At 34.7% G+C, this 72089-nt stretch overlaps 3 pseudogenes; 2 read left to right on the top strand and 1 right to left on the bottom strand.

Moving 5' to 3' along the window:
- Positions 1 to 31771: 31771 nt before the first annotated feature.
- On the top strand, positions 31772 to 39533 carry LOC120216837 (annotated as a pseudogene).
- Positions 39534 to 46534: 7001 nt separating this feature from the next.
- LOC120216999 lies at positions 46535 to 61440 on the top strand (annotated as a pseudogene).
- LOC120216896 lies at positions 56360 to 65160 on the bottom strand (annotated as a pseudogene).
- Between the last annotated feature and the right edge of the window lie 6929 nt (positions 65161 to 72089).

Here is a 72089-nt window from a genome sequence, read left to right as displayed (position 1 = left end):
CTGAACAAGTTGATCAAGTTGACAGCTCGACTACAGTAATGTGTAATGATTTTAATGCCATAATGAGGAGACATTCATCCGCAACTCCTTACGATATGTACCGAGGTGGGTCTACGAACAATCCGTATGGAAACACCGCGTCCAATTCAAGGGGAAGACATTCATCTGCAAATTTCTTTGACCATATGGAGATGCCATCGACGCAACCATCTATGCAGTTTCCATTTGACACAATGTCTTCAAGCTCCAGGGGGAGGCATTCGACTGCGAGCTTTTTCGATCTCAATGTCGATATGCCTTCTAGTTCAAGGGGAAGACATGCAAGTAGTAGGTTCTTTGACCTAAATGTGGAGCGGATGGAGGAACCATCATCTCCACCAGAAGAACCTCTTCGTGAGCCTGGCGCGGATGGTGCTGAGACTGGACTATTCATTCACCTAGATTCACTGCAATTCAACTCCGATGATGATGATGTAGATGAAGTACCAGGAAATGTGACACAAACTGACCCTCCTGCACACATGTATGAAGCTGATTATGGTGCAATGTACAGGTCAGAATTTGCGGATATGCCTCATCTCGGTGACTATGGATATTACTCATTAATAAATAATGGTGAGTTATCTTTAGGCATGGAGTTTTCAAGCAAAGAAGAAGCGATGATGGCTATCAAAAATTACAATATCCGAGCGAAGTAGACTGCCTTCCATTATATATCTGCAAAAGAATTATATTACTAAAATATTAAATAAAGTAAAATACTTAAATAAATTAAATACATAATATTAAAAATATTATAAAATATACCTTAAAAAGAGAGAGTATTTGAGAGAAATTGAGAGAATTTGGTGTGATAAAAGTGATTGATGATAGGGGTATTTATAGGGAGGATTGGGATGTGGACAGGCGGGTATTTAGGGGTATAGCGCGCCCCCTGCACCGCGCTATACCCCACGTGTTAGATAATCAGGTATAGTGCGGATCAGGGGGCGCGCTATACCTACGTGGCGCCAAATCACCGTATATCGCGTGGTAGGGCGCGCGCTATACTCCACGTGGCGCCAAATCAGCGTATAGCGCGGTGCAGGGGGCGCGCTTTACTGCTATGGGTGTTAGATCGAAAAATATAATCTGACCGGTGTTAGATCGGTAAATATACCTTAAAGTTGACCCTTGGCCCAATTTCTCTATATCACGTCCACACCATAACCAATGTCTTTTTTTTTCTCTTTATATAATACATAAATTAATACCAATTATTTAATTTGTTTAAATTTATTATAACCTTCAAATATTTATTTAGAAGACTATTGCACATTGGAAAAGAGAGAGGGTTACTGAATGGAAGAGTTAAAAGATCCTATGGACATTGTTTTGATGAATGTAGCTAAACTGGTGGAGCTGGGGTATGCAAGTAGTGCGGCTGCAACAAATATTCAACGAGCAGAAAATCCTTTTTTAGCTGCTGTTAAAGCGGTTGGAATCGCACGTGTGACCCTCGAATGAGACTCTTTATGTGTCATCGACAGCCTTAAACATGATCTGTCTGAGATTGGCCATTTGCTGGATACTGCAAAATCTACGTTGTTAGAATGCGATCTCGATGAATTGGGTTCCAGCCTTGTGTACACTAACCTATCATGACTGAGGTTGACATAGTTAATTGAATGAAATATCTGTATGTATTTTTCACAACAAAATGAATTAATCTATTAAGGGTATAGGCATCTATGGACATTTGTAAACAACTTCTTTTATAATTAATGTATTATTTAAAACTCCAAGCTCACCAACGTTTTGGTGATGACAGGATTTTTAAAGAAGTAGATTAAACCGTTTTTTATAATATTTAAAACTCCTCGCTCACATATTAACTAATGAATATGTGACACATGATATTATATACAGACAACCTATAATATACAATCAAAAAAAATTCTAATAAGGGTAAAGTATATAAATAGTCTCTAAACTTTTAAGATATTTATATTTTAGTCATTCAACTTTTAAAACTTTCAATACAATCATCATACTTTTAATTTTTTTTCAGTAAGATCCTCTCGTTACCTCGTTAGTTTTTTATGATGTGACAGTTAACTCTTCCGTTCTCGCCAACGTGGCAGTTAAAACCCCCTCCCCGGCTTCTTCTTCTTCTCTCACTAATCTTGAGAGAGAAACCTTACAAAGCTTGAAACTTTGACACCATTGATGAGACCTTCAAAGCTTCAAACTTCAACGCCTTTATACACTTCTTCTTCTTCTTGACCGGTCAAAGTCTATGGCTATGGGAAACTAATTTACAAAACAAAGAACTTTATTGAAAACAGAAAACTTAGTTGAAAGGCTTGAAGAAGGTGAAGTCGATGTAGAAGATAATGGATCGATTTTAGAAGAAACAGAAAGCATTTTAACCGGTTTCGAAGAAGGTGCGAGCTTGACAATTGCCGACAATCATAGGTCACCGGAAAGCTGTGTGCTTAGACTTTTGGATTCCGAGCCGTCGCCATCTTTTTGCACCGGAGATGGAAGTGAAAAAAGGGAGTGTTTTACCTGAAGGGCTGTTTGATAAGGTTAGGGTAGAAAGTGGGAGAAATTTGGTTAGTAATAAAAAGGGTGGTTTGAGAAGACATTGGTGGTGGAAGCAGGATCCTAAAAAGAAAGAGATTCAGAAGAAAGAGGGTAATATGAAGTTGAGAGAATGGTGGAAAGAAGAATTTTGTGAAGAACTAGCAAAGAAGAAAAAGAAAAGAGGGCTTTCGAGTAACAATGGAGAACTATGGTGGCAAAGAGTTGAAGAAATAGTAGAAAGGAAAAGGAAAAAGAATAGCAAAGGCAACATTGATTGGTGGTTAAATGGATTAAGTGGTGAATTCAAAATGAAAATTTCCTTAGATATACTAGTTGAATTTCTATAATAAAATGGGTTAAAGTTTGAAGCTTTGAAGGTCTCATCAATGGTGTCAAAGTTTTAAGGTTTGTGAGGGTTTCTCTCTCAAGATTTGTAAGAGAAGAGGAGGAAGAAGCTGGGGAGGGGGTTTTAACTGCTACGTCGGCAAAAACGGCGAGTTAACTGCCACGTCATAAAAAACTAAGGTAGGTAACAACATGAACTTTACTGAAAAACGAATTAAAAATTCGATAATTGTATTGAAAATTTTAAAAGTTAAGTAATCAAAACGCAAACTCTTTAAAAGTTTGAAACTATTTATATAGTTTACGCTTAAAATAAACAATTAAGAACTAAAAAATATCCTGCCCACGTAGTCTTCTTCTCTTACTATCTAACACGTTTTTTGTCATCGATGGGTGGACCACAATCATTTCAATTTACCGCTATCTTGCTGTAACTCTTTTCACTTCTCTGCTTGTGCACGAAGAAATACTCGTAACACATATCCATCACCAAATTTCTCACGGATAACAAGACTTTGTCTCAAAATTTCAATAGAGCTTCGTCGTTATATTTTTTTTTTGTATTCAAATTGTCATATTTCATAAGTTTTTTCTTTCAAGGTTTCATCTTTTATTCTGGTGGTTGTCTTATATGTTTCGTATCTAAAGTTACAATCAACAATTGTGGTAGCGGCAATCGAGAGACTATTTATGGGTAAACTACACAAATGATCACATAAGATTTAATTTTTTTTCATTTAAATTTTAAAAGTAATAAACTAATCATTAAAATTAAGGATATGTAATAAATTCATTTCTTAACATTAATTATCAGTAATACGAGTGACAGAAAATTGAGTTGAACAGTGGATGCGTAGTTGACACGTTGACCGCTTATCTAGTCCGTTGAACACACTAAGATTAAAGAGCCCGAAGCATCTATTACTTGAATATGGTAACAATTTATCTATAACCCCTTGGATCTGATCCAGAAGTTATGACCGAAGCTAGGTTGTCACATGTCGTATTCAGGAATCATTTTCATATTTTAAAACGTAGTTAAAATATGTTTTAGAATAAAATACATATAACAATAGAAAATATGAAAATATTTAATATATATATCAACATCGAAAATCCATATAAAACATGATCATAACAAAATACCGATCATACATATATATAAAGACGGTAATAAATACACGTGTCATCAAAATATAACAAAAAGAGTGTCATAATCATTTTTTAATTAAGAAATCGATTTTAAAATAATTATGACTTTGTTTTGAAAATTTTGAATTTCAGTTTAATTTGAAATTTGTAGTCGCCATCGACATTTGTGTTAGGTAGGTCGAATACCTAAATTGGTCTGTTGTCACTAGAAATTCATTTTTTTAGGATTCGGGAGTCGATTACGCGTGTGGAAGGATTAACACCCCCACAACATCCAAAATTAATACCTCTTGATTATATGTTATCTAAGTAGTGAAATTTTATAAATTTGAATTCAAAATTTAAATTACGACCCTTTTATTGCAATAAATTAGAGAAAATGAGTGAATCTCTTTTAAATTATTCGACTCGTTGAAAATGGCTTAATTCACTTAGTTTTATTTAAGGATGATGTCTCCTTACTACGTGAATTAACATAAATTGAAATCCAGTCATGTTGGACGTAATTTTATTAACTCACGACACAAGACAACATTACCTTTGATTAATTTTAAAAATGAGAAAAAATGCATGATTTATGAATGCAACATTAATAAATGACATTTATGGAATGGATGAAATATCAAAACAATAAATAGATAAAAATTAAGCAAAGATAAATAAATAAGATAAACGATGATAAATAAATAAATACATGAAATAAATAAAAAATATGTATTTATCAAATAATTTCGTAAAAAATCAAAAATAAAATAAATAATATTTATATAAATGAATAAGATATATCTAATTGACTTAATAAGCAACAAATAATATTACAATTATTTTATTCGAATAATCCTCGGAAGGGCATTCCAGGTTTTTGGAGGTCTCCCATATGTTAGTCAAATAATTAACAAATTTTAAAGATATTAAAAGTAGGACTGTAAACGAACCAAACGAGCACAAACAAAGGTATGCTCATGTTCGTTTATTTAACTTTAACAGAAAAAATGAACAAACAAGAACATAAACGAACACAAAATTTATTATTCGTGTTCTTTTGTTAAGGAATGTAGCTTGTTCATATTCGTTCATTTAAATGATAAACGAACACAAACGATGGATGTAAGCGAACATAAATGAACACAATAAACGAATGTAAACGAACATAGACGAACGAACGTAAACAAACATAAACGAACACAATAAATGAACATAAACGAACCTACACAAACATAACAAATTATCGTGGCCGTCTTTCTGTTGGACCCGAAATTGTGCTCCGACTTGAATAATTGGGTTAGAGTCGCCACCGATCACTTTAAAAATGATTTTTAGGTAGATCGGACACCATCTTACCTGATATGTGTTTTACCAGAGTTATGTCAGTTTCGGGAGTCGGTTACGGTCAAGGAAGGATTATCACCCTTGAACCGTCTTTTCGGTACCAATTAATTTGCCGGTTGTCTTTATTTGCGAAAATTAAAATTTAAATCGAAATTTAAAAACCCGATTCAAATTGCTTACATTTGATTGATTGAAAATATCCCTAAAAAGTCAAATAATGTTAGAGAAAGAAAGTAGCGAAAATAAATGAAGTAAGGAAAATAAAATAAAGAAATAAAGAAGATTAAGATAAAGAAACTAAAAAAACAAAAAAGATAAAGTAATGAAAGAAAGAAAAAAGAATAAAAAATAAAATAAAGATAAGGAACAAAAATAAAAATAAAGATAAAAGAAAATAAATAAATAAATAAATAAAGGAAACAATGGTAAAAATAATATATATATATATATATATATATATATATAATAAAATAGATAATTAAAAACAAAAAGAAAATAAATAAGTAAACAAAATAAAATATAAAAAAATGAAATAATAATAATAATAATAAGATAAAGGAAAACAAACAAAAAAAAAATTAAAGAGAGTAAACATATATATAGTGAGTAAGACACTAAAAGTATTAAAAAATAAATAAAAATAAAAAAAGGAAAAAACATAAATACATAAATAAATAATTAAACATATAACAATAAGTGATCAAATTACAATAAGAACAAAACCGAGGGTCAAATTTAAGAGGAATTTGGGACAGAAATCGAATATGGGGATCAAAATGGAAGTTATAAAAAAATGGGGGGACCGAACTATAATTCCCCTAATTTACACCTAAAACACGCGGATGTCCTAGCTCTCAGGGTCGGGTAGTGGGTCGGTAATGGGCTGATCCATGGGTTAGTATAAAACCCATTTTTTTTTTAAAAAAAACTTCATTTCTCATATCTTCTTTCAAAATAAAACCCCAAATCTTCTCAACCTCTCAATCCCGATCGAACATCGACCACCACCGAATGGTCTCCCTACCGTGCCAACCGCCGTCCCGCCCACCGGCGATGGTGGCTGGAAAAAACCTAAAACAACCAAAATAGCCCCCTCGTTCCCGTAAACCCAACACCAACACCTAAATCCCTATAGACCCCCCGAATCAGCGTAGATCTAAGTTAAAAAGGCCTCGATGTATACTCTTTTTCGATGAAAACTCTCTGCCTTTCTGATGTTTTGACGATAAGGGTCTCATGGCCTTGGATGTTATTCTCGGTCTCTGGTTTCTTTTTGGTGGTTTAGTGGTATTTCGTATGGTTACTGTTGTGGCTTTTTCACTATGTTGTTTGGCTTGTATTTTGTGATGGTTTTTGTCTGTTGTTGATGGTTTACTGTTTGTTTGTTTCGATGGTGGCTTGTTTCGTGGTTTTGCTCGATGATTGTCACCGTGGTTCCGTGTGGGTACTGTTGTTGATATTTTCTATTGGTCGTGTTTTCTCTCTCGATGATGATCTGTGATGTATTTATACAGCCCCGGTGGGGACTGTTTATGATGATATGGGGTTGTGAACGTTACTGCTAAAATCCCGTGATGGTTCAGCCTCGGGATCCTTGGCTTACGTCCGGTCGTTTCGCGTGACTGACCCTTTGACTCCTGATTTCTTTCTTTGCGACGCTGATACTTGTTACGTTAGGGTTTCACAAACCCTGAGCTGGTTCAGGCTCACTTAGCCAATGTTGGACCCTAACTGATTTGGACATATTAGACCCAGTTGGGTTCCTCCTTGGACCATTTGGACCCCAACTTTGGACCCTGAAACAAAAAACAAAAACAAAAATAAGTAATAATAAATCATAATAATAATAAAAATAAATATAAAAAATTATTTTTAAAAAAAACTATATAATATAAATTTAAAAATGCTTTTTTAAAAAACTATATATTATATATAAATTTTAAAAAATGTTTTAAAAACTATATAATATATAAATGTTTTCAAAACTATATAATATATAAGTTTTCAAAAACTATATATATTATATATATTTTAAAAATATTTTCAAAACTATATAATATATGATTTCAAAAATGTTTTAAAAAAACTATATATTATATAATTTTCCAAAATGCTTTAAAAACTATATAATATATATATTTTCTTAAATGTTTTAAAAAAACTATATATTATATATGTATTTTCAAAAACCATTTACAAACTATATAATATATAGATATATATGTATATAAAAAATATATATGGACGAAAATGAGTGTCTATAGCTTCCCCTCTTTGTCCTTTTTCATGGAACGAAAAATATGACAAAGATAAAATGACACAAATTTTCGTTCGATGGAGTTGAAGAATAACTCCCTATCGAATTGAGTTGCGGATGACTCCTCCGCCGTGAAGTTGAGCCCAACTTGAAATGGAATTGAAGCCGTAATTTGGAATTTGAAATCGGAATGTGGCTTCTCGTTGCCAAATTGCAATCAACTTCAGTATTCTTCTCGGTTTAAAGACCTTGGTTTAAACATTCGACTAGAAAATAGTTCTTCAACTCCACCATGTGGTTGATGTGTCGTCGAGCAGAATGGAATCGAACTCGATAATTTCTGTTAACATATAGCTTTTTTCGACTTAAGCTATGCTGTAAATTTGATATGCCTTTGAGTTGAATGTAATCGAACTCGAATGTCTTGTGGTGACAGATAAACCTTCTCGCCTTGAGCTATGCTGTAAATGATGTGCCTTTGAGCTGAGTGTAATCGAACTCGAAGGTATTTGGCAGATAACCCTTCTAGCCTTGAGTTATACTGCAAATGATGTGCCAATGAGCTGAGTGTAATCAAACTCGAAGGTCTTCTTTGGAAGATAACCCTTCTAGCCTTGAGTTATTCTGCAAATGATGTGCCTCCGAGCTGAGTGTAATCAAACTCGAAGGTCTTTGGCAGATAACCCTTCTTGTCTTGAGCTATGTTGCAAATGATGTGCCTTTGAGCTGAGTGTAATCGAACTCTAAGGTCTTTGGCAGATAACCCTTCTTGCCTAGAGCTATGCTGCAAATGATGTGCCTTTGAACTGAGTGGAATCAAACTCGAAGGTCTTTGGCAGATAACCCTTCTAGCCTTGAGTTATGCTGCAAATGATGTGCCTTGGAGCTGAGCGCAGTCGAACTCGAAGGTCTTTGGTAGATAACCCTTTTTGCCTTGAGCTATGCTACAAATGATATGCCTTTGAGTTGACCGTAGTCGAACTCAAAGGTCTTTTGTTGGAAAATAACCCTTCTTTCCTTGAGCTATGTTACAAATGATGTGCCTTGGAGCTGAGCGTAGTCGAAATCGAAGGTATTTTGTTGGCAAATAACCATTCTAGCCTTGAGCTATGTTGTAAATGATGTTCCTTGGAGCTGAGCGTAGTCAAACTCTAAGTTCTTTTGTTGGAAGATAACCATTCTAGCCTTGAGTTATGCTACTAATGATGTTCCTTGGAGCTGAGCGTAGTCAAACTCGAAGGTTTTTTGTTGGCAAATAACACTTCTCGCCTTGAGCTATGTTGCAAATGATGTGCCTTAGAGCTGAGCGTAGTCGAACTCGAAGGTATTTTGGTGGCAGATAACCCTTCTAGCCTTTAGCTATGCTGCAAATGATGTGCCTTTGAGCTGAGTGTAGTCGAAATTCAAGGTATTTTGCTGGAAGATAACCTTTCTAGCCTTGAGTTATGCTGCTAAAAAATAGCTTCCCTTCACGGGTCTAAGCTGGTCATAAACCTTTAAATGATTCCCCTTCACGGGAAAGCCAATACATAAATTCTGGCTTGAAGACGTTAACTAAAAGCTAGCCACTCATTGTTGAGTTGAGTTGAATTGGATTCGTTTTGAATTAGTTTTTGAACCCATCTGAAATTGATTTTGAGATCTGTCAATCTTTCGATGTGTCAAGTCAGTAGCTTCTCACTGTTGAGTTGAGCAACCACCATCGTTCTTTAAAGGTGCTTTTTAATCGAGTATCCTTCATCCTAAAGTCGAAACTTGACTCTAAAAGTTGCAAAAATTATATATGCTAAAATGATGAATATGATGCTCTTAAGTATGTCTAAGATGCATACAACATGAATGAGTTCTATTTTATTTCTTTGATGGAGTCTCGTGCTTTGTCTACCAATCTGGTAATTGGAATCGATCGTGCCCCATTTTCTTCTCGGGCTTCGACTTTAAAGACCTTTCATATTTGAGATTATCCTGTTTGAAAATGTTTTTATCCTTTCTCTTATTTTAGGAGAAAGAAAAAAAATGAAAATAGAAGAATTCTGTAAAACATAAACATGAGTTCAAAGAATATCAAATGAATCAATTACTCTTTTAATGCTTTCAGAGTTATAGCTCTTTGAAAATATCTGAATTGATGAGTTGGATCTGGGTTGGCTTCCTAATTTCTAAGGTTTCAGCCGTAAAAAATGTAATTTTTTTGTCATTGCAACATGTCTTTTTCTTGGCTTGGCATTTTAATAGGGTGCGGATAAAATGACGCAACTAGCATGATCAATTACTAGACTTTCTATTTCGGTCCTCTGAAATCTTCCATTTGTTCAAGCTTCGTAGTCTCTTTTAATAAAGGTAGTGCAAAAGTATCGGTCTAAAAATGAAATTCTTGAGTGCTCGTGTGTGATTGACTATAACAGGTGTTCCTGAACTCCCTTAGTCCATCTTTATCGAAACTCCTTATTTAAATTTTCCATTGTCTGGTTAACTGAATCCATATAGCCGGGGAGTTTAACTAATTGCACTAGAGGGACAACTTAATATAGATATTATAATCACCTTTATCAGGCTAGCTGAATATTATCCATAAAGCCGGGGTGTTTAACCAATTGCTATAGAGGGATAACTCAAGCTTTATTGTATATTATAATCGCCTTTATCAAGCTAGCTTAGTCTTATCCATAAAGCCGGGGCGTTTAACTAATTACTTTAGAGGGACAACTCAAGCTTTATTGTATATATATAATTATAATTTGGGTATATAGATTCAACTTCTTAAGTTTGTCAAGAAGAACTTGTTATAGTCTAGGTGTTGTTGACAGTCAATGAATCTCATCTTTAGAGTTCAATTTCCAAGCAACTGACCTAAACTAGATTCATCTACTCGAATTTCTTAAACAAAAAGTATAATATTGTCATATGCAAAAGATGCCCTATGTTGTCCGCACCTATGCACATCTAAATACCAAGCCTTCTGAAGAGGGAAGGTTATTTGCAAGAGTAGGGTACGGTGTTTGAGCGTATCTTCTGGTAAGGTCAAAGTCCTTTGTTTTATTAGCTTGTCAAAGATCTGTAACTCTGAATCATTTACAAAGTTTTTTTTAAATCAGTTTATATTCAAAGAATTGCAAGTTTGCAAATTTGATTCACTGCTCACAATCTTTAAAGTAGAATAAATTTATTCAAATGTTCTTACAAAAATTTGAGAAAAAAATGAAAAAAAAAATTAAAACAAAAACCTCGAATGATGAAATGATCTTCGTCACTTGGATGCCCCTAAGTTGTTAAAGTAGATCAAGTTTTGGTTACGTATCTTATGCATGATTCTCTTGAATGCCTAACAGTTCTCAATGGTGTGCCCTGAGACACCGCCGTGATATTCACTATGAGCATTTTCATCATACCACTTGGGGTATGGGGGCTTCATGGGCTCCACCGGGTATGGTGACACTACATGGGTGTCAAGAAGTTGCTGGTAAAGCTCCTTGTAGGTCATGAGAATAGGGTCGAAATGTTCCATTTCCTTTCTGGGTTCTCTGGAATCTTGTTTAGAAGTTCCTAACGGTACAACTGTAGTTGATTTTGGTTTAGAGATTATAACACCTTTACTCATATGGTTGATGTTGTTAATCTCTCCATCCCTCTATCGCATAGGAGGTTTCCTACTGGCCTTCCCATCCTTAATTTTGCCTTGCTTTATGGTCGACTCGATCATTTCTCCGGCCATAACCAAGTCTGAAAATCTTCCTGATGTGATTGGAACCAGGTGTCTAAGTATGGAGCTTTTAGGGTCTGTACGAAAAGCTTCTGGGTTTTCTTTTCATCCAAATGTGGATGAACTTGCACAACCAAATCCCTCAATATTTGTGCGTATTGCCTGAAACTCTCGTTATATTTCTTTTCCATGCTTTGTATCATAACTCGATCTGGACTCATGTCATTGACATGCTTGTATTATTCCAAAAATGACTTGGCCAGGTCCTTCCTGGTCTTGATATTTGATCGGCTTAGCTGGTTATATCATCAGATGACTGAGCCTGACAGACTCTCCTGGAAGTAGTGGATCAAGAGTTGGTCGTTTTCTCCATATCCTGTCATCTTTCGGCAGAACATGGTGATGTGAGTGGATGGGCAGCTGTTCCCATCAAACTTCTCGAATTCCAAGGACTTAAATTTCGTAGCAAGAACCAACTCTGGGACTAGACTGAGTTCCGCGGCATCGATTCCATGGTAGTCATGGTCTCCTTTAACTATCTTCATTTGATCCTCCAATTGCTTGATTTTCTCATCCATCTTCTTTACTTTGTCCTCTTCGTCCAAATCCAGATTGTTCTCAGGGTTGAATACAATAGTCTGTATCTTTGCAGCAGATGGTGTCTTCGCTTTTGTAGCGGATAGGTCCCCTTGAAATTCGGGTAAGATTCCAGGTGTGATAACCACTTATGGGGTAGGTGATATATTTACCCCTTCTGATGAACCTGCCCAAGTGCACTCGCTTGATGTAGGCCATATAACTTGGCCACAATTTGATCGACCAAGGATTCTTGGTTTTTCATGATTGTATCCAGAGTACTCAAACTACTCTGGTTTATCTTATCTTCCAACTCTTTTTTCAACTTTGCCATATTCTCCTAGATTTGTGTGATTCTTGCTTCTATCTTCTTCTTTTTGAAGTAGGTGTTATGCAGATGGGGTGTGTCCAAGGCTTGAGGTGTTGTATCCAGTATTTGTTTCTTCTGATGAGATATGCTTTGGTTAGTTAACGTGAATGCAAATAAATGAAAATAACAAAATGCAAAATATGTTTAAACGCATAATGCAAGAAATGTTCGAGGCATTGATCCAAAAATGTGTATGTTATTATAAATAATCCTTATTGGGGACAAAAGTGTTACGTCTTAAGAGACAAAAACATCTTAAAGGTATAGACACCGAACAACTTCAGATAGGTTGAGTTGAATACCCTGTCGAACCGTTCCAGCTCCTTTGGCTAAACTGTGCAAGTGACGAGCTGCTTGCCCCAAAAAAGTCTCGAAGGTCTGCATCTCTGGCTTTCACTCTCTGTTGAGCATGTTCCTAACCAAAGTGTCATTGGATTCATTCCATCGATAGGAACTATCCGAAGCTTGCTTCTTGAATTTGTTCGTAACGGCATCCAGCTCAGCTAGGGTTTCACCATTTTTTTCGTAATCTTCGAAAGGACCCTCTGAGTCTGTAACCTTTTTCTTGTCTTACCCCTGCAACTGGAAAAGTTGACTTTTGACGTGCTTGGTGGAAATCCCGGTCCATCCTGAGTATTATTTGACCATAGCTGGACTTCTGAGCTTTTCACCTCTTGTATTATAACCCCTTTATCCATTAATGCAAATTATTTACGTTTAACGAACACATTTTTGGTGGATCAACACCTCTTTCGAATGATGTAAATGATGAAAAATGAAAAAAAAAAACAAAAATGAAGGGAAAAAGTTAGTGAGACAAGGATAATAAAAAAATGATAAAAATGAAAAGTCTTACCCCACATGATATCTACCCCACATGCTTATTATTCCTACCCGGACATGATCTCTATCCCACAAGTTGATTTCGAACAAGTCCTAACTGCATACATTTCTTGTTCACATACTTTGAGTAGAAAATAAAGCAGGAAATAATCTCAAAGCAACCTAGGGTTTGAAATGAGGTTTTGGGGTGGGCTCTAATTTTCCAAAGTCTCCCGGTTTAGGTTCTAAAACGGTACCTGAGTTCTCCTTGCTGGTGCCCCCTTGGGCTTGCCAGACCCTTAGTCTTAAGCCCATTACAAGCTTGTGTGGACTAAGTTAAACTCGAGAGGAAACATTCCCTTATGCCCGCACGGTGAATAAATTCACACGAAGACGTCACTTTTACCCCCACTTAAATAGGGTTCAGAGCTCAAGTATAGAGCCTTAGATGAAAAACAAGCTTGGAAGGCTGAAATCATTGAAAAAACCGTCAGTACAACTATTTATTTGAAAAATAATCAAAGATAAATAATTAGAATCGAATAAATAAATTAAAACTTAAATTTGTAATTTTCGCTCAAAAAAACAACCGAAAATTAATTTCGGCCTGACTCACTTACCTTCGGTTGGACCCGGAATTGGGTTTTGACTTGAATAATTGGGTTAGAGTCGCCACCGATCACTTTAAAAGTGATTTTTAGATAGATCGGACACCATCTTACATGATATGTGTGTTTTACCAAAGTTATGTCGGGTTTGGGAGTCGGTTACGGTCAAGAAAGGATTAGTACCCTTGAACTGCCCTTTCGGTACCAATTAATTTGCCGGTTGTCTTTATTTTTGAAAATTAAAATTTAAAAATCCGATTCGAATTGCTTACCTTTGATCAATTGAAAATATCCCAAAAAAGTCAAATAATATTAGACAAAGAAAGTAGAGAAAATAAATGAAGCAAGGAAAATAAAATAAAGAAATAACGAAGATTAAGATAAAGAAACTAAAAAAACAAAAAAAAAAAAGATAAAGAAATGAAAGAAAAAAAAAAGAAACAATAAAAATAAAATAAAAAAAATAAATAATAAAAAACAATAGAAAAAAATAAATAATAAAAAAAAAAATAAAATAAAAAAATGAAAAAAATAAAAAATAATAAGATAAAGGAAAACAAACAAATAAAAAAATAAAATAAAGAGAGTAAATATATATATAGTGAGTAAGACACAAAAAATATTAAAAATAAATAAAAATCAAAAAGGAAAAAATAATAATTAAACATATAAAATAAGTGATCAAATTACAATAAGAACAAAACCGAGGGTTAAATTTAAGAGGAATTTGGGAGAGAAATCGAATATGGGGATCAAAATAGAAGTTATAAAAAACTGGGGGGACCGTACTACAATTCCCCCTTTTTACGCCTAAAACACGCGGATCCCCTACCTCTCCAGTTTGGGTAGTGGGTCGGTAATGGGCCAATCCATAGGTTAGTATAAAACCCATTTTTTCTCAAAAAAACTTTAGGGACCGTACTGTAATTCCCTATTTTCTCATATCTTCTCTCAAAATAAAACCCCAAATCCTTTCTACCTCTAAACCCCGGTCGAACGTCAACCACCGCCGAGTGGTCTCCCTACCGTGCCAACTGCCATCCCGGCCACCGACGATGGTGGCCTGAAAAAACCTAAAACACCCAAAATAGCCCCTTCGTTCCCGTAAACCCAAAACCAACACCTAAATCCCCAAAAACCCCCCAAATCGGTGTAGATCTAAGTTAAAAAGGCCTTAATGTATACCCTTTTCTGGTTAAAACTCTTCGCCTTTACGATTTTTAGACGATACGGGTCTCCTGGCCTTGGATGTTATTCTCGATCTCTGGTTTATTTTGGTGGTTTAGTGGTTTTTCGTATGGTTATTATTGTGGCTTTTTCACTATATTGTTTGGCTTGTATTTTGTGATGGTTTTTGTCTGTGTTGTATGGTTTACTGTTTGTTTGTTTCGATGGTGGCTTGTCTCGTGGTTTTCCTCGACGATTGTTACTGTGGTTCCGTGTGGGTATTGTTGTTTGTATTTTCTGTTGGCTGTGTTTTCTCTCTCGATGATGATATATGATGTATTTATACAGCCCTAGTGGGGACTATTTCTGATGATATGGGGTTGTGAACATTACTGCTGAAATCTCGGGATGGTTCAGTCCCGGGATCCTCGGCCTGCGTCCAGCTGTTTCGCGTGACCGACCCTTTGACTCCTGATTTCTTGCTTTGCGACGCTGATGCTTGTTTCATTAGGGTTTTACAGCCCCTGGGCTGGTTCAGGCCCGCTTAGCCAGTGTTGGACTCGAACTGCTTTGGACATATTGGACCCGGTTGGGCTCCTCCTTGGACCATTTGGACCTTGAAACAAAAAACAAAAAATAAAATAAGTAATAATAAAAATAATAATAATAAATAAATAAATATAAAAAGTATTTTTTTAAAAACTATATAATATAAATTTATTTTTTTAAAAAAACTATATATTATATATAAATTTTCAAAAATGTTTTAAAATCTATATAATAGATAAATGTTTTCAAAACTATATAATATATAAGTTTTAAAAAATGTTTTCAAAAACTATATATATTATATATATTTTAAAAATATTTTCAAAACTATATAATATATGTTTTCAAAAATGTTTTAAAAAAAACTATATAGCATATATTTTCAAAATGATTTTAAAAACTATATATAATATATATATTTCTAAAATGTTTTAAAAACTATATATTATATACTTTTCAAAAATGCTTTAAAAACTATATAATATATATATTTTCAAAAATATTTTAAAAAAATTATATATTATATACGTATTTTCAAAAACCATTTGCAAACTATATAATATATAGATATATATGTATTATAAAAAATATATATGGACGAAAATGAGTGTCTACACAAATGAATATAATCGAACACAATAATTGAATAAAAATGAATGTAAACAACAACAACAATAACCACATAAAATTCATTATTCATTAATATAACCTACAACTTTAGAGTTAAAGTTATTTTTGTTTTAAATGGATATGGTTTATATTTTCTTTAATTGATTTGAGTTTAAAAATATTTGGGTTTTAAAATATTAATGATTGGATTTAATATTTGAATGTGTATGGAGATGGGCTTAATATAAACGAACGAACATAAACGAACATTCACAAACATAAATGAACGAACATATATGAATATAAATGAACGAACATAAACGAACATAAACAAATGAATTAACAAACATTCAAGAATGTAAATGAATGAACGAAATCTTTTTAGTGTTCGGTCATTTAATTAAACAAACATAACATTTTGTTCATGTTCGTTCATTTAATAAATAAACGAACATAAATGAACTTCTCGCCAAACGGTTCACGAACTTTTCACTGAACGTTCGGTTCGTTTATAGGCCTAATTAAAACATTAAACAGACATTTATATTTAAAATACATAAGTATAACATAAAATAAATGTTCCCTTTAATAATAATATATACAATTGCGACAAACATAATAAAAACTAAATTAATAAAATATATTTACATCTAATACTATAATACATATTTAACATTTATAAGCTATTAAGCGCATATATATAATGTAAGGGCTAAACTAAAACACATAAAAAATTAAGTACTAAATATAGACAACAGTGAATTAAACTAAGGGCTAAATTAAAAGAAAAATAGATATAACATACCAAACATGTAAATAATCCACAAAAACTAAAATGATGAACCCAAATAATGACCAAAATAAATATTGGGAAAAATTATAGGGCCAAAGACATAAATTGAGCATATTTCAACATGAATTAATTTAGGAGGGCAAACATGCAATAAATCATAAATTAACGACCAAGATTAGAAATTTAACCAAAACATAACAATGAATGAATGGTGACTAAAATGAAAGCATAAAAAATGTAAGGTTTCAAATAAAAGGGAAATAAATTTCATTTGATGGTCAAAGTGAGAGATTACAAGCGACGAGGGACCTGGAGCGCGATTAGCCCCTCCTCTATATGCACGTGCTCCTCACCCCTAAAACGGTGCCATTTGCGTGAGATATTAAAGCCTCAATTCTTCATTTTATTTCATTTTTGTTTCATTTGTTTTCTTTAATTTTATCCATCTCCTCACTCTCTCTACCTTTCTAGAGCTTGCCGAGGTACTTCATCACTGACCGTCATGACTATCGCCGCCGGCCACCATCTCCGGTGGTCATTGGACCTTAAATTACACTAAAGGGCTTGTTTCAGCTCATATATCACAAACATGGCCTTGATTTTGCCTGAAATTGCCCCTTCACCAACGAAACAAGGCTGAGACTATTCGATTTTCTTACTTCTGATATCGCCGTTGGACCGTTAGATCGACTTGGTTCCAAGGTATGCTATTCTGCTCGACCTCCTCCTTCAGTTGACCATTCATATCTGTGATCTGATCACTGAAGTTACCATTGACAAAGACTCAAAGGTAAACTATTCCCCTTTTCTTTTTTAGTTTGGTTCTCCCCGATTTTTCTTCTCTCTTTTTTTTCCTTCTTTTTTTTAGGTTTTATAGAATACAAAACTTGTTAGACAATTTGGCTGCCTACTTGCAAGGTATCATCATTTCTCTATGTTTTCTGACTTTACTCAGGTCCAGGGCAACTTTAACAGTGACGGCGACGAGAGAATAGAGGCTAGGGTTAGGGTAGGTTATGTTAGGGTTTAGACCAATTTAGGTTTGGGCCAGTTTGGATTTTAACATACTTGGGGTTGTTTTGGTTAAGGGATGATTGTTTGGGCCTGATGAAAATTGATCTTGTGTTTTCGCATGCAAAAATGTACATAATATTTTTATAATAAAATAATAATAATAATAATAATATTAAAAATCAGATGAAAAATGGTGTCAACAAAGGGCATATAGAAATATACAACATTGAGAAAGGAGAAAAAATGTGATATTTACGATGTATACAGAAAAATACAGATAAAATCATCCGAACACCAAAATGTATAGTTCCCTTGAACCATACACCCATATGTACACCCGATAATGACCTTATATTTATAGTATAAGGACTTACAATATGGACTTACCATATGCACAAAGTAGGGGCATGCAGTAAGGTCTTACAAGTATAGACTAAGTTGAAATACTTCCTCCAACAATACCCCCAATGACAATAGACATGTACTTCAGTCAAAACAATAGTTTACTATTAAAACATGGAAATAATCCATGGTTTAAAATCATATTCAGAAAAATGCAGTAATAAGAAATCATGCCATATATATACGGTAAATCAGAATCAAATCATTGATATATAATAAATCAAATATCACTAAAATGTTCAGTATTATCAAAAGTTAAGAACGATTCAGATAAATAAATCAAAACAAAAATTTAACAACATCAGGAAAACACTTGTATCGCTAAAAAGAGTTTGATAAGGTAGCTTACTTTCGAGTTGCCTATCACGACCAGTTTTAGCGCTAGATCCTACAAACAAGATAAACTATATCACTAACGAATATAATTATAAACTTTATTTAAATAATTTGCAGAAACCTACAAGTAACTTTCGAAGTACGTAAATCATACGGATCTATTGGAAGGGAAATACCAGATCTAGTCGACCATAAATCGAGGGAAACACAAATACCTTTACCTTCATAAAATATATTCTCAAATCAATTCTATATTCAATACCCAACTAATCATGTAGAAATATTAAAAATACTATGCATTTTCGGGTTAATGAACTTATTTTGGGTTTTAGGTCAAAATTTAATGAAACAAACTGCAAAATTGGACTTAGGACGTTGAAAAAGTCAATAGAGAGGTTTTTTGACAAACGTCAACATCGATCAACAGTCAAAGTCAACACAATCAACAATCAACGAAGGCAATCAATGGCTCGACACAACACGACTCGATTAAACCAATTCATTTCAGTTTGTAGGATCAGTTCGGTCTTATTCGGTCCAGTTCGACTGACCGGTTTGGAATTTGCACTGGATAATTTGGTTAGTTAGGTATGTTGATCGCGGGTTGGATACGTCAGGTTGACCTATTTCTAGAATCTCACCAGGCGATAGAGAAGCCTCATGTGCAGCGACAACGAGGAGCATAAAAAATACGAAGAATTCCTAAAATTCTTAAAACAAGGTTTTTGATTCACTTACCAAGATCGGTTCACAATGATAAATGACGGAGAGCTTAATTTTGCAATGTCGAAACTTATTTTTCTTCACCCCTCACACGCTGGTGACGATGTCTATAAAGAGAACACCAGTTAATTAGGGACAACGTCAGGATCACAATGGTACAAGGTATCTAAACAGAGTTATGACCGTTAGCGAAATGCGTTAGAAATTTTCTTAAAGAATAAGACCAAAAAATGAAAGAAAGAGATAAATAAGGTTTCTAAAAATAGAAACTTTCAGGTAAAGGAAGCTTTTAAACTCAATTTAATTGGGAATTGGTGGAATTATGCCTTGGGTATAACGCTCCGAATCCAGGTTAGTAGTTTTTAGCTAACCGAGTGGACTTAAATAGACCCATTATACTTACAAAGTAGCTTAGACCAAGTTAGCTTTGGGTTTTGGCTTGGTGTGGGTCCAATATGTGTTGCAAATGAGTGTTCTTAAGATGGGGAAAAACCAGAGTGACCAAAAGGGTAATTATACCTAAGACTGAAATCCTTAATTTATAGTGATATCACTTATGAAGCATTGCCTCTCTTTTTCTTCACAAACTTTGTCTCTTCTCATCTTCCTCATATCTTCATTCTCGTCTTCAAGAACAAAACAAAGTGATAACTTAGTGACCTTACAACCCTAGTTTGGTAAATTGAAGGTAAGAATCTTAATCCTCAACTCTAGAACTTCAGTTCAAGCCCTCAATCTATTCATTTCTCCATGATAGCAAAAAATAGGTTTAGTGGGTTTTTTTTAGAAAACCATAGAAAACCAGTTTGTTTTTGAACGATTCAAGCCTCTAGAAACATTTTAAATACTCCATAACATCCAAACAATATTAGTAATATCTATTTTAATTCTTGTTTAGTGAGAGAAGTTCAAGAAACCTTTCAAGCTAAGAGAAAGGAGAAGTTAGTGCTTGGTTGAGCTTTTGGGGTGTTCTCAGCAGCTTAGGACATCAGGTAACTCATTTCTAACTCAACTCTACCACATGTAGGTAATTAAAATATGTTATTGAATTGCATGAGCTATGAAGCATATTCATGGTAGAATATAGAAATTAGTGTTTTCCAGCATGTTTATAGACTCTTTATGACCCCTATTAATAAATAAGACTATAATAACAATTGGGACCCTTATTAGGATTTGGGGGTAAAGTTATCTTTTTTCGTGCTCAAAATAGGGTATTTCTGGGCAGAAGTATAGATACTGGAAGAATAATACCAAAACTGTTCTTCAGCTAGATTAAAACAAAGAAATTTTGTGAAGGTAGTATCGGTACTCCTTCATAGGGTATCAGTACCATAGATAGGGTATCGATATTCCCCATATAAGTATCAATACCTAGGTATTTTTTCAGAACATCGAAGCTAAATTGGTACCGATACCCAAGCAGTATCGTTACCAATACCGATACCTTTAATTGGGTATCAATACTTAAATATTTTTCAAAACATCGAACCAAAATCGATATCGATACCCAAGCAAGTATCAATACCCCAGACTAGGAGTATCTATAACACCCAACCGTACTCGACCCGAATACGAATATGAGGTTCACATTGACTCTTAACACTTGAAAACTTTGAAAATCAGAATAAAATTTGACTTTTTACTTTTCTTTAACAAAGAAAAATGAAAACTTAAAAAATATAAGAGCATCTATAATTTAAACATTTTAGTACATGCCAACAACATTTCAAATAACAAAACACATACAATTCAAAATCTCTCTGATGATGATCTTTTCAGTTATGTTGTCCTGCATTCACTTACTCGGCTTACTCCTCGAATATCATTGCTCCTACGTGTGAAAGCAATCACACGCGAAGTCTATGACTTAGTGAGGTATTATGAGCAATATAAAACAATAAAACATTTATATAAATTTTTCAAAAGAATATTAAATGCAAAAACACCACAAGTTTTATAACTTATAACATATATTATTAAACATTGATTAATTTATATCCATGATACTCTTGCTTATAAATTTCATATCATTAACATATAGACTTTTAGACAATGTACATTTATAATCAGTTTACATTTTATATAAACCATTTATAATCAGTTTTCAATCCATTTGAATTTATTTAATTTATATCCATTTATTTAATTAGCCCGTCGTGTATCGCTGAGAACTCAAGCTATGCGAGTACATTGAGGTTGTGCACTAATGTAGTCACCACTGGTCATATAATTTACACCAAAGTACCGTGTAGAATTTGCACCGAAGTGCCACATAGATTTTTCTCGAAAACCGTGTAGAATTTATCCCGAAGGACCGCATAGAACCCTTGACTCTTGGCATGTCAACTATACCCTAATTCTCATAAAATATACTTTGGGCTTTAGCTTTATAATTATTTTTCATCTCACTATTCAGAGTGCGTTTTATTCACGTAGAGTACATTCACATAGGGTATTTTCATGTAGTACATTTCCATTTATGACATATTCCCCTATAACTCATACTCATAGTATTCCACGTAGCATTTCCTGAATTTATTATTTATTCACATAGAACAATTATTTATAATATTCCATATCACCTTACTCAACTTATCATTTCTTCACATAGAACTTATATTGTTTTATATAACATTATTCAAATTATCAGTTGTTCTCATAGAACATATTCACATAAATCATATACTTATAATATTTCGCATAAAATATACATATTATAACAATGAAATCGAAAAAGTACTTTTAAAATACCATTTAGATAAAACCATCCCATAAATAATTAATTTAGTTATAAACATTTAAGGTTGTCTCATCGTAAGTCTTCCTCCAATTTTATACAGAGTAAGTAAGAACGCACTCACCTTTGCCTCACTTAGTCTTAAGCAAACATCATTTTCACTGTAGCTTACTAACTTTCATGTCCATTCGTTAACACTTGCTTTCGATCAAATCTATACATTTAATATGACCATGAATATCGAAACTCAATTACATCTAACCAATTAACCTTTACTTAAACGAAATAAAACACTTAATTTAACATTTCAGACTGAATAGTATTAGTACTCTACCCACAATACCGATACTTCTCTTCTATGGTACTGATACCCACTTCGGTATCGATACCATTTTGGCATTATGGAATTTCATTTTCAATTACAGTATGATACCTTCCTCTTGGTATTGATACCTCCACATCAGTATCGATACTACTTCAATTAGTATCGATAATGTTCATCATATTCATACTCTTTCCTTAAATTTTAACCTTATATATCGTCACTGTTCTTCCATACAGATACCCTTACCCAGAATTCATCTATTTCATTTCGAAAATTACCCAAGTTCAATTAAATCTCCTACTTTTAACTCCATTTATGCCTTTAAACTCATTTACACTTATTACCACTAACTTATATCATTAAACCCCTTTAACACCTTAATTTCTCCATAGAACTCTTGAAACTAAAAATCATACCACTTTTTCAAACATTTTTTAAATCATTTCTAACATTTCAAATATCTTAATTAGACCATTGACAAGTCAAATATATCATTAGAAATCCAAATACTAATAAATCTCATCAAATTATTTAAAAACCCATTTTACTAAATCATCAATAAATTCTTACTCCCTTAGTTTTTAATCATCTTAAGGTTCCTTAAGCTTTCTCTACCAACCAAATGACCAAAAACCAATAAAAAATGAAAGGAATAACCAACTTCAAATCACTTACCTTAGCAAAAGAGAAGTCTCGGTGGAGAAAGAAAGGAGAGAAGATGAAGAGTTCCAGATTTTTCTTTTTCTTTCACTATTCCTCACCTCTTAAATATCTATTTAAAAATGAATTTTAAATTTATTAATGCTGAAAGACCTATTTGCTCTTTCATTCTTCCATCTTTAATAATAAGTCCTAGACACAAATTTTAAAATCAATCCTTGAATTTTCAATTTATTCAAATTAAACCACCAAATTTTAAATCCTTCCATTTCAGTCACTAACCGATGTTCGGGGTATTACAATTCTCCCCTTTAAGAAAATTCGTCCTCGAATTTTCACTGTATAGATATGAGTAAGTGTCTTCTCATATTCTTTTCACATTCCCCAAATCGCCTTTTCCACTTGTGATTTCTCCAAAGACTTTAACTAATAGAATCATCTGATTTCTTAGTTGTTTCACTTATAGGCTAAAATCTGCATTGGTTCTTCCTCATAGGTCAAGTCAGATTAAGCTTCCATTACTTCTAGTGCTATGATGCGAGAAGGATCTAATCAATATCTCTTAAGTATTGAAACATGAAAGAAATTATGAATCTTTTCCATTCTGATGGCAACGCTCACTGATAGGCTACTGGTCCAACTCTTTTTTAAGATCATAAGGTCGCATGAATCTAGGACTGAGATTTCCTTTGATTCCAAAACAGAGAATCTTCTTCCAAGACAAGACTTTGAGAAAAACTTTATCACCTATTTGTAATTCTATTTCCTTTCTCTTCAAATCTGTGTAGGCCTTTTGTCGATCATCAACTATCTTAAGTTATCTTAAATAATCTTCACTTTTTTTAACTTCTTTGATCAAATTTGGCCGCACTATGTCTTGATCTTTCAATTCGAACCAACTTAATGGTGTCCGACATCTTCTTCTATGAAAAATTATATGAAGCTATCTTAATACTTTTTTAAACTTGCTGACATGCCACTAATTTAAAAACAAACTCGATGATAACTCTTACCATGGCACTATAAACATTCATTAAATTTCAAATCTTTAGTTTCTCTTTTTTCCTACTTATCCTCTATTGACTAGTACTAAAATTTCATCATTTTTCTTAAGATATTTTATTTAATCCCGGGTAAAGGCTTTAAATACAATTATATAATCAAAACACTATCTATCTTTAAAGATAAGTACATATTCAGAACTCTCAAAATATAAATATCAGTCAACTTTGTCATAACAACCACTAAAACGATCTTTCGTACTTGCAGTTGATAAGCACATTTTCAATCTCTAAGGAAAACAATCCATTTCATGTCTTTTCACTCCTTAAATTCTACATCTACTTTTGACTTTTAGAATTTCGTATAGATATAACGTCATTAACTATGTAGTTAATAGTGTTCTATCATTGCCAACTGAAGATCGTGAATTTGATTTCTTCTATCATTCTTTAATTGCTTTACAACATAAACTAAAACTTTTACTCTTGAACAAATCCACATCCTAATTATGATAAACATAATCTTTTCCAAATTCTACTTATACTGACCTTGAAGCTTATATCAATATTATTTTTTATCATCTCAACATTTTCTTAGTACTAAACAGTCCAAAAGTAACATGTCTATCCTTAACAGTTTAATCAGAGGGAATATAATCATTCGACTATATCTCATACTCCCTTAATATATATAAATCCTTATCTCTTTGACTACGTCTACATGGCCAAGAAACACCACCTTAGACAAATCCACATCACACTTGGTTAACTTAGCATGAAATTTTTCTTCCGATCTTTTAAACTCAAACACACACGCTTTAACATGACTTTTAAAATCTGAATAACCTGATCAGACCAACCATTTAATTACGGATATAAAATAATGTCAAAATTAGATCAAGTTCAAATAACCTTGCTCAAATAATTCCAAGACCTTAAAGTAAACCTTAGATCCCATAATATTCAATTAAACTGTCACTCCATATAGTCTAACTATCTCCTTGTTGTATAGTTTTGCATATTTATCCATTGAAAAATTAGTTCGAACAAGAATGAAATGTGTTTCTTTGTTAAATGATCCATAATTATCCAATATAAGTCATTTTTACTGATCTCAAAAGCAAACTTGATACAAAGTTCCTAATAACTCTTTACTATTTCCACCTAGAACTAAGAACTATTTACTCTCATTCTACGGATTTATATTACTTATTTTCAATTTACCAATATGCCAAACTTATAGGTTGTATCGCTTTATAACCCTTGTCATATTTACTCCTCTAAACCATTCACTTTAATTCCTTTCAGAGTGAAAATACTTTCTTATTTATTTACTACCTTAATACATCCTATACTCCTCCATTTTCCTTGATTTCCTGTTATATCCTTAACATGTACTTATATATTCATCCTTTATTCTAACAAAATAAACTTGAACTCTACTTTTGCATTCATGGTGATATCTTCTTCTTCTTACACCAATCGACATAACATATTAATTTCCATAACTTTCTCATACTCTTCAGAAAGTCCTATCATTTTTCTTTGTTTTACTTTTACTCATACTCAGAAAATTTTCCTTCTTAATTCGAAACTTCCTTGTAACATAGGTTATCTCTTTTTCTTCATACTCTAATGTATTTCTCATAATGGTATGAAAAACATCATCATACTACTTATAATCATTATTAATTTCCAATTTATTGCACATTCCTAACTTTGATAATCTACACTCCTTTGTAAAGAATCTTATTCTTTATTATTCCTTATACTCAGAATTTTTCCACTTCATACATCAGAACTAAATTCAAATACGTATCTAACCCTTTAAAATACTTCTTCTACTTCAATTTTTTTACAATTTCTGACGAATTTTCTAACCCAATTACAAAATTTACACTTAGACAAAACTTGCTATTCTAATTCTTAGCTTCACATTAACTAACAATTCCTAACTCCTTATTCATATTTCAAAATAAATTTCTCTTACTTCAAACGAAACCCACTTGCTTTATTTTTTGTACTACTTGAGAATCATTTTCAAATATCCTTTGCTACACTGCACTTATTTGTCCGACTTACTTTTCCCAACTATCAATTTCCAATTGATAAGATGCACCTTGCATTTCCTTGTTTTTTACTAATTCAAATAACTATTGCCTTATTACTAATAACATGTTTAGTGAGGAGGATTCTTAGAGAGTTTCTCCATGAATCTTTTGAATAATCAAAGAATTTCAAAAGATTTCAAATTCAAAGTAATTTTTCAAACTTCCACTCAATCATAACTCGAACATATATTATACTTTCTACCATATCACCAATATATTCTTTCTGAATTAAACCATTCATCAAAACTATACTTATATCATTATTTGATCTTAATCAATCAATTAGAACTTAACAACCTTATAATAATAACTTCATAATAATTGCTTCCAAAATCCCAATAGGAACATATTCACTCTCCTTATCATTTAGCCAAAGATTTCCAACAAAATAATAGAGACCATCCAACAAATTTTTCTTATCATTTAGCCAAAGATTTCCAAAAACAGAACTTTCCTCAGCTTGTCCCTTAAACTCAGGGGCTTCTAAACTTTTTAACTCTTTACTAACATTCCTTCCAATAACGGGGAAGTAGATAATTAGAAAAGGTTCAGAATCACGTCCAACGTCCGGAAAATAATCCATGTGGCGTCTGCTATTCACTTTGTTGAGTTACTACTTCTCTTACAAACTCTACTTCCCATTTCTCTTTGGAATACCTCTTAGTATTACATCTATTAAACTATAATCATTTACTATACTAGAAGAACAACTCATTAAACTATCAGATCATATATTTTATTATTTCGTTGGCATGTACCAACCAAACATTTTTACATAATCGACATGCCGATCTATTTCAAAAACTTGACTTAACCTAGCTCTGATACCAATAAATATAACACCCTCGACTCATACCTGACCCGGATACGAATCTGAGGTGTCCTATTGACTCTTAACACTTGAAAACTTTGAAAATTTGAATAAAATTTGACTTTTTACTTTTATTTAACAAAGAAAAATGAAAACTTAATAAAACGTAATAGCATCTACAATTTAAACATTTTTAGTACATGAAAACAACATTTCAAATAACAAAACACATATAATTCAAAATCTCTGATATGATAATATTCTCAGTTATGCTATCATGCCTTTGCTTACTCCTCGAATCTCTTTGACCCTACTTGTGAAAACAATCACATGCTAAGTCTATGACTTAGTGAGGCATTATGAACAATATAAAACAATAAAACATTTATATAAAATTTTCAAAACAAATATTAAATACAAAAACACTTCAAGTTTTATAACTTATAACATATATTATTAAACATTGATTAATTTATATCCATGATACTCTTGCTTATACATTTCATATGATTAACATATAGACTTTTAGAAATGTATAGTTTATCATCAGTTTACATTTTATATAAACTACATATAAACTTATACAGTTTTCAATCCATATGAATTTGTTTAATTTATATCCATTTATTTAATTAGCTCATCGTATATCGTTGAGAACTCAAGATATGCGAGTACATTGAGATTTTGCACTAATGCAGTCACCACTACTAATATAATTTGCACTGAAGTGCCGCGTAGAATTTACACCAAAGTGCCATGTAAATTTGTCCTGAAGGATCGCGTAAAATTTGTCCCAAAAGACCACATAGATTTGTCCCGAAGGACCGTGTAGTACCCTCGACTCTTGGCATGCCAACTATACCCCTAATTCTCATAAAATATACTTTGGGCTTTAGCTTTATAATTATTTTTCATCTCACTATACAGTGTGTGTTTTATTCACGTAGAGTACATTCATATAGGGTATTTTTAACGTAGTACATTTTGACTTACGACATATTCCCCTATAACTCATACTCATAGTATTCCACGTAGCATTTTCTGAATTTATTATTTATTCACATAGAATAATTATTTATAATATTTCATATCACCTACTCAACTTATCATTTCTTCACATAGAACTTATATTGATTTATATAACATTATTCAAATTATTAGTTGTTCTCATAGAACATATTCACATAAATCATATACTTATAATATTTCTTATAAAATATACATATTCATAACAATGAAATCGAAAAAGTACTTTTAAAATACCATTTCGATAAAACCATCTCATAATACAATTCATTTAGTTCATAAACATTTGAGGTTGGCTCATCGTAAGTCTTCATCCAATTTTATATAGAGTAAGTAAGAATACACTCGCCTTTGCCTCACTAAGTCCTAAGCAGACATCCTTACATTGTAGCTTACTAACTTTACACGTCCATTCGTTCAACACTTGTTTTCGATCAAATATACACATTTAATATGACCTATGAATTTCGGAACTCAATTAATCTAACCAATTAACCTTTACTTAAACGAAATAAAACACTTAATTTAAAATTTCAGATTGAATAGTATCGATACTCTACGCACAGTACCGATACTTCTCTTCTATGGTACCGATACCCACTTCGGTATCAATACCATTTTGGTATTCTGGAATTCTATTTTCAATTACAGTATCGATAACTTCCTCTTGGTATCGATACCTCCACATCAGTATCGATTCTACTTCAACAGTATCGATAATGTTCATTGTATTCATACCCTTTCCTTAAATTTTAACCTTATAGTATCGGTAATGTTCTTCCAGTATTGACACCCTTACCTAGAATTCATCTATTTCACTTCGAAAATTACCCAACTTAAATTAAATCTCCTACTTTTAATTCCATTTATGCCTTTAAACTCATTTACACTATTACCACTAACTTATATCCATTAAAACCCCTTTAACACATTAATTTCTACATAGAACTCATGAAACTAAAAATCATACCACTTTTTCAAACATGTTTTAAATCATTTCAAACATTTCAAACATCTTAATTAGACCTTGACAGTCAAATATATCATTAGAAATCCAAATACTAATCATTCTCATCAAATTCCATAAAAACCCGTTTTACTAGATCATCAATAAATCCTTACTCCCTTAGTTTCTAATCATCTTTAAGTTTCCTTAAGCTTCTTTACAACCAAATAACCAAAACCCAATAAAAATGAAAGGAATAACCAACTTCAAATCACTTACCTTAGCAAAAGGGAAGTCTCGTGGAGAAAGAAATGAGAGAAGATGGATAGTTCCAAATTTTCTTTTCCTTTCACTATTGCTCACCTCTTAAATATCTATTTAAAAATGAATTTTAAATTCATTAATGCTAAAACACCTCTTTGCCATTCCATTCTTCCATCTTTAATAATAAGTCATAGACACAAATTCCAAAAATCAATCCTTGAACTTTTTAATTTTTTCAAATTAAATCGCCATATTTTAAATCCTTACATTTCAGTCACTAACTCGATGTTCGGGGTATTACAATATGATACCCTGACCAGGGTATTGATACTATATCTTATTTCTCAGCTAAAATTTGGTAGTTGTATTGATACCTAGAAATCAACTTCGATACCCATAGGTAGTATCAATACTGAGGGGCTTAGTATCGGTACCCACAAATATATTTTTGGAAATAATCCCAAAAATTTAAAGGATAAAATTGAGGGAATCCCAAAATACCATAATACCATGAAATACAACTACAAGTGACAACAATGATTAAACTCATAACAGTTAGAAACAATAACAACTATGATGACATAAAACTAGCATTGTTTGTTACTTGGGACACAATCAGGACACTCGAGTGTTTTTAGCATAATACGATAATCAGTGGATATCCTAGTCAATGCAAAGGCACTTAACGCTAGTTGGGCTCAGATGCCCCAAGACTCGAAGAAATAAGTTGTCCGATTGTATGTTTTCGACGCAGTTCTGGATCTCACACCAGAACACCCAAGGGTATTTAGGCATGCTAGAGGGGTGGGTGAGCTTCAAGATGTAAACCCTCAGGTGCACTATGATGCCTGCCACAACTTAGTAGACCAACATTTCTCATGTTTTATACTTGTTCCACTAGCTAGTGCATTTAGTGAATGATATAGTATCATACAATTATTAGTGAGACACTAAGCTCGTAAGCTCAACGTTTGAAATGTGTTTTCGTGCACAGGTTCTTAGGAGGTCGTTCGTGACTAGTAATCGTCATCAGATATTCCAGTGCAATAATTCTATATCAACCAAAGTATTCAGAGTACGTCTTGAGTCATTCTTAAAGGGCATGTACTATTTATGGACCCTTTTGTATTATGTCATATCTCATTTGATTCAAACTTAGTGTATTAATTGAATAATTTTGGAAGCTCATATTATAAACTCAGTCATTTATGTTTTTCATTTATTTATGAATGCATTTTTTACGTATCACAACTTAAGTCATTTTAAAGAAATTTGTTTGGCTAGTCACTTAGGTGGTTCTGTGTGACTTCGTGATCAGTGATCTTCGGGTCAGACTGAATTAAGGTGTTACAATTAATGGTATCAGAGCGTCAGGTTTAGTCATTCCTAGGATCCGCAAGTTAGAGTTAGTTAGTGTTTATGCTTGTACATGCCTCTAAAGTGTCAATATTACTTTTAAGACTGAAATGACGATACTAACCTCATTTTTCCTTCTAATTTCATATGTTAGATGACCCACCTATAGTCAGGATGGTAGAGACGAGAGTCACGCCGCGTTAGCAGTAGACACCAGTGATGAGTTAGTCTTGGATACAAAACAATAGAACCCTCTAGTAGATGCGGGGGTCAAGGAAGCGACCTTTTTCAAGGACCTCACCTTCGTACTTAGGAAGATTTTAGATCCTTGCCTAGTGCGTTAGCATCAACACCTCCCTCACCATACCCCCAGCCATAGCAGTGCACCAGGAGTCCCTAGTAGAGAGGCTCCGTAGATACAAGACCTCAGACTTTCACGGTTTAGGGGATGATAGTCCATAGCAACAGACCATGGCTCAAAGAGACCTTCGCACCCTTCGACACTACATCTTATCCCTAAGGTAAGCTTGAGTCTGCCACTACCCTTCTACTTGGAGGCTCTAGAGAAACTCTTGAGAAAGGAACCATTCAGGGACATGGTGTCTTTGCAGGTACTGCTCAACATCAACATGTCCTCATTTGAAAAGTTTAGAAAACTAAGAGAGCATCTCATAACATAAGAAGCAAATTATAATCTTCCTATTCCTACACTTTTCACGTTATCAGCCCTTTGATAGTTTTAATGCCCCCCGCCCCCACCAAATAGAAAAAGAACAAAAAACTATTGTATTATATTCTCATATTCATCTATTCTTTTTTATAGTGTATCACTAACAGTAAATCAGAACAGCTTGAGCACAAAACATAATGCATGCACACAGAGTTGTCTAAGTTTATTAACTGTTTCTGATTTGTAGCTGTTGACTTCTCTACTGGTGATAACCCTTGGCCCATATTCAAGTTACAAAAGGAGTTCAATTTGCCTGGGAAATCACCACCGCTTTCTTCGTGAGTGTCTATTTGTGTTAATTTTTTACTTTTCTGATAAGGGGATAGGGGTTGTCCGGGGATTGAACTTGAGATTGGTGTCAACTGAAGACTTAATATATTTCATACTTTTTACTCATCAAGATTATTCTCAAAGATTAAATATTATAAACATCAAACTTATTCTCTTGCAAGTGATTGTCTATTAGCATACTCCATTCACCAAATCTACTGTGATTTCAGCCATTAGGAGAGTAGTGGGGAAGTATAGTTCAGTATCTCTTCCTTCAAATGATAAAAAGACTGGATATGGATCCATCCAGTTGAAAAGAACATTTTTATTTGATTTACTTGATGAGATTGATTCTGCACACATTGTTGAATCAGAAAATCCAACTGCAACGGAGAATTTAAACCATGTGTGCAAAATTTAAGCTTTACTGCTCATTTGCTTCTATATTTAGCAATTTAATACAAATCCAAGTTGCTGAATATTTTCACTTGTCTTCCCTAACATCCAGATGTTTGGATTTGTATTACATGTATCTGAATATGCACCTAAAACTGGCGGAAGTAAGCTAGTTATACCAAATGTATGCCTCCTCATTTTGTAGTTAAGGTTACCGAGTTATCTTTCCTTGGTGCTTTAATATTGACAAATGATTCATAGAAATTTAGTTTTCTATAAAATATGATGCTTGCGGGTGCAAGACAGAGCTCAAGTTTTCAGGCTCCCCTGAAGTTAATGGTGGACAAGTATCATATGCTGGTACAATTGAAAGATGGTCAAATCAAGCAATTGATCTTCCCAATGTTAAATGTGTTTCCAACACCAGCTTATTTATTTTGGTAACCAACTGTCCTCATGCTTTGAGCATATCGCCGTTTGTGGTTTATGCAAATTGACAATTATATGTGAATGTTAAATGATAGCTATGGAAAGCTTTCGTAATTTAAAAGCTATTAGAAAAAGAGTTTGTTTATCTTAAAATATAATTCTAGTTATAATTTACTTGTACGTTATGATTACGACTTATCTTCGTAGAAGATAAGATAAGCTTTTCGATGAGATAAAGGTTGGGAAAAAATCTATAGTTAAACTTTACTTTTGTAATTCTCAGCAATCAATTCGAATAGAACTTATGTTCTCTCTTTATTTGAATTCTCACTTTCTTTCTTCTTAGAATATTTACAATAGCTTAGTGAAAATATTCTCACTTGCGGTATCATCAAGTTCATTAATCCATATTTTTATTAAGTTACAAGCTTAACAGTGAATCAAGCTTCTGCAAGACCTACAAGAACGTCTTCTCAGTTTCATGCGTTAATTTTTTTCTCCTTTTGTCTTTATCATACACCTGTTTCATATCTTTGTTTCTACTACTTGACATTTGCAGGTTGAAAACAATGGTCGTGTAAATTATGGACCATACATTTTTTATAGGAAGGTAAAGTGTCTGTAAAGCTCAAAATTATTCTTTTATTTCTGAAATGTCACGTCAATGGTCATTTTTATTTATTGTCATCACTAAAATCCTCATCATTTCTATTCGTTGGAATTTTGCTCCTTTGCTACTAGATTCAAAAAGTATACCAATTTAATTCCCAGCTTTGATGACATCATTCCATTGCTTACTGTTGAGTGTAGTTGATGTGTAGAGCTGCTGAGGTGTATGAGCAGCTGTTATGTGGTGTGTAAACGGTTGTAGTAAGTTAGTAAAGTTGTTATAACTGATGGTTGTTAGTTGTTATAGGTGAGTGGTTAGGCAGTTATAGTTGAGTGTTATATAATGTTGTATGAGCTGTGAACAAATTAAGCAAGCAATGATATTTCGTGGTATTCATGTTACTGATTACTTAATATGGTATCAATCGCCACAAGTCCTGGAGGATTTGCTTCTACTGCTAGTGATACTCTTTCCCTTTCAAGTCATATCAAGACGTTCATAAACAAGAAGATCAACGTTGTGCTTGATGAAGCAAATTTCTTGCTTTGGAAACAGTAAGTGCTTCTCACAATGAGGAGCCACCGGCTTGAAAGACTACTTACTGCTGCGATGAAACCTCCACCGGAGTGCCTAACTATTGAGGATGGGACAGTAGTTCCGAATGAAGGCTATGAAGATTTCATAGCTCAGGATAGTGCATTAGCGTCATGGTTGTTGTCGACTATAAGCCCGCATTTACTCTCTCAATTTGTTGGAGCAGAGACTGCGTCTGCAGTCTGGAATACAGTACTACAAATCTTTGCCACAAGATCATCCACAGCAGTGATGAATCTACAATGTCAATTACAGTTTCTCAAGAAAGGTGAAGACAGTATGCGTGTGTATCTGGCTCGGGTTAAAGAAACTTGTGATGCCTTGGCATCCTGTGGTAGTGTTGTTCCCACAATTGGTCACATTGCGAGCGTATTAAAAGGATTGCCTCGAGAGTACCAACCTTTCATGGAAATTATAACCACTAGTGGTGACTCTATTTCTCTAGAAAAGGTGAGCACAATCTTGATTGATGCTGAAACTCAGTTGGCTGGGTTTGCAGCTTAAGAAGAATTAGTGCTGGCAAGTGCTCATATAGCTAGGGGATCGGATGTTGTTAAAACTAGCTCTAACTCGTATGATCATCGATCACAGCAGTCCTCATATTCTGGAGGAAGGATTGGTGGGTGAGGTGGTCGAGGTCGTGGTCAAACGCGTGTGCAATGCCAACTATGTGGGAATCCTGGGCACCTTGTTGACAGGTACTGACACCGTTTCGATGAAGATTTTCATATTGTGTCCACCAATATTGGTCGTTATCAGTATACAGGAGACACAACCAATGCTAACAATATTTCCTATGATAAAGCTGGCTGCGATTGTTGTTTGAATGGGACTCGAAGCCAGCTAACCTAAGAGAATTCTCCTCAAGCTTATTCAACCGCTGGTTCCACACAAGATCAGTGGGTGGTGGATTCTGGAGCCACTCATCACGTGACACCCAACTCTAGTAATATTACTCATAGACCAGAGCATGGTGGCCCAGGTAAGCTAACTGTTACTAATGGTGTGTCCCAATGTGTTAATATGGTTGGTGATGGAACCTTAATGACATCATATAGATCTTTATTGCTAAATGATTTACTGCATGTGCCTAGTATAACACATAATCTTCTTTCGGTGTCCAAGTTTGCTAGGGACAATGGTGTATTTTTTGAGTTTTATGATCAAGGGTGTTGTGTTCGTGATGTTACCACAAAAGAAGTGTTGTTGCGTGGTCGTGTTGAAGGAGGGTTGTAAGTCTTCTCAGGAGAACGATGGTTAGGTGCTTGTAGTAATGCTTCAACTAACTCAGCTGTTGCAGTTGATGAATTCACGTTGTGACATCGAAAGCTGGGTCATGTTGCCTATAGTACCATTGCAAGTGTCTGTAAAACAATTGATGTAAAGGATTCTAAAGAAATGAATAAAATTTATGAAGCTTGTTGTGTTGGCAAAAGCCATAAACTGCCATTTTCTAATTCTTCTACATTGTACAGTTCACCCTTCAAGCTTGTGTTTATTGATATTTGGGGACCGTCAAATGTGGTGTCTAATGGGTTTCAGTATTACCTATCGTTTGTTTATGCATACTCTAGACATTCTTGGGTGTATTTTCTGAAGGATCGATCATAAGCTGTAAGTGTCTTCGAGTTGTCTCTCATATATCTTAGTTAAGGATGGGATATCTCACCGAGTAGCTTGTCTACATACGTCCGAGCATAATGGAGTGGTTGAGAGGAAGCATAAGCACATTGTGGAGCTTGCACTGGTTCTTCTAGCACAATCTGCCATGCCTTTGCAGTACTGGTACTATGCTACTGTTAGTGCAGTCTACCTCATTAATCGTCTTCCAACAAATGTACTAGATAGGGTATCTCTGTTAGAGAAGCTGTGGGGAAGGAAACTGGATTATAGGTTCATGAGGGTTTTTGGCTGCAAATGTTTCCCACAGCTATGAGTCTTTCAAAAGCATAAGCTGGAGTTTAGGTCTCAACCATGCACGTTATTAGGATACAACTCACAACACAAGGGCTACATGTGCTTAGCCACGAATGAGAGAATTTCCATATCTCAACATGTTGTGTTTGACGAGTCAGTGTTTCTATTTGCAGGTTGTACAGTGTCTCGCACAACATCAAATGTTGTTGCTTCGAAGTCGGGTGCTATTGAGATTGTTACTGATATTGGTAAATTGCATGCTACTAATAATGTGGAGCCACATGGCAATATATCTGAAGTAGTAGGAGGTGAGACTATCAATACAGAAGAATGCTCAAGCTCGTCGTTGAATATGGTACGTAATGCTGCTACTACTAGTGATGCTGCTATGAAAAATTGTGAGGCAGCAAACATAAATGAGCTTAGTGGACAAGGTGGTGGAGAGTTCGATGAACAAAGTCATGAACAACTCAGTGGACAAGGTGGTGGAGATTCTAGTGATCGAAGTCATGAGCAACTCAGTGGACAAGGTGATGGAGAGCCAAGTGAACAAAGCCTTGTGAAGCCTAGTGAACAAGGTGATGTGGTGCCAGTTATGAATTTTCATTCCATGCTGACCAGAAGCAAGTGTGGGATCTTCAAACCCAAAGTATACTCAGCTGCCTATGCTACTATGGATCCTGTTAATGTGCATGAAGCTCTTCAATCACCTCATTGGAGAAATGATGTGTTTGTTGAACTTGAAGCCTTGTAAAAGAATGATACCTGATCTCTCGTGCCTCTGCTTGAAGGACGATCAACAGTAAGATGTAAGTTGTTGTTTAAGCTAAAGAAGAACCCTAATTGGTCTATCAATCGATACAAGGTGCATCTTGTAGCCAAAGGGTATTATCAGATTCCAGGCCACGATTTTACTGAGACATTCAATCCAGTAGTTAAATTTACCACGGTGAATGTGGTTTTGGCTCTAGCAGTGACAAAAGGTTGGCAGCTGAGGCAGGTTGATGCAAACAATGCCGTTTTACATGGAGAGTTGAATGAAGATGTATATATGCAGCAACCACCTGGATTTGAACAAAGGGCTCCTAATGGTGTCTCGTTAGTGTGTAAACTTCAAAAAGCGTTGTATGGCTTAAGACGTGCACCTCGGAGCTGGCATAACAAATTAAAGTAATGCTTACTCAGCATTGGCTTTAAGGAATCTAAAGCAGAAACCTCCTTGTTTGTTAGATATATTTAGAAGAGTTATGTATACATGCTTGTTTATGTAGACGATATAATAATTACAGGTGAATCAGACACGCAGGTTGAAGAAATTGTAAAGTTGTTGGGAGCAGACTTTGCGTTAAAAGACCTTGGAGAGCTAAATTTCTTTCTTGGGATCGAGATTCATCGAGCTGGTGAAACATTGATCCTCAGTCAGCGAAAGTTTATCATAGAGCTGTTGATAAAGACTAAGATGCACAATACAGGAACTGCCTCTACGCCTATGCTGGTTACATCGAAGCTTACACAAGATGATGATGGGGATTTGCTGGCTGATGCATATGAATATCGCAGCATAGTGGGAGCACTTCTGTATGTCTGCCACACACGTCCTGATATTGCATTTAGTTTTAACAAGGTGGCACATTATATGCATGCACCTAGACGTTGTCATTTGGTAGCAGTCAAGCGTATCTTGAGATATTTGGTTGGCACACTCAATCATGGGTTGGTTATTACACCGTCTGTGGTAGGACTGCATGTTGTGGCCTTTGCAGATGCTAATTGGGCTGGCAATACAAACGATCGAAAGTCTGTTTCGGGAAACTGTGTGTTCATTGGAGAAAACTTGGTCATGTGGAGCTCAGAAACAAAAGGTTGTCTCTAGGTCTACCATGGAGGCTGAGTATAAAGTGTAGCAGATGTCACTGCTGAAACAACTTGGATAAGTGCATTGCTTTTAGATATGGGGATTGTTCAGTCTATGACACCGGTTATATGGTGTGATTAGGGATGACAACTCAACCCGAACCTGACGGGTTCCGACCCTATCCGACCCAATCGGGTCGGATTTTCTTAAAAAAAATTCAGCTTCGGGTCGGGTCGAGTCAGGTTTTTTTTAATGTACTATTCGGGTCGGGTCGGGTCGGGTTCAGGGTGAAAAAATCCGACCTGATCCGACCCGAAAAATATATATAATTTTAACTATATATTTAGGGATAATTACAATATTACCCCTCTATATATGATTTTTTTCAATTAAATCACTGCTTTTATTGAATAAAAATATATTTTTTTAATTATTTCGGGTCGGGTCGGGTTTCTAAGTCATATATTCGGGTCGGGTCGGGTGAAACCTTAATTTCTTCGGGTCAAGTCGAGTCACGGGTAGAGGACCCTTTCTTCTCGGGTCAGATCGGGTAACCCAAAAACCCGACCCTACCCGACCCGACCCATTGCCATCCCTAGGTGTGATAATAATAATGCAGTGGTTGTTACTGCAAATCCAGTTTATCATGCTAAGACAAAGCATGTTGAATTAGATGTTCATTTTATTAGGGAGAAGGTTACTGCTCAGCAGGTCGTGGTCAATTATGTTCCAGCCAGTCACCAAGTTGCAGATGGCCTGACCAAGCCATTGTCTACAGCGCAGTTTGAAATATTTAGAGCAAAGGTTTGTGTTCAGTCATTTCTTGGGGGAGAAGGTAAAAGAAGGGAGAATGTTGAGTGTAGTTGATGTGTAGAGCTGTTGAGGTGTATGAGCAACTATAATGTGGTGTGGCAATTATAACTGTTATAGTAAAACTGAGTGGTTAGGCAATTATAGTTTAGTGTTATATAATGTTGTATGAGCTGTGAACAAATTAAGCAAGCAATGATATTTCGTGGTATTCATGTTACTGATTACTTAACACTTACTAGCAGGGAAATATATTTAAAATGATTATTTGGTAGTTTAATTCTCCCTTGTCAGGGAAACTTCATAAGCTAATTGGTCAATGATAACTGTTCTTCCAGATCCAGTTTACCATGCATCATCGGTAAATAAGGAACCAAAGCCATGTAACTTGGTAGTCTAACAGATAACTTCATTGTTCTTGGTTCTAATTTTATAGGGTATTTTGTCTTCCATTTATGTTGGTGGGAGAGTTTTGAAATGGTGCAAAAGGATCCCAATTCCTTTCCGTAACCTAAATGAGGTGCCAAAATTCCATTTCATCATTCATACTGCTTTCAAATTCCACGAAGTATATGCCCGTAAAAGGCTAGAACACAAGTCAAGTGAGTTTCATGCACACAAAAAACATCCGGTATCAATTGTTTGTACTTCGTACTATTCTACTATCGACTTCTGCGTAGTTTCTTGCTCATCTGACGCTTTCCTTTTATATAAGTACTTACAATGTACGAACTAATAAAGAACCAATATTTGTGACTATAAAATGATTATAAACAGAGGGTGTTTTAGAAGGACCCATCATTCTACACCGGCCATTTCTCTATTTATACAACGACTGAAGTTACAGATACATACATTTCACTTAGAGGGTGGGGGAAACAGGTTGCTTTCGTTAATTAATTCAACCTTGGAAGATATTGGCCGGTAAGCTGGTTTATTTTCTTTCTAGGCCTAATATGCTGTTAATTTTATTCGTCATTTGTGCATATTTTTCTCTGGGCATGAAGAGATTTACTCTAAAAATAAAAGTGATTTTCTTTGCAGACTTCAGGATCACAGTGCAACCTTTATATCCCTGCTCAAATCCTTCTGCACGGGGAGAATGTTTTGGTATGAAATTCCCATGTAATTTATGGAATTGTTGTATATTTTCAATGTCAATGGAATTGTCTTCCATGACGGTTTGGTTCAACACTTTACAGGTGATATTTGAGTTGGAATCACCAGACCCTGAGCTTGTGGTGGATTCAGTTGATCAGCCAGATTTCACTTGTGGTCCAAGACAAGCGAGTGTGCATCAACTTTAATGGCACCACCTAAAACACTAGTTTGGCAAAATTGGGGGGTGGAAGAACTGAGCATCAATGTGTTGGAATGGTTGTTTAACGTAGAAAGATACTGAAAAACTTGCATGTTTTTTACTGAAGTATACACAACTTTATATACACTATATGAGCAGTTAGCTCTAACAACTCTACTAACTGATTAACAACTAATCCACACAACTAATGTCCTGTGTATGGAACAGTTACAAACCCGTTATAATCAACTACACACTCACACTTAACACTTCTGTTAAACTGCTAACATTTCCCCTACTTCTTCTCGTTTCCTTTGCTAAAGTAATGAACACATACTTTGGATCAAAACTCCTCAAACGCAGCTCGAGAAAGAGGTTTGGTAAATCCATCGACAATTTGGTGCACTGCAGGAACAAAACTCACGCATAATTGACCAGCTGCCACCTTCTCACGAACAAAATGAACATCAATATCCACATGCTTGGACTGAGCATGATATACAGGATTGCCACTCATGGCCACTACACTAGTGTTATCACACCATACAACCGGTTCACGACACTGCTGGATGCCAAGGTCAGCCAGAAGAGCATTTATCCAAGCTATATCAGCAGCTGCATCTGCCACACTTTTGTATTCAGCCTCCATTGTAGACTGAGAAACTGTCTGTTGCTTCTTCGAGCACCATGTAACCAAGCATTTACCCAAAAACACACCATACCCAGTTATAGAATACCGATCATCAATGCTAGCTCCCCAATCCGTATCAACAAAAGAAACGATATTCAATCCACTCTCAATAGGTGAAAACAGAAGAACAAAGTTTAAAGTGGCACATAAGTATCAAAATATCCTTTTTACAGCAACAAAGTGATCTTCTCGTGGAGCATGCATATATTGTGCAACTTGGGCCACAATAAACGATATGTCTGGTCTTGTATGACAAACATACAACAGTGAACCCGCAACACTTCTGTAATCACTTGTATTAGATAGAAGATCACCTGCTTTATGAGAAAGCTTAGATGATACCACCATAGGTGTAGCACATCATGCAGTTGTCAACATCCCTGTCTTCTCAAGCAATTCAAGTACATACTTTTTCTGGCTTAAAAAGATTGAGCCATTAACACGTTTGACCTCAATACCCAAGAAGAAACTTAAATCTCCAAGATCCTTGAGTGAAAAACGACCTTGCAACATTGACACAACCTCTTGAATTAAATTAGATGACCGCTCTGTAATAACAATATCATCCATATACACAAGTATATAAATGTATACATTGTTAGAATGCTTAACAAACAATGAAGGATATGATCGAGATACTGAGAATCCCTTTTGTAGTAGGTTGTCTTTGAGTTACACGTGCCAATTACGAGGCGCCTGTCGAAGACCATATAAAGCCTTTTGAAGTTTACACACAAGAGGCTTGCCATTCTCATCAACCTGCTCAAACCCAGGAGGTTGTTACATGTAGACATCTTCATTTAGATCTCCTTTAAGAAATGCATTATTGACATCAACATGTCGAAGCTCCAAACCCTTAGAGACAACAATAGACAGAATCGTATTGAACATAGAAAATCGAACTACCGGGCTGAACGTATCTCTAAATTCACACCCTAGAGTTTGAGAGAACCCTTTAGCAACCAAACGAGCTTTATATTGAAGAACAATCCCCTATGGATTTTGTTTGATTCGAAAGATCCATTTGCACCCAACTGCATTTTTGCCTTCTGGGAGTTTCATTAAAGACCAGGTACCATTCTTTTGCAAAGCATTGTATTCTTCATATGCAACAGCAGTCCAATGTGGAGAATGTAGTACTGCACTTATTGTAGCAGGAACATCATCATCCTCAGCAGTCAAAAACACTTTAGGTTTAAAAATACCATGCCTACTACGTGTCATCATAGGATGAATGCGAGATGAAGACCCAATAGCATTAGATTCAATAGTAACAGTAGGATTAATACCAACAACATCATGCTCACCAGGACTATTACCAGTATCTATTGTAGGTACAATACTTTCAGACTCAGTAGTAACATCTGTAGCTAAACGAATACTCTCAACTTCATTATGACTAGCACCAACATTAATATCATTAGATTCTGCAAGTACAATACTTCCTGATGCAACATTATTTGGAGCATAATCAAACCCACTATTCACAGTGGTTTGTACAACAGTATTTGGAACATCACACGAATACTGAAGACATGTATTCCTTAAATCATCAATAGCTCATAATGGTTGAGATGACTGAGAAGTTGAAATTACAGGTTCATCAATAACTCATTAAATACAACATGTCTAGAAATGTAAACTCTTCCATCAGACGCCAAGCACTGAAATCCTTTGTGTCGAGGACTAATTCCAAGGTAAGTGCAGGCTTGAGACCTAAACGATAATTTATATTTTTGAAACAGCCTCAGATGGGGAAAACATTGACAACCAAAAACCCTCATCATGGAGTAATCTGGTTTCTTTTTATATAACTTCTCAAAGGGAGATAAGCCTTGTAGGACTTTAGTAGGAAGACAATTGATCAAGTAAACTGCTGAAACAACAACATAGGACCAATATTTGACTGACAGAGATGACTGAGCTAATAAAACAAGTGCTACTTCAATAACATGACGGTGTTTTCGTTCTACGACCCCATTATGTTCAGAGGTGTGAGGACATGTTAGTCGATGTGAGATTCCTTCACTATCCAACACATGCGATAGACAACGAAACTCACCTCCCCTGTCAGTTTGTAAAGCTTTAATAGAACTTCCAAACTGATTAGCTACAAGCTTTTGAAACATTCGAAATGAAAATACAACTTCATCCTTTCTTTTTAACAGATAAATCCATGTATGTCACGTAAATGCATCCACAAATGAAACATAAAACCAAAATCCATTGGATGCCACATGAGGTGGTCCCCATAAATCTGAATACACAAGATTAAAAGAAGCAGCAACTGATGTATTTGATTCAATAAAGGGTAGTTTGTGACTTTTTCCCATATGACATGCTATACAACTCTTATTTACACTGGAATGAACTTTGATGCCTAGTTCATTAGCTAACTTCACTAAGGTTTCAACAGCTGAGTGACCTAGACGCATGTGCCAAAGATCTTCCAAAGAGGAAGAAGCTAAGCTGGTATTGACTTCTGCAAGATTGACTGCTAAGGAGTTGTTATCCATAGCAAATGCGTATAAACTTCATGCTCCTCTCCCTGAAGTAGAATATTCTCAGTTGCCTCATCACGAACATAACATCTATTTGCATGGAATTCCAAAAAAACGTTGTTGTCCCTGGCAAGCTTAGAGACGGAAAACAAGTTCTTGGTTATTTGAGGAACATGCAACAAATCATTCAGCAAAAAACATACGTGAAGGAGCATGAACATGAGAATGACCAACCAAGGTTACATCAAGTGGCATACCATTGCCAACTAAGAGTTTACCTAGACCAAGAATCTCTGATGGATTTAAGATATTTTTGGAGTCTGAAGTCACATGATGTGTGGCACCTGTGTCAACTACCCAACGCTTAGAGGACATCTAAGAAGCATGAGCTTGTGTTTGACCAGCCAAAGACGAACCAGATTTGCGTTTGGCACAACACTCACAACCAGTATAAGAGGATGAAACTGTCGAGTTATATATAGAAGAGGATGCCTTATGATCCGATTGATTTGATCCACGACTAGCAGAAGTAACACACTAGAAATCTTCATCAAATCTATGCCAACATCGATCGACAAGGTGTCCAATCTTACCACAAAGCTAACATTGCACCCTTGACCGACCATGACCTCTACCACCAGTTCGAGTTCCAGATTGTTGATCATAACCTGAACTCGATATCACCGAGTTTCAAATCTCCCCCTGAGCAACGTTCGCACTCATCGGTAAGGTTTCCAACTGATCTTCAAAACTAGCAAGCTGTGTTTCTGCATCAAGAAGCATAGTGTAGATGTTATCCAAAGACAACGTTTCCCTCATGGAAGTTATAACTGCCATAAAGGGTTGATATTCTCGTGGAAGACCCTTCAGAATACTTGCAATGTGCTCAACTTGAGGCACAACACCTCCATAAGAAGCTAAAGCATCGCAAACCTCCTTCACACGAGTAAGGTAAGTACGCATACTATCACCTCCTTTCTTTAACGACTGAAGTTTATAGTGGAGACTCATTACCATAGTCGTTGAGCGATTAGCAAAGAATTGAAGGACAATATTCCAGACAGTCGTCGCCGTTTCAACACCAACAAATTGGGGAAGAATATGAGCACTGATAGTGGATAACAACCATGAAGCAAGAGCACTATCTTGGGCCACAAAGTCTTCATAAGCTTCATTAACACGAGCGATACCATCATCATCGACAATAGTCTCGACGCAGTCACCACAGCACCGGTAAGAAATCGTTCCAAACGATGGCTCCGAATGGTAAGCAAAATCTGCTGCTTCCAAATGAGAAAATTCATCTCATCAAGAACAACATTTACCTTCTTGTGAGTGAATGACTTAGCATTGATAGAGAACTCCATCAAGAAAGAAATTTAAGCAACGAAAGCGAAAAGGAAAACCCTAAGATCTGTGGCAAAAGATACCATGTTGGAATGGTTGTTTAACGTAGAAAGATACTGAAAAACTTGCATGCTTTATTACTGAAGTATACACAACTTTATATACATTATATGAGCAGTTAGCTCTAACAACTCTACTAACTGATTAACAACTAATCCACACAGCTAATGTCACGTGTATGGCACAGTTACAAACCCGTTATAATCAGCTACACACTCACACTTATCACTTCTGTTAAACTGCTAACACACTGCAATCCGTTAAGGCTGGATTTTACTTGAGAATGTTTCCATTTTCCAGAGGGAATGTGCGTTTGGGCTGTATGCAAGTGAGCCAGAAAGGCTACAAATAAAACAACCGTACTTTATGCTTTAGAATGTAAGAGAAACATTCACGTTTGTACTTGAATAGCAACATACCATCTTCTTAATTCAAATAAAAAACGTTGGTTTTTCTTATTTCAAGTGATTTCAAAAAAAAACTCAGTAATGACCAAAAACGGATCGCCAAGCATAGCCATCTGCTCTCGACAAGCTTCCCTGTGAGAAGCCAAGTATGCTACCTAAAATGCAAACATCTACAAGCTGTCGAAAGAAAGAAAGAGAAGGCATATCATTTTGGAGGTCGCTTAGATCCATCTCTTGGGTCCTGTTTGGATCCTGTCATAGCAGCTGATGCAGCCACAGTCATGGCAGTTGCAGCAGCACCCAGCTTAGCACCACCGGCAGCCTTCATTGCCCCTGCTACTTCTCCAGAGGAAATGTGCGTTTGGGCTGTATGCAAGTGAGCCAGAAAGGCTACTTCAAATAAAACAATTGTACTTTATGCTTTAGAATGTAAGAGAAACATTCACGTTTGTACTTGAATAGCAACATACCATCTTCTTAATTCAAATAAAAAACGTTGGTTTTTCTTATTTCAAGTGATTTCAAAAGAAAACTCAGTAATGACCAAAAACGGATCGCCAAGCATATCCATCTGCTCTCGACAAACTTCCCTGTGAGCAGCCAAGTATGCTACCTAAAATGGAAACATCTACAAGCTGCCGAAAGAAAGAAAGAGAAGGCATATCATTTTGGAGGTCGCTTAGATCCATCTCTTGGGTCCTGTTTGGATCCTGTCATAGCAGCTGATGCAGCCACAGTCATGGCAGTTGCAGCAGCACCCAGCTTAGCACCACCGGCAGCCTTCATTGCCCCTGCTACTTTTCCAGAGGGAATGTGCGTTTGGGCTGTATGCAAGTGAGTCAGAAAGGCTACTTCAAATAAAACAACTGTACTTTATGCTTTAGAATGTAAGAGAAACATTCACGTTTGTACTTGAATAGCAACATACCATCTTCTTAATTCAAATAAAAAATGTTGGTTTTTCGTATTTCAAGTGATTTCAAAAGAAAACTCAGTAATGACCAAAAACGGATCGCCAAGCATAGCCATCTGCTCTCGACAAGCTTCCCTGTGAGCAGCCAAGTATGCTACCTAAAATGCAAACATCTACAAGCTGCCAAAAGAAAGAAAGAGAAGGCATATCATTTTGGAGGTCGCTTAGATCCATCTCTTGGGTCCTGTTTGGATCCTGTCATAGCAGCTGATGCAGCCACAGTCATGGCAGTTGCAGCAGCACCCAGCTTAGCACCACCGGCAGCCTTCATTGCCCCTGCTACTTTTGCAAAAACAGTTATCCCTCCAACAAGGAAAGTCCTCAATGCTATTGTCCGTTTCACGGCCATCTTTTATCGAATAATCTGCAATTTATCCAGTAATACAAAAATTCAAATGTCTATTCTCTCACTGGAACAAGTTTACACATGAAATGATTAAAACTGCAAACAAATAGATCCATGTCACGAAAAATGCTATGCCAACATCCTGTAGCTCATCACACAATTTCTGCTTGGTTGCCAAAATACCCAACTCTTTTAGGATTTCCAAGTTCCAATTTCCAATTCTCATAGGCAAATTTTCAACAATCTGACAAAAGAAGCAAATCAATCTAAAACACAAAACTAAAATTCACCTTTTGTCCTCGTAAACTTTTTACAAGAACAACAAACTGTTAATCTTTCATAATGACCTCCAATCCTGAAAAAAAAAGAATCAATAATTTGATCCCGACGGACTAAAGCAGTTCCTGTTAAGGATCCATTCTCCCAAAATCAAATCAACTGCAATGCCCTCCTAACCCCAACCCAGCCAAAGAGGTTTGCATCCCCCCCCAAACTTCTGTTCCCTCTTCGTTATCAAACTTTAGGTCAAATAGCAATAATAAAAAAAAACAGAAACAACCCCAGATCATACAATAGGCTAGACAAGAGAAAGGAGAAACCGAACCTTAAAATTTACAGGTAAAACTCTTTTCGACCGAGTCCTTCTGCCAATAGTTTGGAATGTAACAAGAGAAATGAAGAAAATTGTAATAAATATACTAATGAGGTCTGTTTTTCTTATACAAGGAGGAAAAAAAATGGTTTTGTTTAATATACGTTTCTCATTTCTTACCACAAGTGGCAGAATGTTATTGGATGAAAGGTTCAAGGGCGTACATTAGCAATGACCCTTATATAATCGTCTAACTGTGAGCCGCCTGCAAAGGGAAAGAAAGGAAGCGAGGGAGAAAAAGACGACGATGGATCCCTATTCAGGAGGGGGAAGCTGGAATATGATCCCCAGCATCCCAACCCACAGTAACGTATCTACACCCTCAAATAAAGACCATCATACATCTCCTCTCCTCCACCATCACAACAACAACAGTAGCAGCAACAACAGGGTATGTTACAACAACAGCAGCAACAACAGCAGCAGCAGAATCAGCAACAGCAGAATCAGCAACATCAGTCGCTTCCCACTTTCATCTCTTACATGTAATATTTCAACAACACAACCTTAACAAACTGCCTTTTGCTTCTTTTATTTACTTATTCATTGTGTGTGTGTTTGGATGTGGGGTTTACAGTTGGTGGAGAATTTGGCTGATGCGATTGATAATGGAACCCTGGATCAACATTCTGATGCTTTGGTTTGTGATAATCGTTGTTTTGCTATCAAAATAATTCATAGCTTCTTAATAAATAAAAAGGAAAAGGTAGTATAGAGAAGCATGGTCGATCCACAGAGACTGTGGTGTTTCTGATTTAATAAAACTCTTTCTTGATTTTAGAAAAATATAGAATTCCAGATGAAGTTGAAAAGATATATTCAAATAAAATAAAATAAAAAGAAAAATAATATAATTATAAATATTAATAGTAATAAATATAAAAGGGATTTTTAAAAGTTATTTTTAAAAAATAAAATAAAATAAAAATAATTAAATAAACAAATTAAAGATATTGAGATAAAGGGAAATTTATTGTGAAAGCAGCCTCAGACTTCAGCTTTGTCTTAAATTTCTCAGATCATCGAAACTGATTTTTACTTCAAGATTTACGTCGGTTACTGCAAGAACAATTATTCGCTACTAACTTGGAATGTCATTTCAATAACAACTGATTCCGATCTTAGTTTCCTCTTAGCAAACAATTTTGCTAAGTCTGTTCTCGGGAAGTTGAATATGCTTCAATAAGCAAAACCTTCTTCAAACATTAACCATAACAATATCCGAACCAATGTTGAAATCGTTTTGATTTGAAAAGTAAGCTCAGAAAACAGAGAGAAAATCTGAAACGATTTAAGTACCTTACAATTCTCACATTTGGAATTGAGCCTTCGCTTTAGTCTTCGGGTTGAAAGAAAATTAGCTAAGCATAACCAAATTCATACTTAACATAATAGAAAAGTATGCGAAAAATAAAGAGAAAGCTAGAGAGAAAAAGAAGATTTTATTTCTCAGATGAGAGAGATTTGTTTCTAGGCTTACCCTTAGAGGGTATTTATAGCCTTCAAATTCCTAAAAACAAGCTAAAACATCTTAAATCCTAATTAAAAAACTTAAAACTATTTAAACTAAAATACCTAAAAAAATAATATAATATTCTAAATCCTAATTAAGATACTAAAACATATTTAAACTAAAATACAAAGATAAACTATAATGTTTAACATATTATCCTAAATTTGAGTTTAATCCAAATCAGAATTCCAGCCAGCTTTGATTACGAAAATAAAAAAAATCTGTAGAATTGTGTCCTTTTTGTGTAATTTCTAGAATCTTGCGTCCTGTACAGAAAATAAATTAAAATGAACAAATAAGCCACAAAAATAAATGATTAAGGAGTAATTTAAAAGTAAAATATTAACTAAATTAAGCACTTATCAAATTCCCCCTCACTTATTCAATGCTTATCCTCTAGCATTCCTCAATTAACATATCAAAATCATAAGTTGTCATATTCAATTTCAATTTATTCCTCAAACTTCCAATCGAATTAAGTCAATGACATTTGCCGAATTCAAGTTACAATCAAGCAAAGGCATAACCAAGAAAATTTAAAGTAAGCAAGACATCTCAATTAATTGCCAATTTTGAATGAAACATGACTCAATACCTCACAAAGATTCACACATATTCGCTCAAAGTGTTTAGGGTAAATGAAATCGCTCAAACCGAAACTAACCAAAATATTATCATAGGCTTGGAATCAAATCAAGTCTCCACTACGAAAAATGAACATAATGCAATAATCAAGGGGTCTTTAAACAAGGTGTAATGAGGCTTAGGTTAGGGTAGGGAAAAGGCCGAGAAAAAAGATTTAAAATACCGAAACAAAAGATCAAAATAATTAAGAACAATCTACGAATTAACATGAAGCGCAATGAAGAACAAAACAAGGAAAAAGAATAGATGAAAGACAATTGAAGTGATTGATTTTTCTTTCCTTTTTTTCGAACAAAGTCTTTTTTTCTTTTTCTTTTTTTCTTTTTGCTGTTCGAAACAATGAACAACTCTTTTTTTCGATGACTTTTTTGAAACATTGATTTTTTTTTGTGGAACAACAATGATACAAGATCTCAAGTCTCGATAAGGGTGTGAAAAGAGATGAAAAATAAAAAGAAATGCTACAAGTTTAATTATGAGGTGTAAAACAAAGAAAGGAAAATAGACTCAAACATGGTTCACTAGTGGATATATAAACGGGTAGGCTTTTTGGGAAAAATGGGTTTATCCTAGGTGCCCCTATCACATTAAAACATTACGTTCAACATGTAATCTCGATATGCATTGTGATTACAAGTTCTAGAATATCTTAATTAGTTTGGCACACACAAGTCAAACAATGAGCAAGAAAGAAAATGTATGCTTATTAGGCTCAAATCTCACAAGAAAAGTTTATATGCATTGGGTCAAGTTCATCTCTATCGAAAAAAGCATGAGATATCAATACTCAACAAAAATTCACTAGCTATATCAATCACCAATCATGCAAATTAAATTCGATCAAAAACATGGTCATTATCCAAAAAGAAGCAAGAGTATAAAGCTAAATTCAAGACTAGCAACCAATGATCCCAACATATCAACATCAGAATAACTCAATTTCAAACAATTAAACAAGTCAAGGAAAAATTTGACACATGTTTATCCTCTCCCCTCACTTATTCCTTTTTGTCCTAAAACATATATCAAATTTAAAATCAAAGAAAGGGAAAAGGAATACTCCCCAATCTAGTGGCGACCGCGGCCATGGTCATGTCGAGACGAGTCCGAGTGAATATAAGAAATATTTGATCAGAATTTGAATCTGTTCAGAGAAAAAAATAAAATAAAAATAAAAATAAAATAAATGGAATGAAATAAATAAAATGAAAATGAAATAAAATGGGTTACCTCCCATCAAGCGCTTTTGTTTAACGTCGTTAGCTCGATGACCTGATTCAGACTACAGGTTCTAAGAGAAATACTTCTTCCACTTCATACACTTTTTCCAACTAAGAACTTCCTTATGAGAAATTCTATAATTGTATAATTCTTTTATTTTCTCTTTGTGGAATTTGACATTCTCATAGGTTATTCTTCGAATCTTTTTTAGCTTTTACAGCTTATTCGAAATAACCGGTGAAGTAGCATTTTCTTCTAAAAATGCATTCTTTAAGTTTTTCGACATTTGTTTCAGTTTTATCTCAGGTGCCTGCAAAACAAAACGTAAAATTTTAGTTTTAGAGGAAGGTAAAAATAAATAAGAATTGATTGCATGAATATTTTCAAACTATATTTCTTCCTCTTTCTGGCGAAGTTCAGGATCCATGGAAAAATTAGATTCAATATATTCATCAATTGAAGGATCTATAACATCAACAAAATTATTCTTTCAACATGATCAGGGCATTTCATTGTTTTCTAAATATCAAATTCAACGATCTCACCATCAAATTCCATTGTCAGTATGCCACTTCTAACATCGATCTTTGTATGTGTGGTGCTTAGGAAAGGTCAGCCTAAGAGTACTTCGGAATAAGTATCCGACCTATCATGTTCCATGTCATTGATATAGAAATCTGCAGGAAAAAATAATACATCGGCCTTCTCTAAGACAATTTCCATCATTCCCACTGAATAGATCACGAACCAATCAGCCAACTGTATGGTTACTCCAGTTTCCTTAAAAGTCTCGTTAGTAATCATTTTATAAATAGATAACGGCATAACGTTGATTGAAGCTACTAAGTCACACATTGCACGTTTAATTTTAAAATCACCTATTTTGCAAGGTATATCGAACATACCTTGATCCTTCATCTTTGGTGGGAGTTTTCATTGAAAAATTGCAAAGACATATTCTCCTAAATTTACCTTTTCGTGCCCCATTAATTTCCACTTTGTAGTTGTAACATCCCAAAATTCGGGTCATTGACTAAAATGAGAATTTTTTAAACTTGTTGATAAAAGTAGAATAGTTAAATAGTTTAATGACTTATTGGAAATATAGTTGAAGGTTGTTTAATAATTATTGAATGAATTAAAGGGTAAAATGGTCAATTGACAAGTAAGATTTTTTATTTTCCTTTATAAGATAAGGGAACCACGCGGAAAGGGAGAGATTTCTCCAGAGTTCTCTGCTTCTTTTTTTTTCTTCTTCACGTGGAAGCCAAGAGCAAAGGTGAGTTCTGGTTAATTGATTTCTTATTGAATTTTAAGTTTGGTTTTGATTATCAAGTGACTCTTAAGCTTAAGGAAAACTTAATTTGTCATAAAACAATAAGAGGAAAGGTATAGAAAGAATTAAAGGAAGGAAGTGAATAAATGAAATCTTGGTAGAAAGACATTTATGGGATTTCCAGACCAAATTTGACTTGTCAAGGGTCTAATTAAGAAGTTAGAAACAATAGAATTGAATTTGGAACATGTTGAAAATTTAGTGTAATTCTTGAATTATATATGGAGAATAGGATTTTGATGTTAAAGAGGTGATGAATGAAAAGAAATGAGTTTGCATATGTGTATGTGAGTTAAGAATATAAAAGGGGATGAAATATGAAGAGTTGAGCTAAAAAGAAAGTGAATTTCGTGCTCTAACTGGAATTTCTGGGTTGTGTGCATCGATGCACATTCATTGTGTACCGATGCACTCTCAATTAAATGAACATCGAATGTAGTGAGTGTATCGATGCATAAGGAGTGCATCGATATACCCCTTAAAATGGAAACATGGAATGTAAATTGTGCATCGATGCATGGGGTAATGCATCGATGCATATGTTAAAGGATGCATCGATACATTGTAGAATGTATCGATGCACTTCAATGGGAAATGGAATAAATCTTTCTTTCATTATAAGAAATGATAGATTAAAGTATATCAATTGGATAATGATAAGTATCAGTACATGATTATGTAGATATAGAGCACGAACAAGTTCCAGGACGACTATCAAGTTAAGATTTGATCGAAATAAAGGAAATCATAAAAGGGGATTGGAACTTAGTGAGGCCAAGGTGAGTGTGTATTATTATAATATACGTATTGTATATGGAAATTAGACTTGCGACAAGTCTGTTTCCAATATGTTGAATATATGATTATGTTTGATATTACGTGAATATGCTTAGTTCGTATTACATGTTATGTGGTATGAATTTATATGATACGTGTTATATGACAATGATTTATGTATTATAGGAAAATGTTATATGAGTTATATGAACTTGAGATATAAATTATAGGATCACGAACTATGTAAAATAACAATGACTCATGTGATAACAAAAAGGAAGTGACTATATAAACATATAAGATAAATTATATGGGAAAGATTTATAGGCTTAAATGAATTTATAATAAATAAGATATATAGTAAAAATCTATGAAGCCATAGAGAGATATTATAGGAGCTTTTGATGATAATTTATTAGAAGACTTGTATATGTGATAAGCTATGTGAAACTGAACTAGGTAAATATATGAAATTAGTAAATAAATGATGGGAGATAAGTAATTATGTAAAACATGGAGTTATGATATATATATATATATATAGACTATATGAAAATGTGTACATGAAACATGCAAAAGTGAGATATGTTTATAGGTTATAATATGTTACAGAATTTATGTGAATATAAAAGTATAAACCATAAGTTATATGATATGAGATAAGTTATTATATGTACATGTGAATTATATGGAAATACACTATGTGACTAAGTGTGATCTTATGAAATGTGATAATGAGCTATGTGATATATGACATGAGATTTATGAAAGAGAAAGTATATGTGATAAGTGAAAGTGAATCATATGATTACATGAAGATGTGAAACGATATAAAGATAATGCCCATGTTATGTGTTATGAGATCTAAAGATATAGTTGGTATGCCAAGAGTAGAGGGTCTATGCGGTCCTTCGGGACATAGTGGTCCTCTGGGACATTTCATAGTGATCCTTCAGGACAAATTTCATAGCCCCTAGTGGGACCCCATACGAGCTATGGTGACAGCATAGTGCACAACCTCAATAGACTCACATAACTACAGTTCTCACAGAGGTACATGGGCTAACAAAGAGATAACAATAAATATATATATTACATGTAAAGTATATGCTTTTGTGACATGAATTGTATTATATGATATATGAGATGATGTGTATATTACATTGTATGTAATGTTAAATTGTTTTGGTATGACATCATGAGATGATGTGTTCCTGCATGTTTAAATAATTAGAGTTCTTTTATAAATGTAATGCCTCACTAAGTCATAGACTTAGCGTGTGATTGTTTCACACGTAGGTTACAGAAGTGAGAAAATTAAAGAGCAATGTGGAGCAAGACAGATCAGTTCTCCTTACCGAAGGTTAGATCAGAAGAAAGGTGAATAATATGGATGTTAATATATAAAGTTCTAGTTGGCATGTATTCAAAATAATATATTGTATAAGCTCTGAATAGTTTTGTAAATGTTTTGAATAAGTTATATGTTATAAAAATTTTAAATTACTCACTATTTTATACAAGTGAATGTTTTGAAAAGTCAATGTGACACATCGGACTCGGATCTGGGTCGGATACGGGTTGGGGATGTTTGTAGTGCAATGTTCTTTTAAAAATCGAGCATACCTTGGTACTTGTCGAATTACTTCAAAAAGAGATATGTTGACTTGAACTTTTTGGAACACCTCTAAGATCTCCTTTTTCTTCAGCTCTTTTATCACGCTTCATCAACCTTGATGGGAAGGGTGGTAGCGTGTGTTAGGATTTTTGGAAGCTCGAATCGACAACCGGAACGGTTTGTAAAGAGGGGTCGGAACGGTTTTGTGTTTAGGGAGTAAGAAGATTGAAAGATAGAGAATTGCACAGCGATTTATAGTGGTTCGACTTTCTCAATCAAAGTCTACGTCCACTACCTTAGCTCTTCACCAAGGATTTTCCAACAAATTCACTAATTTGTTCTTTTTTTTGAGGATAAAGAGTAACCTTACAAACTCCCTAGTTTTTCCGGGCTAAACTAGAACCTTTCCCTAGCTTTTACACGGGATTAGCTAGAACCTTTCCCCTTTACAAAAGGATAAGAAATGTAAACAAGAAAACCGCTCTAAGGTAGGTGTTTACAAGATTGAGCTCACAAGAACAAAATATATACAAGAGAAAGATGAAATAAGAATGAAAAACTCTTCTCTTGTGTTTGATTGCTTGGATAGTTGTTCTATTGCTTCTTCAAGTGTCCTTAGGTTGTATTTATAGCTTGGAATGTGTTTGAAGTCGTATATAGCCGTTGGGGATGTTTTGGAGCCATTTGGAGATGAGAAACAATTAATAAAACAGCTTGGAGCGTGGGGGGAATCGGTACCCCCTCATGCGGAATCGATTCCCTAAGTGCAATCTGTTTTCGACCATTAGACAAGGGGGAATCAGTACCCCATAGGGGGGAATCTGTACCCCCTGGACAGTCTGATTTTTCTTGAAACCCTTTAAAAAGAAAATATTTTTGGCTCGATTAAGGCTCGAAATACTTTGTAAAATTGTTTTAAAATAGGTTAAGTATAAAACACAATTTTACACTTTAGTAAGGATTAAAATGAACTTTGAAAGACTTGGAGTAATATTTTGATATTCGAATAATTACATCAAATATACTTAGAAAATCCTTTGTAAAATCTTAAAATTCATTTAACTTAATTTGTTATATCGAAACATCAAAATGTTTTCAACAATCTCCCCCCTTTTTGATATAACAAAACATTTGAGTAATTTTAAGATTTTGAAATAAAGTTTAAAATTACTCCCCCTTACTTTAACACTTCTCCAATTTAACACCTTAACACTTCTCCCCCCTTTTTGTTAAATCAAAAAGACTCTAATCTTTGAAGTTCAAAATAACTTTGGAGAGTAAGTAGTAAATTTGACACTTAAAAATCATTTGAAAAAAAATCAAAGCTCTCCCTCAATAAATGCATTCCAAATAAAATTTTGCTTTTAGGATCTTGACACTTAAACAAAATTGAATTTCAACAAAGAATAACAAACATGTTAGTAGCATATGAAATTCATAATATCCAAGACTAAAATACTTTATTCAATACCAATTGTTGAATTTAAGATCATATGCATAAAGTTTTCTAAAAATGTTATGCATTTGAAAATTTTTGATATCAATTATTAGAGAGATATCTTTTTTATTTAAACCACATGCATAAAAATTCAAATTTAGGTCAATTTTTTTTAAAGATTTATAAAATCAAAGTATTTGAAAAGTTGATATCAATTGTTAAAGAGATGTCATTTGCATTAAAAAATATTTTGACCAAAATTTTATTATGATGAACTAAAAATTCTGAAAAATCATTACAACTTTAAAATGTTCATCATAATAATCTTTTCAACATATATGAGATTAAAACAATGATGCATAATCATTTAAAACCAAAACTCATGCATGCTTAAAATCAAATGAGCAACCAAATAATCCAAAATTAAAAGTATTAAGCTTAGAGGTTACCCATTCCTTTTTCATGTGTGGCTAGAGCATCTTGAATATCATCATTTTCATCGCAATTGCTTCCACACACCTACAAGAGACATTTAAGTAGATTTTGGTATCCAAATTGCTTTGGATCCTTGAACGTTAGTTACAATGCCCCTTGTTCCTTTTGGAACCCATACTTGCCGAATTTTAAAACGTTTTCCTTTCTTCAAAGGACAAGTATGTTCCATATGACCATGATAATGGAAATGTGAGCATTTTGCCATATTTAAACATAATAGGTTGTTTTTAGAAATTAATTCTTTTTTCTTTTATTAAGCTTTCAAACTTAACACCTAACTCAAAATTTTCTTTTTCTAAATCATTTATTTTGATTTTTGAAATCTCTAAATTATTTTTCAAAATTTCATTTTGATTTTCAAAATCAACTTTTGCTTTCAAAATCAAATTATCTTTATTTTTGAGTTTTGAAATTAATTTCGTATATTTGGAATTCATGGTCTCAAATCCCAAATACAACCTATTATAAGCATCTTATAACTCATCAAAAGTAAATGAATTAAATTCATTTGAGTTAGAAGATACCTCGAATTCTTCTTGAGTGGTCATGAGGCATAGGTTAAATACTTCATCTTCATCATTGGAATCATCTTCGTCACTCCAAGATGCAACAAATGCCTTCTTCCCCTTTTTCTTTAGAAGAGGACATTCATACATGACATGCCCCTTTCTTTGACAATCGAAACATACCGGGGGACTCTTCTTCTTGGTTGATTCATGTTTCACTTCCTTGGAAATCATGAATCTCTTGAGTTCCTTCAAGAGCTTGACCATCTCTTCTTTTTGTTCATCATCGTCTTCATCCACCTCATGACTTGAATCTTGATAGCTTTCATTGATGCCTACGTCCTCATTCTTCTTCTTCTTCTTCTTCTTATTTTTCTTCTCTTCCCTTTCTTCATCTTCCTTCACCATCATCTCATGAGTGAGAAGGGAACCAATTAGCTCGTCGAGAGTGAGAGACTTTAGGTTTCTTGTTTCGATAATGGTCGTCTTCTTTGATTGCCACTCCTTTGGAAGAGAGTAAATCATCTTCCTCACAAGCTTCTTATTTGGGATTACTTCTTCATATCCCTTGAGACCGTTGACAATCACGGAAAATCTATCCGTCATAGCTTTGATTTCTTAATCGGGTTTCATCTTGAAGTTCTCGTAGCTATGGTTGAGAAGACTTTTCTTTGATTCCCTCACTTCGTCGGTCCCTTCATGAGTGACTTGGAGCTTATCCCAAATCTCTTTGGCACTGGAACAAGATGAGACTCTTCCATATTCATTTGGGCCTAAAGCACAAAATATAATATGTATAGCCTTAGAATTAAGCTAAATTTTTTTTTGCTCTTCTCTACTCCAATCGTTGTACTTACCAAGTGGAGAGGAGTAACCGTCCATGATTGAGTACCAAGCTCTTAGATTGTATGATTGAATGAAGTACATCATCTTATTCTTCCAATGTGCATAATTTGCTCCATTGAAGAAGGGTGGCTTGTTGACCGGTTGTGAATCCATAATAGGATATTCTTCAAGATAATAAACACCGGAGGAAAAAGTCATTTCTTTGTCGGTTGCGTCGGGAATTGGTAGAGCTTCTTCTAGGATCGTCTCAAGGTGGTTAAACCTTCTTAACGAGTTAGGCTCTGATGCCAATTATTAGTATTTTCGGAAGCTCGAATCGACAATCGGAACGGTTTGCAAAGAGGGGTCGAAACGGTTTTGTGTTTAGGGAGTAAGGAGATTGAAAGATAGAGAATTGCACAGCGATTTATAGTGGTTCGACTTTCTCAATCAAAGTCTACGTCCACTACCTTAGCTCTTCACCAAGGATTTTCCAACAAATTCACTAATTTGTTCTTTCTTTTGAGGATAAAGAGTAACCTTACAAACTCCCTAGTTTTTCCGGGCTAAACTAGAACATTTCCCTAGCTTTTACACGGGATTAGCTAGAACCTTTCCCCTTTACAAAAGGATAAGAAATGTAAACAAGAAAACCTCTCTAAGGTAGGTGTTTACAAGATTGAGCTCACAAGAACAAAATATATACAAGAGAAAGATGAAATAAGAATGAAACTCTTTCTTGTGTTTGATTGCTTAGATAGTTGTTCTTGCTTCTTCAAGTGTTCTTAGGTTGTATTTAGCTTGGAATGTGTTGAAGTCGATATAGCCGTGGGGAGTTTGGAGCCGTTTGGAGATGAGAAACAATTAATAAAACAGCTTGGAGCGTGGGGGGAATCGGTACCCCCTCATGGGGAATCGGTTCTCTAAGTGCAATATGTTTTCGACCATTAGACAGGGGGAATCGGTACCCCCTGGGGGGGAATTTGTTCCCCCTGGGAGGAATCGGTACCCCCTGGGGGCAAATTTATACCCCTGGGGGGGAATCTGTACCCCCTGGACAATGATTTTTCTTGAAACCCTTTAAAAAGAAAATATTTTTAGCTCGATTAAGGCTCGAAATACTTTGTAAAATTGTTTTAAAATAGTTTAAGTATAAAACACAATTTTACACTTTAGTAAGGATTAAAATGAACTTTGAAAGACTTGGAGTAATATTTTGATATTCAAATAATTACATCAAATATACTTAGAAAATCATTTGTAAAATCTTAAAATTCATTTAACTTAATTTGTTATATTGAAACATCAAAATGTTTTCAACAGCGTGATTTTATGAGAAGAAAGAGAAGGATGTGGTCAAACGTACCTTGTATTTCTGGAGGTGGTTTCCTCTTGTTCTTCCTAATGTGCATTTTTTTCTGCTGGAACTTCAGGTGAGATAACTTTTCCACTTCTGAGTGTGATGGCATTAACATTCTCTCTCAGATTTAACTCCGTTTGAGAAGGTAGTCTTCCTTGTGATTCTAATTTTCCTATAGTTTGAGCTAATCGGCTTACTTGGTTATCTAACTCTTGAAGATGTGTTTCGGTTCGGCTGTGGAACTTTTCCTGGGATACAATCAGCTTTTCTTGTAAAATTGCTAACTTTCCTATGAGTTCCTCCAATGATGAGTTTTGTGTTTGCTGTTGAGGAGGAGGCCTTGGTTTATAAGTTGGTCTTTAATTTGCCGCATAGCTGAAGTTTGGGTGGTCTCGCCATCCTGGATTGTAAGTATTACTGTATGGGTTGTATTGTCTTTGTGGAGGACCTCGAAACTTCCCTATGGCATTGATTTCTGCATTGCCTCCTCTTGTATCAGCGGGCAGTAATTCGCGGATGGTCTGCTTTGTGCATATCCCACATGCTCTTGTTGCTCCATTTTCCTGCAAAAGTGAATTAACTACTTCAGTTAATTGTCTAACTTATTCTCAAGGGAAAAGTACTTATCTCGTGAACCGTCGGCTTGGTCACTTGAAAATTGTTGAGAGTTGGATGTCATGGTTGAAATCAATTCCCTTGTTGTTTTGGGTCATGTGACTAATGCTCCTCACTGGCGGCATCCACCATTTTCATTTCTATTGGAAAAAGGCCTTCATAAAAGTATTGAAGTAACATTTGCTCACTTAATCCGTGTGTGGAAACATATGCAAAGCTTTTTAAATCGCTCCCATAGTTAAAGGCTTTCTTCTCTCTTTTATTGAATGGAAAGCTACTTCGTAACTCGCTTGCTTAACCGCTGGAAAGACCTGTCAAGAAAAATTTGATTCATGTCAGCCCATGAATTAACTAAATTGGAGGTAAATAAATAACCAATCTTTAGCCAAGTCGGTAAAGAGAAATGGAAATCTCTCAATTTAATTTGATCTTCGGTAACTCCTATGGTTTCATGCTAGTACAAACCATGTGGAAATCCAACAAGTGTTTGGATCTTCAGTGGGAAAGCTGTGAAAAGTGAGAAGAAGATGAATAGTCCTGTTTAATTAAAACGGAGTCTCGCCACTAGGAAAATTGATGCATAATGGCGTCTGAGAGACAGGAGCTGTGGCTAGTTCCGGATTGTTTGTTCTTCTTCTGCCATCAGAATGTGTATGCGTCTGCTTCAGAGTCCGGATTGATTATGTTTCGATTTATGCTCTTGTTCTTCTTATCTTTTTTTTTTTTCGAAGCGTTTATGCGTGGATTCATGTTCGTGCTTCGATCTCCGGATCTAGATCTACTAATTCACCTGGGTTTTCTGGTCATAATCAAAACTAGAAAATAAATCAGTACTTGTAGTTAGTCCTGGCAACGACGCCATTGATAATCGTCATTTTTCTATCAAAATTTTGTCTTCTTAATAAAAAAGGAAAAGTAGTATAGAGAAGCAGGGTCGATCCACAGGGCTGTGGTGTTTCTGATTTAATAAACTCTTTCTTGATTTTAGAAGAAATAGAATTCCAGATGAAGTTGAAAATATATTAAATAAAATAAAAAAAAAAAAAATAATAATAAATATATAGTATAAATATAAAGGGGATTTTTAAAGTTGTTTTAAAATAAAAATAAATAAAAAATTAAATAAACAAATTAAAGAGATTGAGATAAAGGGAAACTTTTGTGAAGTAGCCTCAGATTTAAGCTTTGTCTTAAATTCCTCGGATCATCAAATGATTTTACTTCAGATTTACGTCGCTTACTGCAAGAACAATTCTTCGCTGCCAACTCGGATTGTGTCGTTTAATACAACTGATTCCGATCTCAATTTTCTCTTAGCAAACAATTTTGCTAAGTGTGTTTCGGAAATTGAATATGCTAAATAGCAAATCCTTCTTCAAACGTTAACCATAACAATATCCGAAACAAAGTTGAAATCGTTTGATTTGAAAAGTAAGCTCAGAAAACAAAGAGAAAATCCGAAGCGATTAAGTACCTTACAATTCTCACGTTTGGAATTGAGTATCGCTTTAGTCTTCGGCTTGAAAGAAAAATAGCTATGCATAACCAAAGTACTTAGCATAATAGAAAATATGCGAAAAATAGAGAGAAAGCTAGAGAGAAAAAAGATTTATTTCTCAGATGACAGAGATATGTTTTAGGCTTACTTTTAGAGGTATTATAACCTTCAAATTCCTAAAACAAGCTAAAACATCTTAAATCCTAATTAAACACTTAAAACTATTAAACTAAAACCTAAAAATAATATATAATATTCTAAATCTTAATTAAGATACTAAAACCTATTAAACTAAAATACAAGATAAATATAATGTTTAAAATATTATCCTAAACTTGAGTTTAATCTAAATCCGAATTTCAGCCAGCTTAGATTCCGAAATTAAAAAAATCTACAGAATTATGTCCTTTTGTGTAATTTTCAGAATACGTCCTGTACAGAATGAATTAAAATGAACAATAAACCACAAATAAATGATTAAAGAGTAATTTAAAATAAAATATTAATAAATTAAGTAAATGAGTATGTTGCCTTTCTTTCTTTTTCATTATTGGATTTAGTGTCTATTTTGAAGCTTATTTATTCTTTTTTTTTTTTTTTTTTTTTTGCTTATGGGGTTGATAAGATTAATGAACTGAACAATCACTTGAGAAGTGCCAGCAGCTTTTGATTTCGATTGCTGCATCGCTTAATTCTAAAGCTATGGCAAATTATCTACTCTTCTTGTCTTGCTTATTAATTCGTATCGTTGTTATTAGATCTGGATGAAAGAGATTAAAGAAGATGCAAGCTTCTAAATATATAAAAATTCACTTTTTTTTATCATTTTAGAAATCTGATCCTTTGTCTGTGATGATAGATTCTTAAAACGTGTTGACTTATTAGCATCAGTTTTTTTTTCTTTTTTGTTGAAAGTTCTCTGTATAACTTGGGAATTTCGCCATGTCTGGATATAGACTGTTGAAGGGCAAAAGAAAAGCTGGAGGAAAGTGAACAATTGCTAAACCAAAGGAGGCTAGTCATAGGTCAAATTTTGTGTTTCTGCAAATTTTCTACTTGTTGAATGTGTTCATTTGATATTCTTCCGATTCTAGGGATCTGATAGCCAATTACCGAAGCTCTGTGGAAGACCTTGTGAAGACTGAGACATAGCTGCTTCTCATTCTACTGAGCACAGGTAAAAAATGATAGGAAACAATATGAAAATGTTTTCGATAATATAGTTGCAGTTTGGGCTGTTTACTTTTAACATATCAGTTTAATGTCCAATTTGAGTGAGGCTTGTTCGTGAAGAAACTTGATTCAGATTAGCAATTTAGCACTGCATTTTTTGTAGGTAGTTTAAAATAAGTAAAAGAGTGTATAGATCAGAAGAATGATATGGTTTTGTGAAATCATGCATAATTGCTTGAATCCTTAGTCGATCCTTTGACATAGGATTAGCATTAGAGTGTCATAATGTTGTTATAGAGTTTAAGATATCAAGATTAGGCGAGGATAAGTAGTTTGAGAATGGATATTATAGGTAACAATTTTGTACATACCATTATCTATCTCACTAAAGCACAAGGAAGCAAAACGAATCAAACCTCAAACAAGTTTTGGGTAATAGAACAGGAAATCTGGACATTGTTGAGTGGTTTCTTTATCTGATACCTACCCATTATCGAATTTTACTACTAAGATCAAACCCGTTCTTCTAGAGGTTTACACTCTATTATGATGCATGATGATGCAACTCTGGCATCTGAAAATCTATTCGCTGAGGTTACACCATTTACAGCTCAAACTTTGTAATGTTTTGTACCAGTTATTTGCAGAATGTTTCTTTAAGAGCCTTGGTTTCAAAGAGAGATATGAATTCATTCCATTGTCTTTGAAAACTTGTAGGAGATTGTGAACTGTTCACTGCTGTTCTGGAGCTATTGAGTTAGATTCATATGTTTTGGCACTTAACCCGTCGTAGAATTTCTTTCTTCCGCCGTTCTATATATGTAGTTCTTTCTGGTTTTTCTTATTCGATAACTCATTTCGGCTTCTTCTACATTCAGGGTTTAGGGTTTAGGTGAAAGACAAGAAGAAAAGCCCCGAGAAGTTGTAATCATAGACGTATACAAGTCTCATATCTTTGTTCAGCAAGCAGAAAACTCTCAGTTCTTATCAACCTTGTTATTCTATCAGATTTACTTTCGAAGGAGACTACGTTGAAATGCATCGGATTCATTACCTGTTGGTGCTATTTATATGTTACAGAGCTATGAATATCGTTACTTTTGGGGCTGCAGGGTATCTAATAAAACTTAAATATGACTGATTGACTGATCTTGTCTATTATTTCTGAACTGGGTTTATGCATATATATCCATACTAATCAATAGGCAAAACTTTCGAGATAATGTTCTGGAAAAAATTAATTCACGAAATAAAGCACTCCCAAGATTAATTGTTCAAATAAGGTGAAATCCACAGTGCATCAGCTCGTAAATTAATTTCTTTCAGAACATTATCTCGAAAGTTTTGCCCTAATCAATACGTTACTACTTATTTGATCTTTGAAATTAGCAATCTTTTTCCATTTTTCATTATATTAAAATGGCAATATTTTAATGGTAAAGCTTGGGGGTTGCCTCGGCTTTCATTTCTATCCTGCATGGACTGCTTTTATCTACCACATTTGGCGGGGAGGAACAACAGGATCTATGGGTGTGGGGAACTGATTTTTTTTAATTAATATGGGTAATAACAAGGCAATATATGTTCAAAAATAATTTTTAATCATTTGACATTAAACGTTCTTAAAAGTTCAAGCTCAAGACTTAAAAGAATAACAATAATTATTTTATCATTGAAGTGGTTAGATTTGTGGTTCCTCATATAAGAGATAGCGTATGGTTAAAGTGAAATTTTCAATGACATGTAAATATAATTCTATGTGGTAATATATTATTGATTGGGTATTATTTATATTAAGATTAAAAAGTTCAATTAATTTGATGCAGTAGAAGGGTTGTTAGTTGACAATATATCATCAATTCAATCAAGGTAGTAGTTTGCAGAAAAAATATATAAAAAAGTAATTAAAAAATACGAAATTATCAGCCTTTATGCTTTTTTTTCTATTTTGAAATAGGGTAACAACTTTAATCCTATGCACATAGAAATTCATGTTTTCTTACCGACTATCAATTCAATCAAGGTAGCAGGTTGCAGAAGTTCATCTGTTCGACCATCTAATGCGTGCATCATACAAAACTATAATATTTGTTTTCTACACAACTTGTATGTTAACCCTAAATTAAAAGTCTTGAATACAATAATTATAAAAAATTGGATATATTCATCTTTGGTAAGGTCCTTACCTAGCATCAGATGCTGCCGTCCGGCCCCATGACCGAAGGTTTTGAAAAAGGATTCAACATTGGAAAGGACTGGGGAAGGATTAGTGGAATGCTCATTTTTATTAAAATTTTAAATTTTTATATACTTTAAAAGAAATTTATGTTATTTTATTGATAAATTTAAGTTTAACATAAAAGTTCTACGTGGGTTGAGTATTTTAAAGGCGATGGTTTAGGATGGACCACGAATCCCACCACCGCTGTATGCTTAATTTGCTTTTTGTTATTTTTTTTCTTTGTTTATTTTTTATGTTCGTCGATTGTAATCAAATTAATTATTAATACATGATTATAGTTTTTTTTATTTTATGTGTCAATTGTAATAAAGTATAAACAAATTTATTGTGTAAAAAAATACTTTGTTTACACCATATGAAAGAGAAATTGTACACTAATGAACAAGAACCAACGTCGAAATGGAAAATCCAAAATTTTATTTAAAAAAGAAGAAGAGAGTCTATATGTTACAATTTTCTATATCCTGTACAATCAAGCATCTAATTTGCACAAAATATTATCACCCAAAATAATAACTGAAAACTTAACAAAAAGGTAAAAGCAGATAGAAAATAAAATAAACAAACATCAAACCTTTCTTACCAATTCCTCCTCTTTCTCAAATTCACATGGATCAGAAAGTCCATTTCCAGATCTTAAGCTTCAAATCAACCTTACACTTGGCATTAGAACCTGAAGCTGTGGTTGCTGTTTTTCCCTTCGGAACAGTAACTTTAATCCCTTCACAGGTCACACTAATCCGAAGCTTTGGTGTCTTCAATGCTCCCATCTTCGCTTTCACTTTAGTGTCGAGCTTTATCTTCAATGGCAACCCGTTCTTGCTCTTCAAAGAGGTCTTAACTTGCCAGCCGACGTGTCATCGAGCTTTGCTTGCTACTAGTTTTGCAGCTTTCAAAAGGGTCGTGTTTTTAGTCCCTTGCACCAAGGATCCGAATGATCCATCCCGATATCGATGTCGTCGTTTGTGGTAACAGATATGGCGGTTGGTTCGTAAATGTAGACGACTTTCTTGTTAGGGTTTTGGCTTCGACGTTGAGGTTGATGTTGGTGATCAGCTGGGAAGCTGAGGTTATATTAAGGGTTGAGACTTTGAGGGAGGAAACTGTGAAAGTGGGACGGTGTGGGCGGTAAAGGACGTATAAGATAGCACCAGCTATGGCGGCTAAGAGGACGAGGACGAGGATAGCTATGGTGGTCCAAATGCAGCAAGAACAACAGCAGGAGCGGCGGTAGCGGTGGCGATTGGGTTGTGGACGGTAGGGAGGGCGGGAGGCTCCGTAGAGTTGTGCTTTAGTGGCGGGAAATGAAGGATTGGTTGCGGCGGGTGCGGTGCCATTTGTGGCTTGTTTCGATGAAGGGTAAACCTTGTCTGCCATGGTGGTGACCTGGTGGGATAGGGAGAGTAAAGAAATGAGAGACTGAAGAAAGTGTTGATTTATTCTGCTATTTAAACTTTCAAAGCGACGATACTCGACTGTTCTGCATTTTGCTCCTATCAAAGGGCGTGAGTGTCAGCGCGTGTTAATTGTTTTGGACATAAGCTAACCATAGGAAAAAGTGTTTGGTCGGGACGGGATACATTACATTATAACGAGGGTAATTGATGAGAAGGGAAGTTGGGAGTGACAGCTATGCCGTAACTAAAGCTAATATAGGTTATGTCGACGCACTTGTTTAGGTAGCGTATATTTACACGTGTGCTTTATTTATTTTTATCATAAACGTTTAGAATATTCCACCAAATTTACACTTACCTAAAACCTGGTGGGTAGGGAGAGTAGATGAGGCTGAAGAAAGTGTTGATTTATTCTGCTATTTAAACTTTCAAAGCGACGATACTTCGACTGTTCTGCATTTTGCTCCTATCAAAGTGCGTGAGTGTCAGCGCGTGTTAATTGTTTTGGATTAAGCTAACCAGGAAAAAGTGTTGGTCGGGACGGGATACATTACATTATAACGAGGGTAATTGATGAGAAGGGAAGTTGGGAGTGACAGCTATGCCGTAACTAAAGCTAATAATAGGTTATGTCGACGCACTTGTTAGGTAGCGTATATTTACACGTGTGCTTTATTTATTTTTATCATAAACGTTAGAAATATTCCACCAAATTTACACTTACCTAAAACTCATACCGTTTTAATTGTTTTTAAAAATATTTTTTAAATAATAATTTAAAAATAAAAAAATTAAGATGATTTAATAAACATTTTAAAATTGTAACCATAATATCAGCGGGATGTGACATCCATATCTCACGTGTGAATCCATTAGTGCAACTACATTAAATATGCATTGCGATTAATAAGATAATTAGATTGTAAACGAATATAAAGTTCCTTGAGTAATCACTATAATTAGGAATTCGATAAAGAAGTTTTCCTTTCATTAGAAATCGACGGTTTAAAGGAAAAAGAGAGAATATGGTTAGACAACCCAATTTGTTAGGGTGCAACTCAACGAAATTTGAAAAATATAATTTGATCAATTTTTAATATTCATATTTTTATTTGTTATAATTTAATATATTATATTAATAATTATTTGGTTATTAATTTATTTAGAAATTGTAAATAGGCATGGGTCATGAAATTAAGAAACAATAATTCTATAATGAAGAGGAAAAAATATATCTAACAACTAAGTGTAACACTAATCCAATTCGGCCCAAAGATCATTGAATTACGATATCACACGGAACCACGTAAATGACTAACTATTTTCTTTTGAAAACATTTCATTAAAGTACCATTCATAAAATTCCAATATCGGTAACTACAAAATAAGTATTAATATGGGGAGCTCCCACATAAGTCTCCAAAATATATGATAATTTAAAATACAAAGTCTACGACTCAAGATACAAATAAGGGTCTATGACAGTACATGCCTATAAAACTCTAGAAACATACTCTGAAGAAGTCGAGTCTGGAATCCAAGTCTGGCGAAGAGCTCACAAGTTGCACACGAAAACACATTCCATACGTTGAGCTCACAAGCTCAGTGCCACAAAAAATAACTAAGTTATACTACATGCATCCAATATATAATCATAATACAATATAATCATGAGCAATGCAACACTTAAGGAAACAATAAGTATCATAGTGTAGTTCGGGGTCACATAGCATTACGAAACTCATGCCACTCTTTACTTACAATACTTAAGGAAGACCTGGGTCACACAGTATCAGTGTCTCCTTAACACTCGAGTCAAGTCCGGGTCACGAAGCATTGTCACTTGCCCTGCTAGCCTTCTCCTCAAGAGTACTCGGGATGTATCGGGTCACATAGCATCGGCACGACATCCAACTAGCATTTTAATTGCCCAAGCACTAAGTTAGATATATCTGGATATTTTATAGAAAATGCTCACGTGTTAAGTAACTCGAGTTTTCTCGTCGTTTCCTCGAGAATCAAACAAGGCTAGTTTTATGTCATTTATTTCGTAGTGTTATTAGCAGAGCTTGATAATTACCATTAGTTTTTGGATTTAGGATTTAAGTAATTGGGTAAATCAATTAATGGACCAAATGAACTCATTCAAACATGTTGAGGCAAAGACAACATTTCATAACACTTTAGACATTATTGAATGAAATTCCACATTTTTCCATCGACAAAACAACAAAGGGATCGATCTTTATTTAGAGGTATTGATCATTTTCCCCGAGGGATCGATCCTTTTGAAAAGGGATCGATCCATTACACAACAGAGAGTTTGGATCGGTCCTTTCCCCTAAGGGACGATCTTTTCTGGAAAAATCACTAGTTTGTAGGGATATGCCTATTTGAGTCACCAACTTCCATACAATTATTTCTAGGGACAAGATGAACGTTTGGGTGTTATAATATCACTATATATCCTTAAAATACATAAAAACCCCCTTTCATGCCTTAATCCCCTTCCAAATGCAAACAAAGGCTTAATACACAACACGCATCAAAGCTTAACATTTGATCTACAAGAAGTAGAGGAAGGTTAGAAATGTGTTACCTCACTCCTAAGAGTTGTAAAAACAAACCTCAAAATCACCCAAGCACTCCTTATCCTTTCATTTTCCTTTGGAGCATTCACCTCGTTCTCTCACCAACACACATCAAAGAAGTGAGTTATAAACTTATTTAAGGATCTAAGATGGTTGGAAATAGGGTCTTTAAGCTTACAAATTAGATTTGGAGTCCTAAGGGGTTCTAGAACTCAAAACCCAACTCATCTCTCACTCAATCTTTCATGGCCAAACTACCAAGTTGAGAGCTCAAAATGAAGCTATTAGAGAGGTGATTTTGGATTACCTTCACAATTTGGAGTGGAGATGTTGAACAACAAGTTCTTACCTTTAACATGGGCTCAAGGAGAAAAATAAGAGAATTTAAAAGGGAGGAAGAAGACAAGGTTGAAAGATGAGGACAAAAGGAAATGAATAAGATGAATGAGAGAGTCTGCTCGATTGCATCACCAACCGTAATTGATATTTAGCCTTTGAAATATTTTTGGGGTTAATTGTACTCCTAGTCACTCTCATATGTTACTCAACTCAAAAACTCCACTTTAAGCCTCGATGGGCTCAAGCCCAAACTAAAACTTAACCATCTACTAGCCTAACACTCTTGAATGGCTCCTTAGCCCATTCATAACTCATTCGGTTTTACCCAAAACTACTAACCCATAAATCGGGTGTTATAACTCTCCACTCCTTAAATGAAATTTTCCTCGAAATTTACCTGAGAAGAATATATACAAAAGCTAGAGTTGCATGTCCTCTTCGGTCTCCTATGTAGCTTCTTCGATCTCCCATGTAGCTTCTTCGATCCCATGGTTCCTCTATAGAACCTTCACCAAGGGAATCTGCTTGTTCTCAAGTCTTTGATCTCTCAATCTAAGATCATTATTGGTTATTCCTCATAAGTCATATCTTTACTTACCTTGATTTGTTCTACAAGAATAGCGTGGGATGGGTCTGAACGATATCTTCTAAGCATCGACACATGAAAATGTTGTCGATGTACTCCATCTCTGACGGTAAAGCCAAACGATAGGCTACATGTATGACCTTATAGGGAATCTCATACGATAACGATATAATGAAATGTTTATTAATGAATTATTAATGTTGTTTGTTGACAAATTTAATTTAAGACTTTATTATGTTCATATAGCTTATTTATGATTTATGTATATTTTGTCATATTCTAACAAACTAACTCTAAATTTGCAGGTTATATTAATGAATTTTAAGTTGTTATTCTTGTTGTTTACTTTTTTTACATTCATTTGTTGTGTTCAAATAAGTTTGTTTTTTGTGTTTGTGTTGTTCGTTTATGTTCGTTTATGTTCATTTATTATGTTCGTTTGTTTGTGTTCATTTACGTTCGTTTATCATTTAAATGAACGAACATGAACAAGATATATTCCTTAACAAAAAAAATTTTGTTCGTTTATGTTCGTGTTCGTTTATTTATTAAATGAAGAACATGTACATAACTCCGTTTGTGTGTGTTTGGTTCATTTACAGGACTACCTGCATTTCCTCCCATATAAGGCCTCATATGGAACCATTTGGATGCTTGACTGGTAGTTGTTATTATAAGCGAACTCAACCAACGGAAGATGGTCCTCCCAACTACCCTCGAGATCAATCACACATAATCAGAGCATATCTTCCAAGATCTGGATTACACGCTCAGACTGGCCATCGATTTTTGGGTGGAAAGCGGTACTAAGATGCAATTGGGTTACCAAAGCTTCAAGAAACACCTTCCAAAAACTCGACGTAAAGTGTGGGTCTCGGTTGGATATGATCGATGTCGAAACCCTATATAACCTCATTATTTTTATGAATCTACATCCTATCCAACCTCTTTGGGGTGAAGTCTATATAAACAAGTAGGAAATGAGCAGACTTGGTCAAACGATCAACCATTTCCCAAATAGCATTATGCTTCATTCGTGTCATAGGCAATCCCGTCACTAAATCTATGGTTACCAGATCCCACTTCCACTTCGGAATATGGATGGGCTGGAGTAACCCTGATGAAACCTGATGTTCTGCTTTCACTTGTTGACATGCTAAGCATCTGGACACAAACTTGGATATTTTTTATGCCTGACCACTAGTATAACTGTTGAAGGTCCTAATACATTTTGTTTCCTACCGGGTGAACAAAAAATGGATCACAATACGCCTCACCAAAAATCTTGGCTCGCAACTCACTGACTGACGGAACACACAACTATCCCTGATAGTACAACGCATTACTGTCTTTTAATTCAAAACCCGGTGCCTCACCTTGACGGGCTTGCTCAACCTTGCTCATTAATCATGTGTCAGTCATTTAAAGTTCTCTGATTTCTTTAACTAACTCAGGTTCTACTCACACATCTACTAGTAGTCCTCCATCGATGGTCAAACTCAAGTATGCAAGTAAAGCTTGAAGGTTGGATATAATCTTCCTTCTCAAAGCGTCGGCTACCACATTCACTTTACCGAATGATAGTCGATCATATAGTCATAATCCTTAAGCAACTCTATCTACCGTCGCTGCCTCAAATTTAACTCATTTTAAAGAGTAGATACTTCAAACTCTTATGGTCAGTGAAGATGTAGCACTTCTCTCTGAACAAATAGTGCCTCCAATTTTTTAAAGTGAAGCCCACCGCGGCTAATTCCAGATCATAGTAGGGTAATTGCACTCACTTGAGCTATCGGGATGCATACGTAACCACTTTGCCTTCTTGCATCAATACACATCCTAATTCGTTCAGTGAAGCATCATTAAACAGTGTAGTCTTATCCAATTTTGGTTGGGTCAATACTGGGGCTTGAGTCAAAAACTTTTTAACATTTCGAAACTCTGTTGACCATTTTTGTCCCAAACCAAAATACTGGGTCAATACGCTTTTTGGTACTCCCCTTTACAGCAGCTTTGTAATCAAAGCAGCAATCATAGAGAACCCCTTCATGAAACGTCGATAGTAACAAAAAAATCCTAGAAAGTTGGGCAATTCAGTTACATTCTTCGGTGGTTCCCACTCAAATACGACTCGAATCTTTTGTGGGTTCACCTAATACCCTCTAACCTCTACATGACCCAAAAATGATATTTGAGCTAGCCAAAACTCATATTTACTGAACTTGGCATATAAATGGTGCTCTCTCAAGGTCTGCAAAAAGGTGCGGAGGTGGCAATCATGTTTTTCCTCAAAACGTGAATACACTAAGATGTCGTCGATGAACACCACCATAAAATGATCTAAGTACTGATGGAAGATTTTTTCATTGAATCCATGAACTTTGTAAGGGCATTGATAAGGTCGAACAAAATCACTAAGAACTTATAGTGACCATAACGTGTCTGAAACATAATCTTTGCTATGTCAGTCTCTTGCTTTCAACTGTTAGTATCCCGACGTCAAATCAATTTTTAAAAACACTCTAGCTCATATGAGTTGGTCAAACATGTCGTCAATTCTCGAAAGTGGATATCGATTCTTCATTGTTAACTTGTTCAACTGACGATAGTCAATGCATAACCTCATTGAGTCATCATTTTTCTTTACAAATAACACTGACACTCCCTACAGTGAAACACTCGGGCGAATGAACCCTCACTGTAAAAGTTCTTGAATCTGGGTCTCAATTTCCTTCAACTCCGTCAGTGCCATACGATAGGAACGATGGACACCGAAGCTAAACCTAGCATTACCTTATTGTCAAACTCTAGATCTCTGTCAGATGGAAAACCTGACAACTCTTTGGGAAGATATCTGAAAAGTCTCTCACCATACAAGTCTCTTCCAGATTTGGAATAGGAATTCGAGTGTCAACTACGCGAGCTAGGAATGCCTCACAACCTGAGCTTATCAACTTGTAGGCCTTCAAGACCAAGATGACTTTTGAGGTATAATTAAAGTCATTGATTTCCATAACAACATGGGTACCATCTGACTTACACAATTTGAGTTGTCTTTCTTGACACCTCATACTTGCATCATGCTCAGTTAGCCAATCTATCCCAAGGATTATGTCAAACTCACGAAATGATAACTTCATCAAGTTGGTAGGAAAGGTTTGATCTTGAATATCTATGAAACATCTATGGTAGACTTTATCCACCAAAGCATCTAACCCCAAAAAACTTGACATACAGATCTTAACCTCTAAGTCCTCAGTTGGGATGTCCCTATCTGATAAGGTCATAACATATATAAGAGTGGGTTGACCTGGGATATATCAAAGTATTAAATGGCATACCAAAACTGTAAAGATACCTAAGATGACGTCGGTTGGCTCACAATCCTCTGAGCATTGATGACATACTCGCGACAAGTAATTCTAGCCTTATGCCAGCTACTGATCTGGTGGTACCTCTACTCTAC

This window comes from Hibiscus syriacus, unplaced genomic scaffold (genome assembly GCF_006381635.1).
Source record: "Hibiscus syriacus cultivar Baekdansim isolate YM2019G1 unplaced genomic scaffold, ASM638163v2 tig00110174_pilon, whole genome shotgun sequence".
Taxonomy (NCBI): Eukaryota; Viridiplantae; Streptophyta; class Magnoliopsida; order Malvales; family Malvaceae; genus Hibiscus; species Hibiscus syriacus.
Note: the sequence above shows the minus strand (reverse complement) of the source record. Positions and strands in the feature narration are given on the sequence as shown.